At 42.7% G+C, this 72,089-nt stretch overlaps 2 protein-coding genes across 2 annotated transcripts; both read left to right on the plus strand.

Moving 5' to 3' along the window:
- The first annotated feature begins 1,365 nt into the window (after positions 1 to 1,365).
- On the plus strand, positions 1,366 to 24,702 carry LOC146172642 (15-hydroxyprostaglandin dehydrogenase [NAD(+)]-like). The gene is made up of 7 exons (XM_084583170.1): positions 1,366 to 1,542; positions 10,983 to 11,106; positions 13,681 to 13,787; positions 14,038 to 14,134; positions 14,916 to 14,992; positions 18,739 to 18,893; positions 24,285 to 24,702. Exons 1-7 carry the CDS (start codon positions 1,444 to 1,446, stop codon positions 24,400 to 24,402), a joined length of 777 nt encoding a protein of 258 aa, XP_084439296.1. The 5' UTR covers positions 1,366 to 1,443; the 3' UTR covers positions 24,403 to 24,702.
- A 7,670-nt stretch (positions 24,703 to 32,372) lies between these two features.
- On the plus strand, positions 32,373 to 47,720 carry LOC146172643 (15-hydroxyprostaglandin dehydrogenase [NAD(+)]-like). Its single transcript, XM_084583848.1, has 7 exons — positions 32,373 to 32,604; positions 36,180 to 36,303; positions 37,450 to 37,556; positions 37,639 to 37,735; positions 40,665 to 40,741; positions 44,869 to 45,023; positions 46,779 to 47,720. Exons 1-7 carry the CDS (start codon positions 32,512 to 32,514, stop codon positions 46,888 to 46,890), a joined length of 765 nt encoding a protein of 254 aa, XP_084439974.1. The 5' UTR covers positions 32,373 to 32,511; the 3' UTR covers positions 46,891 to 47,720.
- The last annotated feature ends 24,369 nt before the right edge of the window (positions 47,721 to 72,089 follow it).

Consider the following 72,089-nt stretch of genomic DNA (forward strand, 5'->3'; position numbering starts at 1 on the left):
CGGTATCTGTCTCCCTCTGAGTGGACACTGCTATCGCGACGTAAGGCAAGGTGTGAATAGAAGGTGGAGGGTTATGAAGTGAATGTAGAGATAAACTAGAGAAGACTTACGATGATAGGGGTGATTGTGTAATGGGAGTAAGAGATCGATAACGACACGAGAGCCAGATGGAATGAATAAGTAATCAGAAATAAAAATAAGAAAATGAAGAGTGAAGGAAGCGAACGTCGCATGCATTCAGGGTGGCGATGAAAAACTTTTTGTCGCGTTACAAAACACGGTAGAAAGAAAAGACTTTGAACTTCATACAAGCTCTCCAGGACACTATGTACATAATAGGGCCGGTTATGTGCGTCCGATCGGTCAGAAGACTACATAAAGTAAACATAAAGAATAGCTTATGTGTTTCAAAGAACAGGTGTGGTAATTCATATATTTATTTATATTTTCCTAACATTATATATTGAGTTCTGTTGATCACGTTCTTAGGTAACTGTAGCTTTTTGTATTCTGATGGGAATTTCTGATTTCATCCAAGGCCCTCTTGAAGAAAGCATTACATTAGGGATCTGATTACACTTTTACATTGGCCTGGAAAGGCGTAAGAAGTATGAAAAGCAGGTTCAACATAGGAACGTAGCCCCGCTAAGAAAAAAAAAAAGGTCTGCGTTGGGAAAAGTTCACAATATCGCCGTTACAAAACATATAAGTAGCCACATGTGACAAGTACACTGCCAACGTACATTTGTTACAATATCTCTAGAACGCATGAAGTAGCCAGTAGTACTTCGAGGTCAAACTCGCTTGGCTGATTGGAATAGCTCGTGTCAGAAACAAAATAAATTGATTTAATAAGAAATAGAAATGCACCAATAAACAGGCAATTAATGGAAATAGTTTCCTTTCAAAAAGAAGATCGAAATCGCGCAACCCGTATCCTGTGCAAAGTATAAACGAGCAAATGGTGCAGGGAGACGGCGACAGAATGATCCTGTATACGCTTCAGGACGATTGACCATCATTGGAGATATTTCGTGCTACTCTTTTAGTACTTGACATCTATGAAACCACAGCCTTTGTAGGGCCACGCACCAGTCTTGTATCAACGTCTGTGTTCTCTTTCTCTCTTTTACCTCTCCCTTTAAGGTTCACTTCAAAGGCTTCCTGAACGAGCCGGACGATTCCAAAAACAGCGATAAGAGCTGCGTGCGGTGATGTACGAGGGCATGGTGCAACGCAACTGCCTTCGGAGACCAGGGTCCACGCTTCGGCCTTATCAGACCAGAAGGATAGTGCTTCTTTCGTAGCGGATAGCTCTGCGCTCGCGACCAGCCCAAAGATAGGCCGTGTAGAGTTGCTAAAGTGAGACATCCGCTAACACGCTTCCAACCCACGACCGAGTTGCTGCTCCTTGCGTGAGCGTACAATTCATGGTCTCTCAGGATGAGTGACCTTCTGAATGGAAAAGTTGCGTTTGTGACAGGTGGTGCCATGGGGCTTGGAAAAGCCATCATCGAGCAGCTCCTTGAGCAAGGCAGCAAGGTGAGTTTGGCTTTGAGGCTCTCCTCCGAGCACCTAACGCCGCTTGCGTCATATTAAGAAGGTTCTTTCAAAAGTTTTACTAATGGCATATCAGTTAGCGGAGGGTAGCGTCGAGAAGTTAGATGATAGGTTATGTAATGGCACAATGTTCTCTGGGGTGCCGGTAGTGGTCCTGCATCGAGCACCTCAAAGCAAAAAAGTCAGGTTTAACAGTTTAAGTGTATCGTATGGTATGATGAAACACAAAGAAAACTCAAAAAATAATATTTGGGTGATAATTAAGTCTTCCTCTGTTCAAGATTTTAGATGCATAACAAATAACTGAATTAAATATTTGACTGTGCAAGTTACTTGTAATAGCGATCGTAGCGACAGCATTTTTCTTAGCACGGCTTCAACGCCGTCAGTGTTCGAGAAATATTGTGATAAAAATCTTTAGTCTCACCTAAACTTTGGAACGGTTTTCTAAATCCTGAACCCCAAGCATCACTGTATGTTGATGTGCAACCGTATTGCCGCATTGTTTGCAACCATTTTATGGTGATAAGTAAAGTAAACAAACATATATGCGCGTACTTGACGTTATCTTACACGACTGATATGAAACGTGCGTAAATATGGCTCTGGTTCTACAAGCTAGTGTGGTGTCGACGCAGTGTGTTGTTTCACTGAGTTTAGGCGGCTGGCGGCAATACTAGCACATGTTTTAAATGTAAATAAATAATATACACATACCCGCTACAAACCCGAAATATCATTCGCTTTGCTTAGTAACGAATCTATTGAAGTTGGCCTTATGATTTAAACGCTCAATAATACTACTTGACACCAGAGGCGAGATTAAGTAATGGCAAGGGCAAATCCTGTAGACATTATAGTAATAAACTAAGTGTCGTAAGGAAGTTATGTTGTCGACCTCGCTCTCATTCCTTTCTGCCAACATTACGAGCCGCCCACCTAAACGTGATGGCCATACTAACCTAACCAATGCTGCTATGAAGAACTTAGCCGTCCTTTACTTTACTGATCTACATCTACGGATGAAATGCTACCAAATAAAAGCTCTCATTAGGCATTGTTTTCAGTCCGTAGCAGCATATCTAAGGCGGCGTTTGGACAGTGCCAATGAAAAAAAAAAAAAAACTGGCCATATACAAACCAAGATCCCTGAATTGTTAAGAAAAAAAAGGAAAACATTTTTTAGATAAAACAAATGCCACGACAAGCAAAATCAGTTTTAACCAGTAAAATCAGTAAAATTATGACTGGCACTTCTAAAAATTACTCGTTATCTCTTCCAAGCCTTCATTTTCACCAACAGCGATCTACGCTTGCTACCGTGGCTCCGACAGCGAAATCTGGTTCATTGCTTCGTTTCCCACCGCAGGCAAGAAATGGCGAAGCTTTTTGATTGGGGAATCATGAAAGGTATCGAGAGTAAGGACTCCGTTGTCCTCGGTGGCTTCCTGACCTTGCGCTTTATACGAAGTTGAAGTTTGCAGTCAAAGCCGACAAATAGAGGCACCCATTACTCCCGTGAAATGGGTATGGGCAGACTAACTGGGAAATGACCTGATATGACACATGTATGGTGACATGAAAGAGCCCTTCACGAGAACCACAAAGTTTTTCCTTATATCCCTAAACGCTGCACTAAACAGCGAGCAGTTTGTCCACGGGAGGCAACCGCAAGACGTTTTACTCCTAACAGCATCCACGTACCAAGATATATGCCCTTGTTACAAGGGCCTATACCACACAACGTGCGGCTGTCAGAAAAGAAGAACAGTTCTACACATACAGAACCCCGGAGCACAATGAGTCACGCCGCGCTGCCAAGTAAGGACCTGAACGAAGAAATCCAGTTGGTTGATCGGTCTTACGCTCCAGCTGTGGCTGCTGGAAACCTGGGCTATGGGACCACCCGTTAAACTCGACGTCGAATACACTTAAAGAAGATGGAGCTTTCACAGACTTGCTCAAAAGCTCTACACGATTCTCCTTTTATGCTAGGTGATTTTAATTTATTTGAAATGAATAGGTGTAACCCAAACTTATTTGCGCACAATTTCATGACAGGTGCCGGACATTTTGTATAACTTTCATGGTCGCTAGGTCATGTAGACAAAGTGCTCAGTCATCTACCTGATCTGATGCTAGCTTCACAGGCAGAAACCTTGACGTCGTTTTTGTACTCGCCAAGGGTTGTGATCAGTGGGCGATCTACGCCTCATTTTTCAACTAATACCGCACCTCAAGGAATAACAATAATAATTGGACTTCGAGATCAAAGAGGTTAAAATATTATTAGCCGGGAGCTGGGCTACAGGCTAAAGAGGTCAAATGAACATTGCCCGCGAACAATACTTTGCAAACTTGGTTCCTGAAAAATTTTCACGAACATGTCGTGAAAACTGATTCGCTGCTATTTAAAGACGTAATGCAGCCTCTAATCCAAAAAGAGATACCAACCCCTTCTTTGACCGAATGCTTTCAATCACTATGGATTATAACCGCATCAACACGCCTCCGCCAAAAAAAAAAAAAAATGTAAGGGACCTTTTCAAGCCGCCAAAAGAAAAAAGAATAAAAGAATTAATAACAGTCCAATCGCGGATCGTACGTTAGGAAAGTTTTGAAGTTAACCTTGACCTCAGTTTTCTCTCGTGAACAAGTTGATGAAGTTCCTGATTTTCGTTCCTTTAACTTTCCCGCTATGCTAAAAGGCAGCTTCGAACCCAAGAATCGTCTCTTTGAAGTTAACCTTATAACATGTATAGTCGCACTTTTCAGCAATTTCTTTCTTCAGGTGCCATAACTGATGGATAGAAAATGGGGAGCTGACCGCCGGCGGCTGCGTTTTGATGTAGGCAAACGGAGGGGCGTCCGCGTGCAGTGCGACGTCAGTGCACGTTAAAGAACCCAAGATGGTCTAAATTTCCGCCGTCCTCCCTTACGATGTCTCTCATAGCTTGTGTCACTTTAAAAAGTTAAACCCCAAAGACCAGACCAAACCAGAAAATGGGCAAGGTCATTCCAGTCCCGAAAAAAAAAGGGCCTTGATCTTCCTGCCATAATTGGTACTCGATATCTAACACCCTTATTTGGAAACTCGAGGCACATGCAATATATTTTCGCGTATATAATAAAAAGCCCTTGTGCCTATTCACTTTTTTCGTCCGAGTCATCAGGGCGTCTTGACAGGTCGGCCTTGCAACACGCAGTTATTCGGCTTGTCCTCATTAAGGACATATTTAGCAGCGGACGCCCTCTTTTCTGTATTTAAGAAACGAAATATGTGGCAACATTCCTCAGAAAAACCTTTTCCTAAAATTCGCACCTATACCTTCTAAAAGTAGCTTCAGATAGAATTTTCAGCTTTCTAGCGAATAACAGGCAGCCCTTTCACTCTCTCATAAATGTTTATCTTATTATTCCGCTCTTTTACCTGGGGCACCTTAATACAGCTTCATAGTCTCTGATTTTCTTTATAGATATAAACAATTTACCTACTTATTACGTTCTTACGTAGGCATGTTCGCAGGTAATTGCATCGTCTATCGTCTATTGAATTAAAGTGAGACCTCCCTCTTCTTCTCTATGACATATTTCACAGATTAGCCTGCTGTTGCAAATGATTAATATGTTTAAATGTCAAGAAAAAGTCTCTTTTATCGTTCCATTTACATTATTCATAATGTTTTCAAATTATTTTATGAACAATCTAAAAATGACCGCAGTAACAAGAAACAAATATTTAGGTATCTTTTTCCTGATAATCTTCATTGGCCTTTTCTCGTAGCTAAGGTCAGTAATGAAGCCGTTAAATTTTTTAGTTACTTCGAATGAGTTCTAGGACTAGCACTCTGGTCGGTAAATGTACTATAGCTAAAGTAACATTTATTAGGTCAAAGCTTGGATAAGCAGTTTTGTTTTGGGGCCTGCATCAACATCATCTTTCGACAGTTCTCGAATCAGTAAAAATCGCGTAGCAATCTTCACATTATCGATGTATTATTACAATATGTCATTGAAGAAAAACATAGCACTTGCTTCAGGCATCAGGCTTGTGTGATAGCCTAATGACACAGTAAGCGACATGCGCAGTGCATATGGAAACCTATAAATAAGACTACCATCAATAAGCATGAGTTGTCAATGTTCTGGCCGTCATGCTGTCAAGTGCCTTGCTGACGATTTGATACAGCGCTTACTTCCCCTCTCTGCTAAGATCTAGAAAATTTCCCAGGCTGTACCTTTCTATAAGTCTTACTAGTCCATCTCTTAAGTTAGAGGAAAGCCGTCCACCCTTCCTCGCTCACGATATTTGGGAATCTATCATTTTGTCTTCATCAGGTAACAGCGCGAAAAACATGGATGGGACACAAGAGCAAGAACACACACGAGCGCTCGTTGTGTGTTCTTTCTCTTGTGTCCCATCCATGTTTTTGCGCTGTTACCTGAAGATGAATAACCAACAAGACCAAGCTGCTGTTCTGGATCACTTTTTACTCATATAGCCAAGGACGAATGACCTGCCAAACGCGATCAAACAAGAGCTCGAGTTACCATCTTGACATCATCCATCAAAATAATAATTATGAATCTTCCCACCCTTCTTGTTATACCCATTGAGTGGGACGTACGGGGTGTGTATAAATAATAGGAAGAAAACATAACAGGCATTCCTAATACAAGCCCTCTAAGAAATTATCAGTGTCTTTTACCCACACAATTTTTCAGTTCTTTCTTTGCGAAATTGTCCAGAAGCATTTTCGCGTTATATAATTATTGCATAACATTTTCTTCTGAAACCTTATTTTCTACTTTGAATCATTCATTTAAACTGATGGAAAAATTATTCATTACAAGCTTGACGAACGTCCTCGATCTACCCTAGAAACTAGTTCGTACATCATCTAAACGGAGCAGCAAGATATGAACTCTATAAATAGAACCACTGATAATGCAGTGCATAAAACCTTTGGTAGAGTATAGCCTCCAGGTACACAATTATTTCTTATGCCTCGCAAAAACCGCGGTAAAAGACTTAGAGGACACTTACACTGAGCCTTCAAAATTTGAAAGCGATAACGTTATGACCCCTTCGCCGTCCAGGAGCAGATGTAGATAACTATCATCACTCGCAAAAGAAGAAGACTCATACAAGCGCTCCGAACTGATAGATGACACCGCATCCATCGCACATGCATTCAATAAGCACGTCTACTTCGCTTCCTTGCATACGTTACGTTATGGCGCTCGCACTTCCATCTGTTGCTGTAGCGCCGTACGACCGCAGGATTTTCCAGCGAGCGCCGCACGCCAGCGCTACAGTCGCAAGTAAGCAAAGCGGAAAACCGTCGAAAGTGTACTTTGCTAATTAATTAACTATTACTTACGTAATTAATTTTTTCTAAATAAGCACCAGCTCATTACCTATTGAAAAAACCTATTTGCGGTTTTAATAGGTCCTGTATGAAATAATATGGGAGTATGCAGGAGCCGAAATGGGGCATAAAGGACCCATAAAGACGCATTCAGGACTAGTAGGAGGACGCGCAGGATATGCATATAGGTCCTGTTACTCCTTTTCAGACTCTTTTATCTCCTGTATATCACATGTGGGATATATATTAGGAGTTATCGGAGTTGTGAATAGGTCCTGTGTACCATGATACAGGAGTTGGATGGGCTCCTTAATCAGGAATTGTTTATTGAAGTTTGAAAAGGCAAAGTTTGATATACGCATGCGGTTTCCCCGCTAAATTCAATCAAGAATTAAAAACAAGAAAGCCTTTTTCAAATTTGAATGAAATGAACATGAAAGTTTGTTTTACATTTCGATTTCTGCATGCGCTGCTGTGAGCGCATGCGGTAATTACAATCAATAGTCGCTGCACGTCCTCCGATCTTATGACGCACGTTTATATCTGTAACTGATGACGAGTCTGCAATACGGAAGTGCAGGGAATAAATTCGCCTTTCCACATGAACATAAGTATGTTCGAGCATAACTCAAAACACACGTCGCCGCCTACCGAACCATTCATTGAGAGCTGCATATCAACAGCGATGCTTATTAAGGGTTTTCATATTCAAAGGGAGTGATGGGAAGTAAAATACCGCCGCCGCTGCTCCGCTGGCAGCATGGGAAGTTAAAAGGTCATATATATGACAAGCGGATCCGTACGAGGTATCTCTGTAGTAGAAAGAAAAATGCACTTTAACACGGCGACAAAGTAGCCAGTACGTAACATATTCGCATATTCTTAGGTGTACGTGCAAAACACTGATACGTTTGAATAATAGATGATATTGCCTATGTGTATTGATAGAAAAGAAAAAAGTTCAGTGTGTTTACAGGGCAATCGTCGAAGGACGACCGCACGTAAGAAAAAGATGCAAAGTGCGAAACAGAAAATCGCAATAGAGAACGACGAATATAAGCATACAAACCATCTGCCGCCGTAGTGTAGAGGTTAGCGTGCTGGGCTGGTATACGGTGTAATCCATGAGATCATGGTTCGATTCCCGGTGCGGCAAGATTTTTTTTTTTCATTTTTTTTCTTAACGTGCATTTTTTTATTTACCTGAACATCTTCTTAGCCTGCATCCTCATTTTCCTCACAACGAGGGGCGCTGACCACATTCTACAACGCACATAGCCTGCGACTCCTACTACTCCGTTTACTCCTACCACTCCCTCAACTCCCACAACTCCCATGTCCAATAACCCCATATGAATAGGTCCTATATACAGATTTTTTTCAATAGGCAATGCATATGCTAGGTCCGCCTTTATTCGGATCAAATAAACACATTTCTTTAGCTTAGTGGTTGCGTGCTCGCCTCGCAATCTGTAGTACCGCTTTGGATTCAGTGGCTCTACAAGCAATTTTATTTTTTGCTTCTTGATCATTCTCGCTTTGCCATGACAACGCCGAATCCGGGATTTCTGCGACACGATGCTTTTAACGCCATCTCATTAATATTTCTTCTGTGCACTACAGAATGAATATTTCCAGCGGTAAGTCTTCACAATTACCATCATCATCATCAGCCTGACTATACCCACTGCAGGGCGAAGGCCTCTCCCATATTTCTCCACTTAACCCGGTTTTGTGCTAGCTGCATGCACTTGACCCCTGCGAACTTCTTAACTTCATCCGCCCACCTAACTTTCTGCCGCCCCCTGCTACGCATTCCTTCTGTTGGAATCCAATTTGTTACCCTAAGCGACCATCGGTTATCCTCTCTTTGCACTACATGTCCTGCCCATGTCCATTTCTTCTTCTTAATTTCCACTAGAATATCGGTAACTTGAGTTATTTCTCTGACCCACTCTGCACGCATCATATCTCTTAATGTTACACCTACCATTTTTCGTTCCATAGTCCTCTGCGTTGTCCTCAACTTAAGCAGAACCCTCTTGGTTAGCCTCCACGTTTCAGCCCCATAGGTGTACCACAATAACCAATGAAAGACTAAATAGTGATTTACTCCCTATATTACTTCTGGATTTATTCGAGTAACTTATAGGATGGAAAAATTTCCGAGAACAGTGGAGGATCTGCACTGAATAAATGCATAAGCCTGAGCGTTGCTGTGCTGGCCACGAGATGTGTCAGCGGGATTCCGCGAGTGACTAACACTTCACTTTTCCTTTCCTGTAAACCAATATAGAACGCCAGTGAACTTTGATGCGTTCAGCGGAACGCTGGTTGGGTTCAACGAGGGACGCGCGACGTAACGTGTGCCGCAGTAACGCTCAGGCTTTCACCTGCAGCGGTCTCGAAATTTTTCTTACTGCAGTTGGTTGATTACCTCTCTTTACACACTTTCTAACCATTCCCAGCCATTTGTATACGCGAATCACGCCCTTTCCCGCTCGTTCACGTTCAAACATTTTAAATTTTTCGCTACCTGAATTTAGGCCTACGCCACCAAAAGTCGAGTATCATGTGACCCCATTTGGACATAGTCATTACCCCTCCCGGCTATTTCGATATCTTATTGACTTAATTGGCTCCAGTCAATTGCCTATTTAACCCCAACACGCCAAATGTTTTCCCCGGCGAGATTTTTTCATCTTTTATCCATTGCTACCATTCTTTTTCTTACAACTCGTTTCTTTCGAAAGTAATTGTGTGGACAAACTCGTGACGACAAGAACCTGCCGACGTACCCACTTAATGCTTACGCATTAATAACCTTATTTGCACCCGTCAAGAAATCAGAGGATGATAAAGACTTGAGTCTTGACTGCGATCTTCCTTCCCTTTCAGCAGGCTGGAATCCCCTGTAATCCCTTGGAATGCCTTTGTCCAGGGCTAGATGGATGACTTTCGTTTGATCTTCTTGTGAATGACCTTTAAAACCCCCCATGGCTCTATATTCATGTCTGGTTTGTTGTATATGGCATGTCCACACCATGTGGATTATGCCTGCAATATCGTTACAGTGTTTACACCTCGGGTCATGGGGATCGCTGGTTTCCATCTGCTTAGTAAGAGTGAGTTTGGAAAAAAAAAACCACTGCATCTTTCTGCATATGATTTCATTTTCTGCTAGGCAGAAGAAAGAGCAGAGCGAGCGCTCAAAAAAAAAAAAAAAAAAAAAGAGAAGCTACCCACAGACAGAACATGGTTTACGGGGCGGAAGACGAACGCAGAACGGATTTCGTAGCCGTAGCAACCAGGGCAGACGGGGACCGAGTCTCGTGCTGCAGCATCCGACAGAGCCCAACGAAACAGTGACTGGGTCATTGCGCTGGCCCTAATTCAACAGAATGTAAGGGTGGTTATAACCGATTCTTAATCTTCTATCCGAAACTACAAAGCACGCAGGGTGTATCTGCCGAAGCAGCCAAAATTCTTGCTGCTTGAACGCCGCCGGCAGAGCTAATTAACCTCGTGTGGAATTCGGTCCACGAAGGCCTGAGTGTAAACGAGACAGCGCACGGATTGGCCCGAGGACTGACACACCAGGATTACAGTGAGGAGTCGTCGAGCAGAGAGCCCCTTCATAGCGAGGATCTGAACAAGTTTCAAGATATTCCTAGTCACTACAGATTAGCAAGACAAACACTACCTCGAGCAGGCAAAGGTCTCAGCAGAATCAAATTAAAATATGCCCTCATACTTAATATACTCCCGATGGTGGGGCGCTTTTCTTTAGAAAATAACTTCACGTGTGACAGTAAGTTAATCGCAAAGCAAAATCTCCTCTATGAAGCGAATTAGATTTCGGTTACTGAGCGCAAGTAGCCTTCATGTCAGTACATTGATCACTCCATAGGTGCGGTGTAACGCACTAACATATGGGAGAAGCAGACAATATGTTAAATAAATGGCGCTGTCCTGGTTGCGTGCTTTTCAAGTTTACGATAAGTTTACTCCAAGGCGGCGGATTCACATCATGCATAACTTTATTTCCAGGTTGCGTTTGCAGACATGAACGAGTCTGTGGGGATCAGAACTGAACATTACTTCAGGGGCAAGTACGGTGGAGATCGGCTCATATTTATAAAATGTGACGTCACGAACGATGAAGCATTTGAGGGTAAGTCTTTCTGTACTTACTGACATTCTCACTTAAGATAGTTGTCAATTTTGTGCAAAAAAGGCGTTCGCGGTACGAAAGCGCTGTAGTTAATGCAACTATACGATGCAAGTGAACAAAACGCAGGACGCGTGAGTCGGTATCTTCACAATACCTTATGCAAATCATGCCAATCGATTTTAGTCATGAAAAAAAAATAGTTTTGCAACGATAGCTGCTGATTTGAAAATTCTTTTCTTCCTGCGAAATCGAAATCGTTAAAGAAAGTCATCACCAAGCAAATCCGTATGACTCACTCGTATCGATTAGATAATCAGATTGCCGGATCACGTTACCCAACAGACCCTTTACGCCTAGCCATTTACCTGATGACGAAGAATCACGTGTAGTTTATGTGAAAGTATCTTGAAATAGTTTCAATAGTTCTTAGTTCGTAGGCTTTGCGAAAGAAAATAAACGCAAAACAACCCATTTGCTACTTGTTATCCTACTACAAGTACTGCTTGAGAGAGACACCGAACTAATACTAAATAAACAATAACGAAACACTGAGCTCTGCGCACGTTAGTAACTTTCATTCGGTCAGTTAATTTAAGCATTAGTATCGAGAAGAAACAAGAACCCTGAGACGCCTGGCAGAGTCATCTGTAGTAAAATTCACTGATTGGTCAGTGATGTGCATGACGTTATGATATCGCATGACATAGCAGCGTTGTCAGGTGCACTGGTCACGTGGCATTGATGAGGGCGATAGGAACTCTGTGACTGGTTGAAGTTGCGGTTGGGTCTAAAAGCACTTGCTGCTGGGCTAGTTGGTTTTGGTTCATATTTAAAATAGTTTAAGGCGCAAAAAACCGACAGACACAAAGGTACGTGACAGGACGAAGCGCCAACTCCCAACTGATTTTATTGCATGCAAGAAAACGTACTTAAATAGTTTTGTAGTCACATGCGTAGGTGTCACCTAAAGCTCAGGAACGACCTGATAAGGCGCGCTCCAGGAATATCTTTTCACAGTTCTTTAAAACAATTGATGTGTCGCTTACGCACATGTCGCCTGGGTATGGGTATACGCAGACGTGTATAGAAAGCTCCCTGTATCAAATGGAAATGGAGACAAAATTAATGCCGCAGGTGATTGCCGCAGTGGAAAATTTCCAAGGCCGGTGAGGATATATCGCTGAAATGGTGTCCTGGCTGCTGCAGAGGCTCATCATATGCAGCGAGCGGCAATAACAGAGGGAAAAAAGCAAGCCGACCGGACATCACTTTTATGCAATCGCAGTCTCAACGTGTAATGAAAATAAGTTTACATGAGCCGGTTTGGTATTTCATCTTCCATCCAAAGAATAAATTTGGAGCAACTGCGTATTTTTACGCTATTAGCCTGGTTTGCTATTTCACTAAATTATGCTTCCTAGTTCGATATATGCATACACCTTTCGCAATAATTTATGAAGGAAACACTGCACAATACCGTTTCTAAGATCTATGAATGTAAAATGTCGGAAATTACCTTGTGGCAAGTCTCATACCACGCACATGGCAGCATTTCTCGGAGTTCACTTCTTACCTCCTAGCGTCACTGCTTCGGTATTTCGTCACTCTATAGGTCCGATTAATCTACAAATAAAGATAAACGAAGCTTATCCACCCTAAGCAGCAATAAATTGGCTTCAGTGCTTTCAAATTAGCTCAAAGCACGGTATTTCGCAAGCAAACGAATATCCCGACATACCCTAAATTACACCCTGTGGAAAAGCTGGGCGGCCGTTTCTACGACACAGGAAGCAGAGACGCGTGACGCTAGCATGGCCACGCGGTCAGTGTAGATTTAGCAATGAATAACGATCTTTTCGGAATTTGCTCGTTCAAAGCCTGCCAATGCCGCATCAACTCCATTTTACAACCACCTTTCAATTCAAGGCCCGTAGCCAACCCCCAACTTTGACAAGAAAACAAGAAAGGCATGTTGTTATTTGCTCGATTTACTTAGCACACTAGAAGAACGTTTCGCATATGAGAAAAAACACTGGCTTTTAGTGGCCTGCTACAAAGTTTTCTAGACGGAAATGATCCTTGATACGGACAACTCGATAGTGAACACAAAAATATTAGTATGAACATCTGATATGGTGTGGTATATTTTGAGGCCTATTAGATAACATGCAATCAAGAGCTCTCAACGTTTACTATTCATTTTGGTATGTTATTAAGTGAAATATTTCAGTCTAAAAAGTAGCGAAACCAATACTCTCTGTTGGAAGTACTCTAGGAGGAGGCTTTGAAATGTACCGTGGCACTTGCGTGCAAAGGCTTCAAATTGAAGACTTGCAGTTACTCATGGGCAACCCTCCTGAGAAAGTTATTTCGGCTTTCACTGTGAAATCAACTTCGTCCTTTTAGTCACTTTGAGAGAAGGAAATTGACGATATTCACCATGAAAAGTCATTATCGCATTCCATGAACTTATTCAGGCACTCGTGCTAAATGTGAAAATGGTAGCTGTCGCGTTGAAAGAGGCATTCGACTGAGATAGGTTCATCAGCGCTCATTGTTCTTTTTCTATTCAAGACTGTTTTGTGCGAGTGAAAAAGGAATTTGGACGTCTGGACATCGTGGTTAACAATGCTGGATTGGCTGGCGAAGAGAGATGGAGGAGAGTGTTCGAAATTAATACGGTAAGACATGCCACTTCGGTATTACTGAATTCATGTGAGTCTCTCCAGCTTCATGTCTGCTGTAATGCCCTCTAACAGCTGCATTGCCGATAGCGATTTGCTTCTCAATTTCTTTCATTTTCCTGTTTTAGACCATTGCAACAAATATCTTTACTGCCTTCTGACGCAATACATACATTATTAAACAGTGCATTGTGACTAATGTCAATGCTATTCTTCCGCCATTTCTTCACTTCCCTGCACCCCACAGTTGGCTGTCTACTTTGGAACCCTTTTGGCGCTGAAATACATGGGTAAGGACCGAGGTGGCGAGGGAGGACAAGTGATAAACATCGCCTCTATAGCAGGTACGCCATTTTGTTATTCACTGCATGCTTACATGCACTGCGCACTGGGGTGCAAATAAGCTGAACTGTTCCATTCAGCAGAGAAACTTGAAAGCTGTGCAATACATTGAAAGTGGCTGTAGTTACAACACCATTAAGTAGCCGCCAAAACCCTTTCCAGGTCTGTCTTACGTACCATGAAAGCCATGAGCACTCGTAATTAACATGCAGCGGCTGTGAATTTAGTAGCGCAAAGCGTTCTGGTCAGCTGTGGATGTGAAAAAACGCAAAGGGGACAGTATTTGTTTTCGCCTCAATGAAAGATGGCAATTCGTAGTGCATCATTGCTGACCACTATTGTCGCCTACAGAACAGTGCTGTTAAGTTTGTCATTTTATTTAGGCGTAGAAAGATAATCACAGAGTTATCAAGAAGCCTCTCCTCTGTGAGCCATGATATTTAGTACCCTCTGTTTCCATCATCCTTATTCGTGTAAGCTTCGTTACCTGCCGCTGTTAAGTTGACAACCACCCCGCACACCCAGTTTTTTAGGCTTTTTGAGACTGTCAAGCAATAATGAGATAACACAAGGACTCCTGCAACACGCTGAATGTTAATCACTTCATGTAAGACTGCCCAGTTGAAGTTTCCGCTTTAGGCGGTTCTTGCTATGCTTGTCAAATAGTTAAATGTCAGTCTGGCCAAGCTGTTTTGACTTGCATCTGTCGATGCTTAAAAAATGTGGCCCGATCAACCAGTGCTTATGAGATTGTGACAAGTAACAATAAATTCTATATTTTAGGTTTGGTTGCCTGTCCCGCTATACCAGCATACAACGCGTCCAAGTACGGAGTCATTGGGCTTACGAGAGCGTTCGGGGTAAGTAAGCCTAGTATGTAATCACCCGTCAACGAAATTCGTGTAGTGTGCGACATATGATGAAACGTCCTTGAAACCCATGTTTCACTCTTTAACCGGAACTACGGCAGCTAGCAAAAACCTCTCCCTGGACATTTCACTAGTTAACCTACAAGATCGGTATGCTTGCACCAGCAGTGAGAACACAATGTTTCCACAACAGTTTGCTTCATATTGTGGAGGAACAAATTTTGCTGATAAATAAACTTTGGTAGTGCTACCGATACGAGTATTATTCCTCTCTGTACACCAAACAAAGAAGCGAAGTTTTTCAAATAACCTCTCGCCTTGCGTCTTAAAATTTAGATCTCGCAAAGCATCTCAGCGTGTTTTCGCAAAACATGCCAAAGAATTCCAAGCTTTATCCAAGCACTTTATCCAGTACGCATTTCGTTAGCTTTTAGTTAGTGCGTGCATTACGACGAATAAGATAAAATGGCCATTTTTTTTATACACGCGCTATGTAACTGCCTATACACCTTTGCGGGACACGCTGCGAGATAGTAATTAGCGGGTCGCTCTAACTATCGCGAATTTTAGCAGCTTCAAGCCAGGAGCACACGCTCGCCTCGCGCTTTCACACTTGACGCATGCTCCGGAATTTCACGTATCGTGCATTTCAGTACCTGCCGCCGCTAGGACGTGTCGACCTTATTTCACAGTGGCGAAATGGAACGGCAATCATGTCCTGAATATATAAGGTACGGTAGATAAACTAATTTGGTCAGTTTTAATAGTGGGCTCATATAGTACGCATGCATTTTATTTAAAGCTTCTCTTTTGCACCGTCGGAGTCTATTAAAGCAAAAACACACAATCAAGTCACATTATTATGTTTGAGGAAGATATCACTCTGGTTAACACATCGTAGGTGGCAGGCTATTCTGAGGGCCATACATGCGAACCAGTGGCAGTGCCATGATCAGCAGCCCCAACTTGGTCAAGGTGTTCCTCGGCAAGTTGTAGATGCGCATTTAAATGCAGCAATGTGCTTCAGCAGGCAACGCCAGCATCTATCATTTATCTGGCTCATTGCTGTATCATAGTCTTTAATTATTGCTTCGAAGCAACCCTGCTGCGAAGCGCTGCCATTGTTGCTCCTGTGTGCGGGAATGGCCTTCACGGCTGCTTAGTCCTAAGGAAACTCTCGAGCCTGTGGACACTGACAATGTGAGAAAACGACTGCGCACCCTGCGCACGACTGAGAGCACCACAATCGCGGCGCACAAATGCGCTAGTCACGTGGTATTATTTGTATTTCGCGGGCTTTCTTTAAAGCCCAGAAAAAAAGATACACGTGAGACTTTCTTTATCGCTATTATTCGAATGGGGGTTTCTGAAGGTGTCTACAAGTTTCCAATTCACATGTTTGGTCTAAAGTCGATATTTATTAAATTAGAAAAATTAACATAATTAGCTAATTAAGTCATTGCAAAACAAAAAATTGCCTGCAGTGCGCAAGGAGGCTGGCAGTTGAATGTAATTGGTTTCACTGACCTACCTCAAATGTATTATTTTGTATTCCTTGGTTCAAGTTAGCTGGGACACCCGGTATATATCAATTATACATCAACTTACATGTCGCGCAAGTGGCACAGCTATATATATAACTATATATAGTATATCTATCACGCACATTATAGATAAACCTATAAATCAATAAAATTATTCAACCAACCTTCATTTCTGATTTTAGGGGAAAATTATACCACCGAATTGAAGGCCTTCAATATGGATCCTGAGGCCAACGTTTCATTATTCTCAATCGGTAATGTAGTCTAAAATATCGAACCTCGAAAATGTGCAGTTGAGAGGTCATTTATCTGGCTATTCGGCACTGCACGTACATGAAATAGTACTGCTGCTGTCAGCAAGGCCACCGAAGTCCCGTTTACTCCTCCTCAAATAATGCAGAAGTGACGTCTGTATTTGCTGCATTAGTAACGTGAGTGATGTTTTCTATAAATAATCGACACGGAAAAACCCTCTCAAAAGAGCTCTGTAATGCTCATTTTCCACATTTGTTATTTCGGACTACATTGCTGATTCAAAAAATTCAAAGTGTGGGCTCACCTGCGGCACTGATCGCCTTTATTTTTGCTCATTGATATAAAAAAAAAGTCTATTAGGTCTTTTTAGTAAATTGTTATCCTAAACACTGAGCTCTATCCAGATGAGCAAATCCCATTGACATATCTCCAGTGGTTTTTGGTTTTAAGGATGATTACGATACTCCTTAATGCGAAATTTGAGCAATGCTATTTAAGAATGTTTCGATATAGTCAAGCAAAAAATTTGAGAGGTACTTTACAAAGCACTCTTTGGCTCGTTACTATCTTGTGGCTCTTGGCTCGTTACTCAATTTCACTCGATTATACATTGACAACGGCACCGAAGGTGAAGCGGCTGATCCGCCCAACAGACGCTAAAATCTGTAAGCTTTAAAAAACAATCACCCTGTGTAGACTTATTATTGTGCGCGTTATTTATTTTTCGACAGTTAAACCTGTTAGGCGAAGTCCTTAGTGCGAATTCAAAGCACTGACCGCAAATATCTTGCCTATTTCCCAATCAACTGACTGTAAACATTCGAGGGCCTACAAATCCTCGAATGAGTTCACGTGACCAGCTCCAGGCACTTCACCACACGTCCACTTCAATAGGTATGGTGAGCCACGTTGCCGCAACTTTTGTAGTTCTTGCATTTTAAATGTTTTAAGAGCATCAAAAGGTAGATTGAAGCATTAAGTCAGCTTTCGTCGAGTTTTTTCTCATTACGCAGCATGGTTCAAACATTTTCCATTCTTTTACAGTAATGAACTACATTCATGATCTCGTCGTATTCACATAACGAACTGCATTTTCTTTCTGCTCTTTCTGCCTCTAATACCCCTAAAACTGTCTAGTGTAGCCAACGGAGCCTATGCATCATCATTCCCTCTCTTTTATCTCTGCTCGCACTTTCACTGGCTACTAAACAACTCAATTAATTAGTTGCGTGCAGCACAAAGACACACTGCAAGTTTTCCCTGATATGCAGTGTTCACATTTCTTGTCCTTTCTTTTTATTCGAAGACTTGCCATGAGGCGAAGAAAGGGGCTGTCTTTACCTTAAATTATGTCGTGTATATTATTCTCTTCAAGAAACCGGAGCAAGCCTCGGCTCTTAATGCTGTCCATGCTGTCCGTCCAACCTCTTGTAGTCGTCTTATTCTTGACGACTTCATTCCTCAGCATGTCCATAAAAGGTGGTGAAGATCCATCTCAAAAACACATTTATATGTATTTTACACGCCAGCTATTATTAATGGCTACATGGCTTGCTTAGACTGAGAGCAAGTCATCAGTTCTGACCTTCTCTTAGTGGACCGCATGGAAACTATTTGGTAATAATTATGCCTGATTTCTTATTTCTACGATACACTTTCACGTGTTTTTATAATTTCGTGATCAAGTCGTGGCGGTAAGCTCTGGTTTTTTGCGCACGCAACTTGTTAGCCAGTTCAGTTGCCACTCGCAGTTGTCGCGCTACCTCAGAAGAACCCCTGAGCATTTGACTCCGCATGGTTCATGGTGCCACTGAGTATAATGTTTGTTATTATAACATTTATATGAACCGCTACTCAAAAGGTTTTAGGAGGTTATTAACGTTATGTACGAATTCATTGTGGAACTCTTGAGGCATGTGTGGCCGCGTTTTATTCCAGAGCGACCTGTACTACACTCGCACGGGTGTCAAGGTAAGCTGTCTCTGCCCGGAGCCCATTGAAACGGACATGTGGCGTGGCATATCCAGCTTCTGCCGGGAGATCGAAGTGAGCACGCCTTACATCAGCGAGAACTACAGTCGAGGCCTGCAAAAGTAAGCGGGAGGCCCTTCTATATCGGAGCTGTTTGTGGCTGACTCGCGACATCATTTGCGTAACCCATCACGTGCCGAACTCGTGGTCCCGCCACATCACGTGACCGTGACACCATGCTTTCGTGATAGGTTACGTTGGGGCGTAACGAGGAGACGTCCGAGCACACTGTAAACGGGTGTGTGTAATGTCCACATTTCATCGCAAATGGTAAAGGTCATTTACTAAACAGAGCGTCTCTAAAAGCTGTTTTTCTTAGGGTTTGCGTAAGCTTTCCGATCTCTCTTGCGTGCTAAAGCCTACCTTGCTGAAGCTTGCCTGGTCAATATTCAACTCTACTTATTGCTCTCTAACCCTTCCGACTCGCCGTATTAAGTTTAGTGCTTTCATCGCTTCAAATCTCACTCTAGCTGCACTCTGATGACAGCTGCTTTTCTCTGAGTGACACTAACTATACTACGGCCATGTTCAAATAGTTTCCTGCATCAACCCGAAAGCAAGGAAAGCAAGGAGCGATTAAGAGCGAAATCGAAGTCGTGAAAATTTCTTGCAAGAATGGGGAGGTGGCATATTCATCGAGGCATGTACTGAACATTTTTTGTGTACAAAATTCAGTATCGCAATGCTTTTCCTTTGGAAAACTGACCTCCCGAAAATCATTTTACCCCTCGGGACAACCAGCGCAAGTGGTCGACCGGACTAGGCTTAAGACATCCGCTACAAAAACCCTGCCCTTCCAGGAGAGCCAAACTACTTACTACGTGGAATAAATGTTTTGCATCTTCATTATCATTAAGGATAAATCACCAGCTCTTTGTTGCCTTCCTAGAACCGGCTCATAGCCACTCACTGCTAAGGCCTTTCCGGAAAAATGTGTGGGCTTACCGGCCATTTTCTCTGCTTACCTGCTCGCCTAGCGGCCTTTGAAGTGCCCGTCCATCATAGCATGCACGTTTCGCCTTGTCTGACGTCGTTTGAAATGTCCGGCCATCGTATCATGCACCCTTAATCGTTGCAACTCTATGCAATTCCAAACAACACCTCATATAGCCGGCGCACGATATAAGGTTTTCAGACATTCGGGATAGCTGCTCATTGCCTGCAAAATAGAACATCACATTTTTCATTCATTTCGCGGCGAAACTAAAGGTATGGCTTTCCAGGCTTCACCTCCAGGTGCAAGCGTCGTTGGCAAGGTCGGCGCTATAAAATCTCTGGCGTTGAAATCGCAGTCGGCCAGCTTTCTTACTCTTCCTAAGCTACTTAGCCGTGCAGGTTTGACTGGCATGTGTCACATGGTCAGCTAGCCTCCCAGTTTTTAATTGACGAAGTCGGTTTGCCCGGGAATCTAATCTGAGTACAAGGATCAGGAGCACGGGTTCCAGCTATAGCTTTGATAGACAAACATTTCCGTAATGCTCTTTCTACTCCTAACATAAACCTGCCGTGCAATTCCCATTTCGTGCTGGGCAAATAGAACGAATGTGGCTTTATCGTCCGTACCATATGCAAGACTTGCTCATGTGCTGATTTATTCGCGGTGGGATCAGTCCTGCATTTTTGTTGCTGAATCTGGAGAAGGGTTTGCGTAAGCTTTCCGATCTCTCTTGCGTACTAAAGCCTACTTTGCTGAAGCTTGCCTGATCAATATTCAACTCTACTTATTGCTTCGAACTCTTTCGACTCGCCGTATTAAGTTTAGTGCTTCCATCGCGTCAAATCTCACTCTAGCTGCACTCTGCTGACAGCTGCTTTTCTCTGAGTGACACTGACTATACTACCACCATGTTCGAACAGTTTATACAGCAAGCCAATACAGAGCTGCAGCCAAACTCATCTGCTCCGCGAAAAGATATCCGTTCTATTGCTGTCTGTGTCCAGTTAGCGATGAGCTTTCAACTCAAATAAGCGTGGTTCACAGTAGCCCAAAATTGTCTGTTTTTATATCGAGCTTATCAAATCGTGCAAAGGGTAAACAAGAGTGCAGAAAAAACACTATGGACAATTACAATACTCCCCGATCCAAATACTTAGCGCAGCGTTTTTGCGACATATTGAGGCAAAGAATTTGAGAGATGTTTCCATGTATGTATGTGCACTAACAAAGCACTCTTCATATTTCACACGAGCCAAAGAGAATTTATCAACTACTGGAAAATTATCATTGGTTCGTGACTCCCTCGTGGCTCGTGCCTCTCTTTCGCTCGGTTACATTTGCAACAAGAACGACGCAGCTCTAAAATTGCTGCCCTCATTTACCGCACTATCGGCATCCACGTTCCCTGGAAATGCTACACATGTTTTAATAAAAAAAGCTTCATGTTAATTCGTGTAGAACGTGCATTGGTACACTTAAGAAAACCTGCGCTCAGTCTCCTGAAAGGTATGTAAGGTCATCATCATCATCATCATCAGCCTGACTATACCCACAGCAGGGTGAAGGCCTCTCCCATATTCCTCCAATTAACCCGGTCCTGTGCTAGCTGCATCCACTTGACCCCAGCAAACTTCTTAGCCTCATCCGCCCACCTAACTTTCTGCCGACCTCTGCTAGCTTTCCTTCCCTTGGAGTCCAGTTTGTTACCCTAAGCGACCATCGGTTATCCTCTCTTCGCGCTACATGTTCTGCTCATGCCCATTTCTTGCTGGTATCGCTCAAAAGGAAAGTATACAACAGTTGAACCTTACCTGTACTTACCTATGGGGCTGAAACGTGGAGGCTGACAAAGAGGGTTCTAATTAAGTTGAGAACAACGCAGAGGGCTCTGAAAAGAAAAATGGTAGGGATAACGTTAAGAGATAGGAAACGTGCAGAGTGGGTCAGAGAAATAACTCAAGTCACTGACATTCTAGTGGAAACCAAGAAGTAATGGGCATGGTATGCGAGTTATATGGTAGCAAATTTTCCATATACAGAGACCAATTTATTATCTGTCATCATCTGAGATAGTTATGTACGCGCCCTTTGTAACTGCAAGGGTGTATGACAGGAGGTGTTGTCTCTAGAATCTCAGCTGCTTTCATCATTTCCTTGCACCCTAAGTTACTCCTTATGGCACGTTTTATAAGCGCTCCTCACCCAGCAAGGTTTCTTAATTCGTTGCTGCCCGTAGACCATTGGGTCGCCACCTGATAGCCAAGCACACAGCTATTCACTAGGCCACAAAACAGGCCAGGTCCTGAACAACAGCGCCTGTTCTGTTATCAGTTAAGTAAGGTGGTGAATTACGTTTGGAACGGAGCTTACATTGTGCGGAGAACTATGGATAGCAAAGTGATAGTTTTAAAGTCAAGGCGCAGAAAGACAACACAGCGGATCAGAAAACTAGCAGTAATTTACGGCATTCCAGTCGAAATTAGAAATAAATGGACACAGGGAGAACATGTAATGATAAGGCAATATAACCAATGGTCGCTAAGATCAAATCACTGGACGCTAAAGCAAGCGAAGTGAAGAAGCGGAGAATGGGAAATGGGTCGATAAAATTCAGAATTATTGGGTGAGTAAAGTGCCCCAGTTGGCACAGGAGAGCTCGAACTGGAGGGATATGACAGACATTCGCCCTGTCGTTGGCAAACTAACGGTGATTAAATTTTACAAATATAATAGCATTATTCAATAATTATTATAATTATTTATTGTTATCAATAGTGTGAGCGCTGATTGGCACATTATCTTTCACACCTGTGTACATCAAGGAGGATATATAAAACTCCTTGGTGTACATGCAGCTTCATCTTCATTCTTTTCTCTCGTAGACACCATTCGTCATGTCATCACTATAGGGCTGTTCACTTTGATGCGTGACTCCGGCTTCAGGTCTGAATTAACCTGGTCCGCCAAGCGCGCGCCTTTAGACGTCATGAAGGTGCTGGGCCTATGGCATTGCTATTAATCGTAATGATTGATATATTTATTTTATTTTCTAACACAAGAGAAGCGATTAATAAGGGCTACTGTTCAATCACGAAGAAAATTAAAAGCGTAAATGCACAAGCACAAAAGCATAGGAGTGGTCGGGAGAGCGCTAACTTTCAAGAATTGCTTTATTGAAAGGCCAAATCCCAGCGAGAACAACGAGCATGCACGGAGAATATTCATTCATATTCACACTACTTTAAAACTTAGGGAAAAAAGTGGTAGAAGCAAAGGAGACAAGGTGTAAATAAATTTTAAGATCATGGAAAACTCCGTCCTTCTGGGTAGTGAAGGTGTACTGACGCATCGGTCGCTTTGACCAATCCTTGCCGATGTGAAGAACTAACTTTAGAGCATTCCTTTACCTCGACCGATTACAGAAGGGTTTGATAGCAGAAGGCGGCATTGGTTGCCCTTACAGGGGAGTGAAAATTCTGAACCGTAGCTACTATCTAGAAATTGTCATGCTTCTGTAACATGTCTGGCTGATATAGACTTGGCCACAGTTCAAGGAGTGTTGTAGACAGCCCCTTTGTCGAACACAACATATATTTCTTCGTGCTCACTGCAGCAACCAGGATTCTCTTGAACCACGCCGGCCAGTATGGTGCAACCCTTCGACGGTGTGCACGCCACCTTAAAAACAACGCATAATTTAAATTTTTATTCAACCTTCTTGTGACTGTGTGACACGCAATGCACGTAATGTCTGTCGGCAACACTTCTACTGTTCATTCTTCCGCCCATCTCTGCAAGCGTCTTCTTATTTTTATTGTCAGCGTTTCTGCCACCGCAACGATCATTTCAGCGAGGTAGCCAAAACGGCCTGAACGCTCTCTTTGAGGGCTGTATGTTTCTTTTGTCTGACGCTCTCTGCTGTCAAAGACTTTCATGATCGATCAACATGAAGGAAGGATTAAACCTCAATTCTCTGAAGCGACGAAGATCACTCATAGCAACCGATGCGTCAGTGCGCCCTCACTATACATGAGCCCTTAAAAAAACACGCTTTTTGATGTAATAATTTATTTTGCATTTATCTGTTCTGCTCCTTTTCTTCCACCAGTCTTATCACCTCTAAATTTCAAAGTAAACGTGGTTATGAATGGGAAAGGTGTGCGCAAGGCCACATGCACGGTGCTGTTACCGAGATTCTGCTTTTCAATAAATCGGTGGTTGAAAGTTAACAGCCACCTGTCCACCTATCTGCAGCTGTACGTCTGCATTTGTGCTCTTAATTCTTATCTTTCATTTACAAATTTGTGTTTATAAGTACAAACACTACTGACGAACACAATCAGTTTGGTTTGTTTCTATCACTCCTAAGCACAACCGGAATCATATGAAAGGAAGAAGAGAGGTTACTTTCAGTCATTCTTTAAGCCGTAGCGCATGCATATAATCTGCGCACTCTCGTAGTGATGTAACCTGTGCAGCGAACTCTTTGCACATGCGGAAACCGCTTCCTTTTCAGACCAGAGAACGTCGCCAAGGGTGTCACGAAACTCATCCAGGACGGAATCAACGGTGCCGCGCTACTTGCCCTCTACAATGAAGAACTCGTCTACCATGAATTCGCTAGCGTCAGATGATGGCTAGAGTTATCCACACTGCCCTTTGCTGCGCGGTTTGCTAAGAGGTTTCTAAACTCTAGTCACGTTGCCCGATGAATCCCCGATTCGGCTTAATTGTAACTAAAGAGGGGAACGGAGCTTATGTAGATAAACTGAACAGCTTTTTTTTTACTTTTGTTCAATGCAAATTTGAAAAATCTAGCTCTAAAACGCTGGCACAATTTTTTTTGCGATGTTTATTGCTTTAGGGCATAAAAATGCTATGAAGGATGAAGGGTGTGGTCAAATAAATGAATAAAATTTGGCTGATGCAATGAAGTCGAGGAGTGAACGATGATGTGGTCCCTCTTTGAGATGGCACGAAATCGTCTTTGTCAGCTTTTCGACTTGTACAAAAACAACACTGATTCATCAATAATTTTAAACGATGAACCAAGAGTGGTTTTCTATCGCATGAAGATACCTAGCATGACCGTTCCCTTATGAAAAATAAGTAAAATTATATATTCTAACCCCATTTTTATTTATTCGTTCGATCTGCACGAATCAAACACCCCACTTACAAGCCATACTTGAATGCAAAAAAAAAAAAGAAAGAAAATATGAAAACACCTTCGTACGACAATGTGCTGACACTGAAAGCGCATTCGCCACGAATTTTACGAGACAAACCAAGACAGTTTTTGTCACAAAAATAACTTGACATAACTATGCAGTGGTTCATAACGAAGAGGGATCTTCTATCTTAATTTCTTTGGATTTCTTCTAGGATTCGTTTTCGCCGCTTCATTGGTGGCAAGCACGGAGTCTGCAATGATAATAAAAAGCTATATAGCTAAAACCTCCCAAAACTAATTATATCAAAACGAGACATCTGTCGGCTATGAGCGTCTCAGTCCAAAGGTGTGATAATGGGAGCTGTGTTAATAAAAGATAAAATTTGAAAATCAGTGGCCTCCTTTTATTGAAGACACATAAAAGGTAAATACAATGCTATAATGCTTATACTTACCTACTTTATACTTTCCAGTGAACAAAAGTACCTTCGCGGTAAAGTATTTGTGGACAACAGACAAGGTTTATGAAACAGAACAGAAAAATAGATCATTTATTTTAGTTCATTCTCCATTATAGTACGGCGGGCCTTCATTAAAGGTCTCTCCTGACCAATTTCTTTTTTTTTTTCAGGATGCTGAAACAGCATAGGTGCAATAATACACATTTTTATTGGTTACGCGCTAATTTTGAAATATGACCTACGAGAGGTTTCTCATTTTCTCTCACTGAAGGTGTGACAATGTTCCCAGTGGAATAAAGAACAGTCATCAAATTCCTCTCCTTGAAAGCCGTATTCCAAGGCAAACCTTTAATGAGATCGAAAAGAAATTATGGGGAGGATTTGCCGTCATACGATGTAGTGAATTGACATCGTTCGCTCAAATCTGGTTGCGCTTCTGTACAAACGGCTGCAGAATTAAGGCTACCCCCCACAACTGTTGACGAAAACACCATCCAGAAAGCAAAAGCCGCCATTTAGGAGAATAGTCACGTAACCATTCGAGACCTAACCCAAAATGTCAACCTTAATATGGAATATGTGGTAAAAATTATTTGACTTTTGTTACACGCTTAAAGTATCAGCTTGTTTGGTTCCCCGGCTGATCACACCTTTCCAGAAGCATAATCGGGCCGAACGTTCCCAGGCTATTTGACAATGTGTAATGATGAGCAGGAAGACGTTTTCGACAGTCTAAAATTAATGGTGGGTCCATCACTTCGATCCTGAGACTAAGCTACGGTGAATGCATTGGGAGCCACCGCCTCCAAACTAGCGCGTGCTCAGCCTTCCGCTGGTAAGGTCAGGTCCTGCTCAGAGCATTCTGAGATCACTACGCAGTAGTCTATGAAAGGAAACTACGATTACTGGAGCATACTGCGCTTTACTGCCTCAAAAATTGCGAACGGCCTTAAAAACAAAAGATGTCGCATGTTCACCAAAGGTGTCCGTCTTCTGCAAGACAATGCCCCATTTCATAACTCACATAATGCACAGATGAAAACATCCTCCTGCGGATTTGAAGGGCTATCGCATCCCAATATTTCACCTGATCTTGCACCATCAAACTTCCACTTCTTTCCAGTCATAGATTTATTTTTGAGAGGAAAGCATTTTCGGGATTATGAGGGTCTGGTTTCTGAAATGAAAACATAGCTTTTGGATCAACCTGCGGACTTGTACAGACGAGGTATACGGTGCTTCATGAAGAGACGGGAGAAATATATGAGCCCCTGGATGGATGACTTAACAATGCAGTCCCGCCCATTACGCGTCACACTTTTTAACACAAAACAATATCATCTACATGACTAAAAGTCTTGGCGGCAAAAGTCTTGTGAAGGCAGGAACAAATTTCTCTGTCAATGCAGGCTAAAAACAAAACTTGATTTTCGCATCAATTGACAAAGAAATTTTTTCGCGCCTTGACAAGACTTTTGCGCCAAAATATTTAGATATGTAGATGAAACTATTGGCAAAAAAACTTCTTGCTGTGGAAAGACTATCCCTTACTTTTATTATTTGACTTGCTCCTACGGCGTATTGTCCAGGGGTCTACAGATTTGTAGCACGTATATATTTGAGGAGATTATAACATGCATACTAAGATTAGATACCATTCAACTTGTGCACAGAAACATGCGCGTAACGCCTGAAGGATTAAGTATTTCCTTTCATCCCTCGGTACTTCCGCGGTCGAAGCACGCCTTTGAGTTCAGGCTACAAGTGACTTCTGGCTTGTCTCTTCAACCGCTGATACCGGCCGAAGGCTTCATGCAAACAGAATGGCTGCTCCCAACGACACCTTCATCTTGTGAACCAAAACGGTGCGTTTTTCGTCGAATTGTTTTGGTGTGGTATGATATGGTATGAGTACGGTATAGTATGGCATGGTATGGTATGGTATGGTATGGTATGGTATGGTATGGTATGGTATGGTATGGTATGGTATGGTATGGTATGGTATGGTATGGTATGGTATGGTATGGTATGGTATGGTATGGTATGGTATGGTATGGTATGGTATGGTATGGTATGGTATGGTATGGTATGGTATGGTATGGAGTTGGAGTTGGAGTTGGAGTTGGAGTTTATTTTCTTTCTTTCTTTTACAAGAAAGGGGAAGCCAAGGCAAAAGGCGGCAAGCCTGACTGGGCCTTGGCTCCCAAAACAGATAACAACAGACAGCAGCACACACCTCTAGTGTATACAAAATTAAAAAAAAAAAACATTATGCAACACTTATATACGATATGTAAAATATATGCATACATGCAGTATTCATTGGATATATACAAATCAACAGATCACGCTGTCAATAACATAAATATTTACACTAAAAGCAAAAAATATTTACACAAAAAAGATTACATATGAGAAAAATACAGTTACTACCACCATTGCAATTATAGGGGATATTCATTTAAATATTGTTTTAAGTTCTTTTTAAATACCCTAGGTGCCAATGAAAATTCCACATTTGGTGTGTTGTTGATTAGGGATGGCACCTGAAAAGTTAATTTCTGTTTTCCATAGTTGGTTCGGGTAATAGGTACAAGTTTTTTTCGTGTTCGCAGGTCATAAGTTACTGCAGATCTATCAGGTAGAGTAGTATACAGCCTATTATGGTGAATATACTGCAGAAGACGAAAGTAGTAAATCTGACTGGCGGCTAATATGGCATATTTTTTAAATAAGGGTTCTGTAGGCAAGTCGCGCGGTATACCGTAAAAACCTTCAATAGCTCGAAGAGCTTTTTTTTGAAGAACAAGCAACTTATTAATATTTGTAGAAGTTGTGGTTCCCCATATGAGAATACAGTATGTTAGTTTGGAATAAAAAAGAGCATAATAAATTGAAATTTTTAACCAAACGGGTACCAAATTAGAAATTCTGTAAAGACATCCTACAATTCTACTCAAGTATTTTACTAAATTTAAAATGTGCGTATTCCATGAAAGGTTTTCATTGAACCAAACGCCTAGAAACTTGTGATTCGTAACTTGCTTTATAACGTTGCTGTTATATTTAATTACTATACTACATTGAAGAGTGGTGTTGATTGGCCTAAATATAATGTAGGTAGTCTTATTAAGATTCAAACTGAGTTTATTTGCCGTCAACCAAATCTCTAAATTGTTTAAATATTCATTGACCGTAGTTTCTAATTTAGACAAGGCACAGTCGGTAAAAAAAATATTGGTATCATCCGCGTACATGATCAAATCAGGTGAGTTAGGAATATTTGTGATATCATTAATATACACTATAAATAACAATGGTCCCAAAATTGATCCTTGGGGAACACCTTGCCGTATAACCATGTTAGTAGAGCAGCAGTTATTAACTCGTACAAACTGTAGCCTGTTCCACAGATAACTTCTTAATAAATCTAGTGGCACACCACGGACTCCATAATCAGCCAATTTACTTAATAAAATATCATGTTGTACACAATCAAATGCTTTTCGAAAATCCAGGAATAAGCCAAGGGTATATTTCCGACATTCAATGTTATCAATTATTTTTTCTTTTATGGTTAACAATGCTTGTTCAGCGCACCTTTGCTTCACAAACCCATACTGAGAGCTGGTTATAATGCTGTATTTGTGAAAGAACTTTTCGAGCCTAGTATTGATTACTCCCTCGAACACTTTGGATAATACGGGCAATATGGAAATTGGACGATAATTAGAAATTTCATTCTTATTTCCACCTTTATGTACCGGGCATACTCTAGCTATCTTTAACTGATTAGGGAACGTTCCAGTTTGAAGCATTAGGTTAATGATATACGTCAGGACATCACATATAAGCATCGATACGTGTTTTAGTGGCGATGCTTTGATATCATCATGCCCTGCCGATGCGTTATCTTTCAAGTTTTTAATTAAATCATTGACTTCTTTTGTAGTTGCAGAATAAAAGTTAACAGAATTTGGTAATGGATTAATTAAATTTGAGTACGTTGTACATGAGACTGGATTATTGAAAGCTGCGCTGCCGACGTTAACAAAGAACTCATTCATAGCTGTGGCTAAGTCGGTGCCAGCCATTATCCCATTACTGGTAGTTACTTCTAAGTAATCGGAGCGCGTTTTTCTATTGAGTAAATTATTTACTTGATGCCACAATTTTCTTGCATCATTACGCAGCTGTGAAAAGCGATCAACATAGTAAATGGATTTGGCACTTTTTAGCTCCTTATTTAATTTATTCCTGTATTTCTTGTATTCAGTAAAAATATCAGCATTTTTAGTCTCAATAATCTATGGTACCATACCATGGTATGGTATGGTATGGCATATGGCATGGCAGGGCATGGGATGGTATGGAATGGGATGGTTTGGGATGACATGGCATGGTATACGGTATGATATGGCATCGTATGGTATGAGATGGCACAGTAATATGGTATGGTATGGTATGGTATGGTATGGTATGGTATGGTATGGTATGGTATGGTATGGTATGGTATGGTATGGTATGGTATGGTATGGTATGGTATGGTATGGTATGGTATGGTATGGTATGGTATGGTATGGTATGGCATCGTATGGCACGGTAGGGTATAGGGCATGGCGTGGTGGAGTATCATTTGACATGGTATGATATGATATTTGATATAGCAGGGTATAATATGGCGTGGTATGCTATCGTATAATATGTCGAGGCATGTGTCATTTTCTTTGGCCAACACATGAACGCTGTTTTTCATCCCAACAAATAAAAGCGCCATCGTTTACGAAAAAACAAAATCGCTTTAAAATTCAGGAAAACAAATGAAAAAAAAAAACTGCTAGCCGCACGACGAAAACGGTTTGCGGGCCTACTTCTACCGTGACTGAACAAAGAGCGCATGTGTTTTGCCCGGCACACCCCTTCACTCAGACCTCGAAAACAAACTGGCATAAATCTCTATCGCGTGGGCTCGCCTCATTGCCTACGGCCACTGGTCGGGTGGTTACTCGTCCGCGCCGCGGCCTTGTACGCATGCAATGTCTGCGAGGAAAGTCAATGCACAAGTACAATGAGAATACAAATAGCACGCGCTCAGCAAGCAGCACATTATGAACCGGCCCGACATTTGAACACCGCATTATCTCGCCCGCTAAAGCGTACGCGTATGTACTTTAGAACTTGTGCTGTGGACACAGACTAGCTCGCATGGTCGACTTCTTTGTGTATAAAAAAGAAGACGACGCATAACAAATGAAAAGCCGGGCGCTGAGCATAATTCTTCGGCGGTGGGAAAAAAAGCGACGGGTGATCGTTTATCCGTTCGAAGAAAAGGTGCTCGTACAAACGCTACGCGCATCTTCAAGCTCAAGGCCTATTATCAATCCGAACACAGTGCAAACTATGTGATGATGCTTTTCAATAAGGGCGACGGGCAAGCCCCATAAGATATCCGATTCAGTTCAAATGACTAGCCCTGTATGTTTTTACGTTGAAGCTTGCTTCAGTACAATATCTAGCTGCGTGGACAGACGATATCGGAGCTTTGTTGAACATAGCATTTGATTTATTTGGCCAACACGTCGCGGTTTCTAAACGCTTTAGTGGCAAAAATGCATGGTAAGTACATTATAAAATGTCATTAAACCGCTAGACACGGCGTGTTTGGTTTTCGCTTTGAGATAGCACCGTTACGTCAATTTTGCTTGTTTGGTACACAAAAGAAGAAATAGATGCGGCTGTTTCGAAAGCACCCCAGCTTGTACCCGAATGCCAATGACCCCGACACTCGGCGCGCCATATTGTTTTCACCGTTACTGAACATGTGCAAGCAAGATAGTTGCCTCGTTTAGGCAATACATTTCTGATGTGGTGTGAAGGGACGCGAACTTAAAAACCGAAACGATTTCTGAACGAGAAATATGTTGTCAATTGCACGTTGTTTGTGCCAAAATGGGCAGCAAATTTGTATACGATAAAATCAGACTGAATATTTAGTGCGAGGAACATATAGCCGTGTTTATTGACACTGTGTTCCACCAGTTATATGCCATCTCGTCTACAAAGAATCATCGTGAACGTGAGTTTGCTTCATTATTCATTGTCGCCTCAGCTTACTTACTGATGGATCTTGCTAAGTGCCGTCGTGATCGAATTTGTGCAAAACGCATGTTGGTTTTTACATCAATCATACTAGGGCAGCAGAGAAAGCCTAGGTTAGCCAGCCCTTGGTCGAGGAGAGACCTTAGCACGAACAATATTTTAAACCGGGGACCCTCGCATATTCCGGTACACTGAACGTCCCTTTATAAGGCTGCGCACAGGAAGACCGTTGTTTCTACCTGTGGCAAAGCGCAGAAATTTTGAGCAACAAACGATATATGCTGACGAATGCATATATTTTTGCCTGCCGCAGGAACGTGACGAGCCGACTGGCTTTGAATCATTAAAAGTCACCAAGATACATTAAAAATATATTATATACCCGGTCATGAAACTTTAGGAATCTTTGCAGAGCTGACATGCGTCGATAACAAATAGCAGGTAGCATTTCAGAACAAGCTGCAGTCTGCAGCAGCTTGACGAGCCGACTGTTCTCAAAAGATGATTAAAACAGCAAGATGCGCTGATAAATCTATTACTGTCCACACATGAAACATTTAGCAGTTTTGCAAGGGAAAACAAGTTGCTATAACATATCGTAGGTCACATGAAAAGCAACATGCTGCTATTGGCAGCTACATATGCGGCCCTGCCGACACAGTAACCAACCCTTACGGTAAGCAGCCAACAAGGCGGCCAGAGTTCGAATAACAGGCGCGCACACGAGCGGTGCCTCCCAATTACTGTTCGTAAAAGTAGGTACTGCAAAGGGCAATGCGCCACCTGAACGCACCTGGGGTTATAAAAACTACGGAAAAGGGTATCTACACAGGATTTTGTTCTGCCTGCAGGACTCCCTGTTGTTCCCGCTTCCGACAGGCGGCGCAAGGCATCGAGACCATCAGAGCGCGCACACTGAATGCCAGAGAGGAGGAAGCAATTTCGGCGTATAAAAAGAGGAAAGTTACAGTCAGTGCTGGTACAACGTGCACGACAGCTGAAGATCATCCATGGAGGTGTCTGGTTCCGTGGCACTTGTCACCGGCGGCAGCGGCCACTTCGGGAGGGCAGTGGCAAAGCACCTGCTCGATCGAGGAGCTAAGGTGAGCAGCAGAGAGATTCTTGATCGTCTTTCAAGGCGCTTTCATAATTGTTATGCAGTTTTGTGAATTAAGAGAGAGCGAATTCAAAAGCTACTGTGTGACTTGCTTTACCGTAAAGGCACTACGTTGGTAAGTTGTGCTTTTAGCATCTCCCTTGTACACTAAAAAAGTTATAGCGCAAAAAAGACAACCACACACAGACAGGGTGACGACGCACAACACACTGTCTGTGTGTGGTCTTTTTTGCGCTATAACTTTTTCGTCTACAATTTTGCACCAATTCGCCCAGAAATAAGTTATGTTGAAGCATGTACCTCGATAGAACTCTTCGTTTGTCACACCAGCATGGACGCAAAAAAGAGAAACAGGAAACCAGTTTGTATGCTTGCCTGTTGAGCAGATGTAGATTCACTGTTTGGGGAAAAAAGTAATAATGAAATGTGAGACCGTGACACGAAAAATAAAAAGTGAATGGGTGAGAGTGAAGCTTAATGTTTAATGCAAGACAGAATTGCTACTATTGTACGGAAGCTGTTTCTCACAAGCACATCATGTCAAAGTTATCCAGTTATCCATCATGTCAAAGTTATCCAAAGTTATCTGAATTCATGTGTCGGACGGCACGAAAGCGACATGTGATGTCAAAAATTATACATAAATATATCTGCAATATTGATACGGTTACCACCTCATGACAGCAACACTTGTCACTCTTTATATAAGTTTCCACTTTATCCAGTGGTGCATACCGGAAAAAAAATCTAAATCAGCAAAATTAAATATTACCTGGCAAAAGTTCATTCAAATAAGTATAGCGAACGAAATTCGGAAAATAAAATCGCAAGTGTCAATGAACTCAGCGAGATGAGATGTAGAACGGAAAGAAGTAAAGCTGAAACGACATTATTAAAAAAAAGTGTTGAAGTCAACAAAAAGCTTCAACAAACAGCTTTTCGGCATTCCGGCAGTAGAGTTTATTCAGCTGAGCAAACGCACATAGCGCTGCGTAGGCATGGCTGAGACCGGAAGTGATAAAACAGAGCTTTTCAAACACGCGACCATTTCCTTACCATGAGGAAAATGATTCTTTGTTATATTTTAAACTTTGTTACCTTTTTTTTGCAATGTTTTCAGGCTTGATATCCTAAACAACATACAAAATAAAAGCTACAAACGCACATTATAGCCAAATAAGTTTTCCATCAAAATATGTTTTGAAACTGAAAATTTCAATTGTGAAATACAAGATTTCACAAAAACAATAGAGCAGAACTTGTAAAACTGAGCTTGCATTTGAAAAGAAATAAGTTGTAATTTTCCTGGAAGATACAAAATGTATGACCTCTTATAAGACATTCTCGGTGAAAAAAAAAGAAAAGTTCAGTGTTGAATAACATTATTGGCACATAATAATAATAATATTATTAATAATAATAATAATAATAATAATAATAATAATAATAATAATAATAATAATAATAATAATAATAATAATAATAATAATAATAATAATGATGATGATGATGATAATAATAATAATAATAATAATAATAATAATAATGTGAAAGAAGGCTTGGTTGAGACGGCAAGGTCGTGACGGCAAGGTCGTGACGGCAAGGCCAGCGATGCCTTGTCTAGCGTTTTACTCCGATGACAAAACCCAGGCGCGTGCCGGAGCCGGCGCCGCGGGACGATGATGATGGTATGTACAAATGAAAGAGGAAGATCATGACATGTAAAAATTAAAGAACGTCCACGGAAGGTTCATAATAATAATAATATTAATAATAATAATAATAATATTATTAATAATAATAATAGTTTCTTTCTGGAAGATACAAAATATATGACATCCTATTAGACACTGCAGTTGCAGAAACAAACATATACTCGCCAAAATGTTTTCTTGACTCTCTGCAGCACAATTCTTAGCCGATCCCCCTGTGTGGGTATGTGCCATCAATTTAGAGGATAGCAACAACAACAACTCGGTTCCTCAAACTCTAAATAAACACCTTGTTACGTAATCAGTAGGCAACAATATGAATGTTATTCGTCTTCCGAGAGGACTTGGGGTGGCGATATTTCGTCTTTCCTTCTTTTTAGCTCTTAACAGCTCAGTTTAAAGTAAATACCGGAATCTTTTTTTTTTTTTTTTTTTACTGCAGAATGCTGTAATGTTTCGAAAAAGATCAACAATTTGTCCTCATTTTCTCGTCAACACTCATCAGAAATTACGCGAGAACACCGCCGCCTGGGCTGTGGATCTCATTATGAAATCATCATCATCAGCCTGATTATACCCACTGCAGGGTGAAGGCCTCACCCATATTTCTCCACTTAACCCGGTTCTGTGCTACTGCATCCACTTGACCCCTGCGAACTTCTTAATCTCATCCGCCCACCTAACTTTCTGCCGCCCCCTGCTACGCTTTCCTTCCCTTGGAATCCAGTTTGATACCCTCAGCGACCATCGGTTATCCTCTCTTCGCACTACATGTCCTGCCCATGTCCATTTCTTCTTCTTAATTTCCACTAGAATGTCGGTAACTTGAGTTATTTCTCTGACCCACTCTGCACGCTTTCTATCTCTTAATGTTACCCCTACCATTTTTCGTTCCATAGCCCTCTGGGTTGTCCTCAACTTAAGTAGAACTCTCTTGGTTAGCCTCCACGTTTCAGCCCCATAGGTGAGTACAGGCAAGATGCAACTGTTGTATACTTTCCTCTTGAGCGATACCGGTAAGCTGCTAGTCATAATCTGCGAGTGCTTGCCAAATGCGCTCCATCCCAATCTTATTCTTCTTGTTATTTCCTTTTCGTGGTCCGGATCTGCGGTTACTACCTGCCCTAAGTAGACATATTCGCCTACTACTTCCAGTAATTCGTTACCTAATGTAAACTGCTGTTCCTTCCCGAGGCTATTGAACATTACCTTAGTCTTCTGCAAATGGATTTTCAAGCCTACCTTTCTACTTTTTCTGTCTAGATCATCAATCATTATTTGCAGTTCATCCCCCGAGTTGCTTAGCAAGGCAATGTCATCAGCAAATCGCAGATTACTGAGGTATTCTCCATCTACCCTTATCCCTAACTGCTCCCATTCCAAGTCTCTAAATACTTCCTCTAAACAAGCTGTGAATAGTACTGGGGAGATTGTGTCTCCTTGCCTAACACCTTTCTTTATGGGGATTTTGTTGCTTTCTTTATGCAGAGCTATGGTTGCTGTGCAGCCACTATATATATCTTCCAGCACTTTCACATACGGCTCGTCTACCCCCTGATTTCGCAATGCCTGCATCACCGCCGAGGTTTCAACTGAGTCAAATGCTTTTTCGTAATCAATGAATGCTATGTATAGGGGCTGGTTATATTCCGAGCATTTTTCTATCCCCTGATTGATGGTATGGATATGATCGATAGTAGAGTACCGTTTCCGAAACCCTGCTTAATCCTTTGCTTGATAGCATTATGAAATAGAGTGCAGAAATGACTCGCAGGCGTTCAGAACACGCAGTAAGTTAGCGCTTCGTCATCTTTCATCGCGTCTCAGTTGGGAGTTCTTGCAAACCCAGGTCGCCATTGCCGATTACGACAAGGAAACCGGCAGGGACATCGAGAAGCAATTGCGCCAGAATTACGGGGACAGCAATGCCGCTTTCATCGAATGCGACGTTACTAACGACCAGGTCTTTGAACGTAAGTCTTTATGGCCACTTGGTACGCAATTAAGGCAAATCACCACCTTGTTTATAGTGCTGCACTCACATCGCACGGAATATTTAGCGCCAGGGCTCATCAGAGACCACCGAAAATAAAATGAAGACGTATTTGCGCAATGTCAGACGATTGAGTGACCGGCCAAGCTTTAAAAAAAAAAACATTTAGTTTGACCTTATCAGAAATCATTTATGAAAATATTGCAAAAAAATTGTATACCCGGGCCTTAAGGAAGCAGTTGTTTAATTTTACAGCGATCGCGCTAAGGCCAAGCTTTTCTACGGTCGTGCACAAAATTCTTTACAAATTCATAGAAAAAAAAAAGAATATAGCGATACTAAATTGCAGATGTTTTTCAAAATCTCACCCTGAGAATAGATGAATTGTTCTTTTTATCTAAGATGTGCATGACAAGATTATCAGTAAAATAAATGGCATTAGCACAGGCGTAAAAATCTTTATAACAGAGATGATTAGAGTATGTGCTTCTGCGCTCACTACATCAAAAAAATTCGGCGCGCATTAAAGATCCGCTTTTGAGGGTATATGACGCGAAAGCGTTAACGGGCCCAGTTTGTCATCTTCCCTTCCGAATCCCCTTTGGCGTATACATACGATTTACGTAATACTCGCGTAGTCAAGAATATATCAGTGAGTCTCTATTATCCACAAATAATCGGTATACAGTAGTCAGCTACTACATTATGTGATAGACCACCCGACATAAACACAAAGTGACGCTCCAACCATGAGCGTGGCTGTGTGATTTAAAGGCTGCGTGCCAGCAGTGAATCACGTGACCATTTAAGATATAATCTGACGCAATACTTAAACTCCGCCTTTATAGGTATCAAGCGACAGTATTCATGGATCCTGTCTGCGGGTCCTCTAATGGATCCCCGTTTGCGTGAATGCGTTTCTACTGGTTCAATTACTGATCCTGTAACTAGCACATACTCTTCATCATTATTCAGTGGTAAGCCATCACCGTTTAGTTTAACCCCGCTACATACTTTTTAAGTAAGTAGGTACTTACTATTTTTTGCAAAAGTGCTCTTTTTTAGAATTGCTCACTTATATATATATATATATTTTTTTGCTTTCCTTTTTCTTTTACGTCGGCAGAGGTGTTCATCGAGACAATAAATAAGTTTGGCAAGCTGGACATCGTCGTTAACAGCGCGGGTGTACCGGAACTACCAGACTGGAAGAAAGTGTTCGCGGTCGACGCGGTGTGTATCGAACACGTTACGCTGTGACAGGCACTATGACGAATCATGCTCGCGTTATTTCTTTCTGTTTCTCTGCCCTCAGATGGCCGTATACCAGGGCACACTGCTCGGCATGAAATTCATGGACAAGAGCTGTGGCTGGAATGGAGGCCACGTCGTTAACGTCGCCTCTATCACAGGCAAGCTTACAACGCTCATTTAGAACAGTGTGGAGTCGCGCCCACGTCCATGCCGAGGGCTCCTCGCCTTCTTTCTTCCTCCTATGCCCGCTGACGCATTTGTTTGAGCCCATTCTGAATTTTTTTTTTCCTGGTGTTTCTATTGCATTCGTTCCTTGTTTGCGCTGATCTCACGTGGGCATATTCATCATCGGTGAAGATGCGTCAATATCAGACAAAAGACAATGTTATTATAAGCTTCCCATATTAGCTGCGGTGAAAACTTACTAAAGCGTGTTTGATACTGAAGCGGCTCAAACGCATGGGCATTTGCATAGTGCCCTAGCTAGGAATTCGGGCACAATGTTTGTCTGTCTCATAGTTTATGCAGATTTTTATACTCATAAACTATTTAAAATGTACAATATTATGTCAGTTACTAAAGCTTGCGACTATCGACTCTGTAAGTCACTTAAACAAGATCTCATAAATGACTTTAAATTTCAGCAGACGCTAGCTCAACGCGAACGACAGAACATGCGTTACACGCAAAAATGAACAATGGAAGGTACACACATGCAGAACAAACTGTGGTCTCCGATTACACAACATACTGCCACGAACATTAAACGATCTGTATACAAAACATATTAAACTTGAATCTATCGCATATAAAGAGCTTAGAAAACATTTTTGTCTATTTAGAGGTGTGCATTATTTTCCTATGCTGGAAGTCTGCACTAGTGTTGTCTTAGTTTTTTTTTTTTTTTCTCGTTCCATTTTCCTCCCCCTGTGAAGATTGTCGTCTGCTGAAAAGTTATGTTAATTTTAGTGTGTATGTTTTGAGATTGTATATTTTCTGCACTGCCGATGTGAAGCGGTCATTGTTATTGTTTTGGGGGCCTGCAGCCTTGTCAAGTTGTCATTACGACAACTTTTTCTGCGGTGCTCCCTCTTCCTATGTACACATTGGGTGTAAATAACCATTATTATTATTATTATTATTATTATTATTATTATTATTATTATTATTATTATTATTATTATTATTATTATTATTATTATTATTATTATTATTATTATTATTATTATTATTATTATTATTATTATTATTAAAACTCGCTCTGTTCATTTACATTGGATGTTCGTAGCGTTGTATTCTAAATAGTACTTTATCACATATAACTCCCACTTTCTAGCCTTAAATTGTATTTACTTCACTTTTTGCTTTTTCTCCTGTTCAATGCTGTCTGTATCTTGAACTACTTTTTATCCGTTTCTTGCTTATATTTCAACTTTAAACTTTATATTCGAATCTTACTGTCCCTTGTTCAATTTTACTTCTTTATTGTATTATTCTGTATTTCTAGCCTGTGTTTTAAGTACCATGCACTTGTTGCGCCTGGAATGGTTGTTTATTTTATGTATATTTCTATATTACTATAATCAATGTCAGTTATCTGTTTTTTTTTTCTCTTCTACCTACCGTTCTTTTTTTTTTTTCTTTATTTCCTGGTGTGCTAAAAAATTCTCTCACTGTGTATATAAGTGATGATACTCATTGTCTGCTTAATTTTCGTGATACTTTTCGTCTCAGTTTCATTTCATGTATTATTTATTTCTTTTTTTTGTGTTCTCTCTGTGTGTGTAAACATGTTTGTGCTTTTTCATTTTTTTTTTTTGTGCTGCAGCACAAAGACCACATGGTTGTTCCTGCGCACATTAAATAAAGATTGATTGATTGATTGATTGATTATCATCATCATCATCATTATGTGCATTTTTTTTTTAATGGTACAACAAATTCCTTAAGTTGGAGTAAAAAACCGTAATAGTAATGGCAAGGCGATACATAAGGACAGAGAAACCTTATACTCGTATATCCATCATCCTTTCTCACTTCCTCCTCGATGCGCAACAAGGGCAGGCTCGTCAGCTCAGCTTTCCTGAGCGTCATAGGCGAGGCACCCAGGACATCAGCAGCTCGCATCATCTGTCCGTAGCTAGTAACGAACGACGCCTCAGTGGGGACAGTTACTAGTGTTCATATGTGGGGTTTAACGCTTCGAATCTACGCACGTAGCATCAGGACGCCATAGAGGAGAGCTGCAAAGCATTTTACATCACGTAGGTTATTTAACGTGCGCTCACATCGCGCAACAAACGTGTACTTTGCAGGGAAACTGCGCTGGTTTTAGCATTCGGTAAGCTTCAAATGGTTGAATTTTTAAAGCTTGCAGTTTAAGCATGGAAAATGTCATGACAACAGTGACGTAAACGGCGAATATATCAACATTTCTAAATAAAATTCCTCGAAGCGTTGTTCATCATCCGATGACACACAGCAGGGTCGAACGCAGTAGAAATTAAAACGTTGTCGACCGTGGCGTCATTGTCAAGCTTCTTCAGTGCTTTAAGAAAAAATTCTAACATTTATTCCACGATTATGTCATGATTTTGAAAACGAGTGCATAATAAATTCTGCGTGCTTAGCCTACAATCTCTACAGCTTTGAATCCATAAATATGGCAGAATTCTCGCAAATTGATGTTTTCGCTCAATTCTCAAAAAGTGCTGCAATTGCCGCCTCCGTCGAAATGCGGCCACATCGGCCGAGATTGTATACTGCAAACTTAAGATCAACAGTGAGGCGCCGAAATAACAACGCAATCGCGAAGCGCATATTCTCATCTATAATGGGTGACAAAACTACAGAGGGTGATAGGGCCAGCGCTTACATGTTCATAATTTTGGCCTATACTCTGAAGATCCCCAGCAAGATCATACTTGCAAAATGTTTTTTTGCGCTCTCGTCGACTTGCTTTGACTTCACTAGAAAATTGGTAACTTATATCAGCTATCTAAAATAGGAGGAGGAAGAGGAGGATAAGGGCAGTATTCATCTAGCTTACGGATATGTTTATATTTTGTTTTCATTCGTCTCGAATAGGTTTTATGTCCTGCCCACCCGTTCCGTCTTATGCCAGTGCGAAAGCCGCTGTCATCAGTTTCACAAGAGCTTTTGGGGTGAGTGGCTGTTGTTATGCTTTGTTAACTCGAGCTTTTTTTTTTTTTCTCTTAGGCGTTACTGTTTTCTTTCTTCTCTCTTGTATAGCTGGAAATACACACTGCTTACCGCGAAATGTACGCGAGGAGCACCGTTTAAACATCGATGCTAAATTTTGCCTTGACCCAACCATCGCAGGCGGAGACGTTACATTGTCCTAACTTTTAAAACTGCCGACGTAACGGCGTAAGCATACATATACCATTGCGTCTGAAGGGGAAGCAGTATATTTTTTCACGCATATGAAGGTATATGAAGGCTGGGCAATACAGCGATGCCAGTATAATGTAAGTAACGAATTAAAGGGGATTGGTAGAAGTCAAGGTCTATTTGTGTGCAGGGCATTCCAGGCTTAGTTGTCTACATAAAGAACTCAAATCATCTTTTTAAACTGTGCTAGGCCTAGAGATGATTCCTCTTTTTCAAGCGAGCGCAACACTCCATTTTGCAACTGTAATCCGTATCACCTTACCAACCTGATATTGTAAATAATCACTATGAAAATAGGGAGCATGCTAACACGCCATTCTGGATAGCAACAAGACAGCAGTGACTACAATGCTTCATTCACGGCTTCCGTCATCGCATGTACCTTTGAAAGAAAATGAAGCAGTTGAAATGTTCCTCAAGTATGTACCTAACAAATGATCTTTAGTTTAACCTTTACCTGTCATTAAGCAGAAAATTCAAGGGGAAATGAGGGGTTCGTTATGATACAATGAAAGAAACCAACTGTCGGCGAGACCAAAATAAAATCATTGTTGACTCATTTAATTTTACCTGTCATTGTAGCACTGTTTACAGCTTTTTTAAAAGTCTGTAGAAAACAATTCATGTTCCAAGCTGCAACGATAATACAGACCTCTAGTTTAGCGCTATAGCTTACTGGTAATGTCTACCGCGCGCCGTCAGCGGCTCACGCGTGACTGGCCCCTGCGTGGCGAATCCACCGGCATGATGATGCCGATGACAGAAAAGTGGCGCCATCTGTCGCGCTCAGGGCGATCTGCCCATGCATACACAAGCTCGCGTGGTTGCGGTAGACGGTAGCGGTAATCGCTAGCGCTAACCTATATAGAGAGCTTTAGAATAAGGGCACCTTATCGGTCAGGGGAATAGGATAATAGCAAGGCGCGAGTGCGCATGCCCAGAGTGACTACCATACCCCTCGCCTATTCATCACGGCGCTCCGCGCGTGCGCATTGTTATCCCGCTCTTACCTTATCCCCTAACCGGTTGGTTCCCCTAGTCTAACACTCCGCAATGTCTCGAATTATGTCACTGTCTTTTTGCTTCAAAGACTATTCTGAAAAAACTTGGGCCACACATCAGCTCTTTAATGGCTCCCACCCGCAGCTCCCCTTTCGGATACTTGTTATCGTGAATGTACTTTGCTATTCGCTTAATCACTATCCCCTTAATTTGTGGCTCTAAAATTTCGGGAATGCTATTTAACCTACTGTCACAGTCACAACAGTGTGTGACGTCGGAGCACGTGGCGGACCGGCGTTCCCCGCCATCTAAGGGCACGAGATCGTCCATAGCCCTCTTACCTACCTTACACCAGCCATTTGATGTGTAGATAGGAACCGGCATCACGCCTCTCTTCGATAGCATGAACACCGGAATGCCTTAAGTTCAGAATCTGCGCTCACCATTGAGTTTCATGAAGGAGAACACGTGCCTACTGCCATGGGGTGACGATGTTTGCAACAGGAAAAGAGCGCATGCAATCATGCACTTTTAAGGCCAAAGCCTTTCCAGGCTCATGGAACTAAATCGCCAAGTTGTGCACGAGATCTGTGCGCGAGGTTTGTCAACGCCTCCTTTAGGGCTTGGATAGGTGCGCGAGATTCCGCGAGATGTGTTCTCCTTGTCTAGCGTTCCTGCCAACTGCAATCCCTCATTTGAACGCGCGCCAAGGAATGCCACGCTACAGGAGCGATGGTGTACCGTCCACTCACACTTGCCGGAGAAAGTGTGACAGATACTGCGCATTTCCTTTCATGTAAACTAATTATTTGCAGCTCTGCAACAAACGCCGATAAGAGGCAAACGATGAGAGACAAATTACAGGAAAAGAAGAGTAGGCTCTCGCCATTCTGCTCTTAAAAGTCATCAAGAGACCCTGTAATTTCTTTTCCGGTTTGCTATTGTGCTCTTCATGGTCGTGACTCTCAATTTTTTTTGTCGATTGACTAAACTGTAGCAAGACTCAGAATGCCCAGGAAGTATATAGCTGATCTGACCATGAAGACGGCTGGAGTACCAAGGAAAGCGAATAAACCAAGAAAGCAAGCGAATTGTTTGACGTTTGAACGGACAGCACAAATTCTGTCTGAAACGGATTCGCCAACTTTGTTGGTGAAATTGGCGCTGCCTCGACGGCACACTTTCTTTTTTTTTTTTTTGTAAACGTAAGTAGGCTATGTGCCGAGGCCATGCTCGACATTCAGCGGCGGCAGCTGCCCGCGCGATCCGCTACAGCTTCAGTCCTGCACTGGCCATACCTTCCACTCGCTTCTGAACAAAGAAGATTGTATGTAGTCACACAACTGCTTTTAGCACATTGCCTGTGTTTGCGTTTTTCTGCATTTCATCCTAAAATGCCTGCATTGTAAAACGTTGCATGTTTCTGTTGCAAATTTGCATTCCGATGTATTGCACTTTTCAGATCTTTAGACACCTGACTTCATTGTTTTTGTTTCTTCTTATACTGCCGTTTTTGGCGAAGCCTTGAACACGGGCGTGAACCCCGTCAAGACCGCTTTGGGAATTTTTGTTCACTGCCCTCAGCATCTGTGGGGTTCTTCTCAGTATCTGTGAGGTTCTTCTCAGCATCTACGACGCACCACAGCATGTGGGCGAATCCAGTGAAAATCTAAAAATTTGGCCACAATGACTTCATCGAGTTTCTCTGCACTGCTGTGAGCCATGGAGGAGAAGCCTAAACTTTTCGTCCGTGATTGCGTCCATTTTAAGCGTTACCACGATTACGTCACCATTTCAAGTGCGAAACTACTTTGCAGGCTTTTCACACATTCTTCGTACATTCGATTCGTTGAACCTCATACAAATGTTAATAAGGCACCTCAGCCTTCCTTTAAACGCACGTATAAAAAAAATGCAGTTCAGCGTAACGCTCACAGAGGCAACCATAACATTCCAATATCGAAATATTTCCATTGCTCCATTTACCTCTGCAGGGCCCAGTTATTATCTTGAATTGCTCTAAAGTCCTCCGATTTATTTTTTCGAGGGTCCGCGGTTTACCGTGGTGTTCCCAACTTGACCTGAGCAACGTATGCTTTATCACCCGTTCTCACACATCGAATAGTTCAGGACAGTATTGTGTTGAAGCGACTAAAAATCAACCTAAAGAAAGCACTAAGTGGTGCACTTCACTTCTTGGATCTTCACTTTGCAAAAAAAAAAAATAATAATAAAAAAAAAATAAAAGCAAAATGCCTGTTTATTCGCGTTCCTATCGCGATTGCAATACCATTTCTGCCACATTGGAGTCCGCTTCGAACTGTTTTGAGCTACTGACCCTACGGGGCTGGGCTCGCCTGCTACCGGCGATTGTACCGTTGTAGGCAGCCGTTACACTCGCCACCGCTACACCACCCGCCGCGCCGCAACAGACGTTGTCGACGGCTGTTGCGACGCGCGTCTTTCGGTCTTCCTCTGCTTTTTCTTCCATTCTTCTCTATTTTCCTCTGTCCGCAAGAGGCAGAGGAGGTAGCCCAGCTACAGAGGTCTGTAATAGGCCCATGCATTTCCTTTTCCTTCTTCCTACAGTCTCAAAAACAACGACTGCTTTGCGAGTATCTGTTAGAGTAACATAATCTAAGGCTTTTGTAGAACTGAGGCAAAAGAAACTGTTTCTATTCATTTGCCACTTGCGTGCGGTGATTAGATTTTTTTCTTCCGTTCTTCCAGCTATTCCTGGAACTTCCTATTAACATATTATGCAAGTGTCAGCGATTCTTATTGAATATTTTTTTTTTCTATTACGCGTCACTTATCGCAAGTTTTCGCATGGCAAGGTTTTGCTATCGCGTATTAATGTTTTGATTATGCGCAGAGTGAGCAGCACTTCAAGCGCACGGGTGTCACCGTGAACTGCATATGCCCTGACGCCATGAAAACCCCACTGCTGAAAGGACTGCTCGACTCCTGCATCCAAGGCGGTCCCGAAGCCATCGCAGTCGCCGAGTACTTTAAGGAGAGCATACTCGAGTACGTGCTGGCGGTAGCATGTCTTTAGATAGCAGTCCTGAGTGGCCAGTTTAGTAACCTGAATTAAAAAAAATGCTAGAGGGTCGCTACATGCCCGATACCTTTTGCGAGCACCTTCAGATGTCAACAAAATCTTCGATGTCGGGTATCACAACTTCACTACGACCGTTGTCTTTTGTTGCTGTTGTTGTTTTGTGTGGATGACACTTCGAGAAGAGTCTTGCCTTGGGCAAGGTGGAAAGTTTCGTGTAACTAGAAAGATATGTCCGGAAAAAACAAGGACGCCGATTTAAAGTGGCTCGACCGAATCAAATGGAATGCACGAGAACTTCGCTTTTCGCTTCGGTTTCCATATCGGATCACCTTTAGCGTAGTCTTAATCTACCACACTATCTGAAAAACCGCTGTAACAAACCATTACGTATGAACGTGCCTACGTGGTCAAGGGGTAGCGTGTCTTTCTCGGGATCCGACTGTCCCGTGTGGTCTGATTTTCAGCTCGAAAGTACTGCCCGAGTTGGCACATCTTGCCACGACCAGCTTCAGTTAAACAGACAGATATATACCGGCGAACTCAATCATTGAGAACCCTAATTCAAGCTCACGAAAAAAATGTACAAGGTGAACGCCCGATAGAGTTCAATGAAGGTAAAATATGGAATTAACTGCCGATGGTGGTAAAAGCAGCCAGGAATTTTAAACTGACATAAAATTGCATTACAAATCTAATCAAATTCTGCCTAAGTATCATACTTAGTACAATACATTATTTTTTTATTTTGTATAACATACCCAATTTTGCGAGCCTCTTAAATTTCGATTAAAATTTATTACGCATTACTGTTTTCATACATGCGCTATTATTGTATTCACGTTGAGCGTATATCATCGTTAATTTTTTTGAGCCCTTCGTCCTTTGCAGCTGATAGTAATCTTTGCATTTGGAACGGCCACTAAGCCTTATGACCTAACGGTGCAAATAGGGTTTGCATACGTAAATCTGATTTTCGTCAATAAAGTTTCCTGAAAAAAAATATGTAAACAATGTCAGGAGCCATTGCTTAACAAAAGTTAACAGAAGCTTGCTAACTCACACCGCAATCACGTTCAACGTCACGCCTCTACATCGCATGTTCTAGATCATACATTTCAATGACGCCGAAAACGCACCACCGATGGGCGTCTCCGAAAGAGCGCATCTTGAATACGATTGCAGTGCGAAGCAATATCGCCAAAATGACGAAGCTATATATGCATCGAATATATGTGACGAATATAAGTTGAATGACGAATATATCTTGATCGAACAAGCAGTGCATTCGCTGCGTAACGTCGGGAGCAAGTTTGAACAGACGTGAAATTCTTTTTACTATTATTAACAAGTGACGTCATCCCAGAGTTCTATGTAGTCGGGGGCCATAAATATATGCCTATGGGTCTATATAATAATGGTGCCCTTATCCTGCATAGGTGTGGTTTTACAGTACTCGAGACAATTTTAAAATATCTTCATAGAACGTATTGTTTACAAATAATTTTGTAAATTTGCCCCTTGCCATAGTTTGCAGCCGGCTAGTGCGACACCTACACTTGCGTTCTCAACCATCCCTGTCTTACTAGGGGCGCGAGGAGTGAGCAACAAGATGAACATTTCTTGTCATAGTGAATTTATTGGAAAAAGGACTAGGTTTGCACCACTGCACATCCAAGTTGAGTCTGAAACTGTTTTCATTCTTTATTTTTCTTTTCTTCCAGCCCCGAGAAAACCGCACTAGGAGTTGTCAAGCTAATCGAAGAACGCATCAATGGCGCTGCTCTAATAGCACTCCGCACAGGCAAATTCGTCTATCACAAGTTTGAGATGTGAGCAGGTGCCCAAGTAGAAGTAGCAGCGAGTGAGAAAGCAGGCGCCCAACAAGCCTTATCATGAAAGGAGCTCCGCAAAACAACCGTAGACGAGAAGGGAACAGCGCAGGTGCGAGCTCACCACTGGATTTTGTTTGTAGAACGCACGCTTCACACCTTCATACTTACCTCCGTAATCTTATCATAAGCGAAATTCAAAACGTTGCTTCCTTTCCTATGCAAGGGAATAGATCGATCGCCTTCATTGCCATTTTTTTTCTTGTCTGTGAAAAAGAAAAATGCCTCGGCAAGTTCATGACTCGTGGCCCTGGCTTCTAAATTTTTGTCCACTGGTCTGCAAACGCTGGTACGTTTTACGTGAAGCCCTGGGGTATGTACTGGATTATTTCTCCTGTTTAGGAGAAAAACCTGGTTCTCAATAAGGAGTTCATTTATACAACTGCCCGCTTGAGAGTTTCTCACGTGTTCCTTCCTTAATGACGCGTGACCTTCCAACAGCGTGCTCTTCTGAATTAACTTACGTGGATTGGCCTTAATGCACGAGATTTCCGCATCCGTTACTTACCAGATGTCGGAACAGGAAACATGCTCCATAGCTGGAAAGATGAGCAAGACCTAATGGCCGGAAAATATTTGTTGTTTCTAAGTTAATTTTAGTGCGCACCAGTTAGAATTAAGGAACGGCAGGAAATTAGCATGGATATGTCATGTTAATGTCGCAGGCGCTTCACATGGTGAGGGCAATCAAGATAGAGAAAAAGAAGGTAGATGGAAAGTTGATGTTAAGTGTATTTCTGTGAAGAACTTCTGTTCTGCCAATAAAAAAATCGCGCAACCCTGATGCACGGTGAGTGGCCTCGTGACTCACCGTAGAAACAAAAAAAAACGAGTCAATATTGCGTTCTGCGTCATTTCCAATCGTGACGAGACCTTGGGCTGGTGATTATGCAAAGAGCACTCACTAAGCTGAGGTGCTCCCAGGAAACTAACATGATGTGTTGATGAGGACCGCAGCTCTGGTAAGAAAAAAAAAATGAAAGGTGAAATTCTAGAAGAATTGTAGAAATACATTCTCACGACTACGCCCTATCAAACGCATCATCATCATCATCATCAGCCTGATTATACTCACTGCAGTGTGAAGGCCTCTCCCATATTTCTCCACTTAACCCGGTTCTGTGCTAGCTGCATCCACTTGACCCCTGCGAACTTCTTAATCTCATCCGCCCACCTAACTTTCTGCCGCATATCACACGCATATTTCGCTCGAATGATCTGCAGCTCGAAAATGGATTTTTTGCATCGCCATGCAGGAAATATCGCTTACGTCATACGAGGATCAACTATTGTCGCAACAGAATACCAGATGGCGTCATAGACTCGTAAATCATAGTGGGCGATGATGTGGGTAAGTCTGTACAAATCTGCGCTGCCTTCAAGTCCTGGATATATGAGTGCAGCCACCTGTCCATGAAGTGTCGAACAAAGCAAACAGAAGTGTGCCGCGTGTGCGCAATTGTAACATTTCTGTAGAACCGCATTGCGCACACAAGCAGAGCATATTGAGATTTCTGTGGTAGCGCTGCAGAAAACCAAGCGTTCTAAATTAATTCGGAGCCCTCCTTTCTGGCGTGTCACAGGGTTCATGCGTATACTACTCAGCTTAAAAGCATCATATGGTACTGTCTTCATTTTCCTGAGCTCCTTTCTTAGTTCTACTCCTACAGGATGTTCAACAATGCATACTAACCGAATATAAAACCAAAACAGTACCTCTAACCATCCAATGACCCTGCAGTAAGCTCAGTACCAAGACATCGAAATTCCTCACGCGGCTTGTTAGAGTGACTCCCCAACGTGATGTTCGGACGTTCCCGTCTGGGTCATTCTGCCATATTCCAGGAGGGACCGACCTCCCGGGGTTGCATGGATGTCGAGGTGGCAAGGCTGAGAGAGACTTTGGTTGCATTCTCTTTTGTTTGTTGCCTAACGCGATCTTGCGCGCTTGCAGCCACGCCCCCTTCTTCCTCCTCCTTCTCTCCGGCTTCTCTCTGTCTTCAAGCTGCTGCCGCCGCCTGCCGCGCACCGCGAAAATATGCCGCTGCGTACTGGATTCCTAACGATCCCCCGCCGTGCGAAGATCCCGACGCCGTGCTTCTGTCTTTGCTGGAGACTCAGTTAATTCTGTGCACTGGTTAGAAGCAATTCGCGAAGAACGGCCGCTTTGCTGCAAAGGACGCCGTCTGACACACTGCCGCCTGCCTTACGGGCCACTAATTCACGATCTGGCAGCGTCCTTCTACAGAGATTATTATTGTCTGTCAGTTGGCCAAACCGCTGGACATTTTGGCCCAGACGGTTCGAAGGAGCTCCATTGAAGTTATCTTTAGCGCATAAGATTTCAGCAAAAAAAAAAAAGAAATATTGTTCAGTGCGCAAGTGGCTCTATAGCTGTGTACGGATATGGAAGCTTTGCGTAGGTTTGTGGAGAGCGAGAAATGAACAGAGGCAAAAAAATAATCGAATGAGCAAGTGATGAGTAACACGCAGTTAACTAATCATTGATTCCTAACTAATCAAGTTGGGCCAGGGTCGTCTGATTTCTCACTTGTCCGCGCACATATCTCGCGGTATGCAGCTGCTTCTAAGAACACATTTTGTTGCGTCGATTAAAGACGTGGAAACGCCAACCTTTGGCCATAGTGAATTTTCAGTGTCGAGCAGAGATAAGATGAGATTGCACTATTGCTAGATGCAAAACGTCCAAATTTAGTGTCCGTTCGTAGAGCGTCCATGTTTCCGCAATTGAACCCCCCAGTTAATCCAAACACTTTTCGCTGATCAGTGTCTAAGGTTTTCACATTTCACAAAACATCGCTTGGCTGCGGCAGCAGTATCCATTGAGTTCAGCACGAACACAGTGGGGAATACAAAACAGCAGCAGTGTTATTCTGCTTCGAGAACGCATTCCTTTGAGGATACAAATCTAAACTCTAATTTAGAGATAGGGTTTTGAGTACCGGCGCGACACATGGGTTATGAGCTACGCTGTAGAGGTAGGCTACATGTTGATTCAAACGCTGGCGTAATTGACAGGCACATCACATATCGCACGGAACGTATTTTGCGTTTCGCCTGCACCAAAGACAAAGTCACCGGTGCAGGGACTACATAGATAAGATAAAAATAGCAAGTTCTGGCATTTATTGCCCTAAAATAACGTGACATTTTTTCTACTGCCACGACTATGCTATAAAGAAATCCTAGTGTTAATTTCAAAACCTATTTTCTACAGAACTAACATTTAAACCGTCAGCTTTTTTTTTTTTTTCTTTTTGCCCTCACAGCAAAATGCGAAGGTAGACAAAGAAAACGTGATCAAGGCTGAGTAGCCCCCATAAAACTGTGTCTGCTACCTGTAGACTGCCTCTCAAAAAGAAAATGAAATGCAAGGAGAGAACGAAAATGGGAATCATCAGAACACTGACTTGACGTCGATGCTGTTTGCCAGCAGTACTGCACTGAATTATGAGACGCAATGCTCACACACTGCACGGCTGCTTTCCCGAGGGCAGTGGCTGGCCGCGCTGTACCGGCTACTGACCAGACATGCATTTATACTGTGCGCCGTGTACACCGGGACCCTCTCTGAATGTATTTACTTTGCCTTGCTTTCCATCCGCTCTATTAATGGCCGGTTGAACCGCAAACAAGATGTACTTTAGCGTATCGTACCACCTTTGCAAAAAGTAACCAGGCTGCGCGGTTTGCTTTTTAGCCCTGTAGTTCAGCGTTTATAGAACGTCCGAAATACTTAATCAACAGTACGGAAAGAAAGCCCCTCACTCTCACCTGTGAAGACCATGTTTTAGCCTTTTAGGATAGCTCCAGGGCTCTAAACACGGCTGAGGAGCAAACCCTGCAGCCCGATTACTTTTGGAAAAGACGGTACTTTAATCCCGTACTTTAATGTACTTTAATCTCGGCTTATTAAGCAATCGCTAAATAGCTCTTGTTGTTTTTCAACAACAATTTCCGACTCCGCAGATGACCGTTCCTATTTGTTGATGAACACTGACTATACTTACCATTAACTACTTTGATAGTCACACCACATAATGGTCGCCAAAACGTCGAGTAGCGCTCTGGTATAGATGGAAAAAGCAGTCCGCGCAGAGCAGGAACGGTTCTGCAGCACTGAGAAGGTTAATTAACCAAAGAATATAACTTTGCACTAAATGTGGAGAGGCAGTTGTGCTCCTGAAGTTTCAAATGATGATTAGCGCCAATTTTAATAATCATCTGTCAAATAAATGGCAATATGAGTGCTTTGCGACTTCGCTTTTCAATCTGCAAAGCCTTTGAAGCCGATATCGTTCTTGAAATTAATTGAATTCGACCTGGATGCTTCAACGTCATACGGAGACATTCTCTCGTAACGTGGTGTTAATTTCATCCATTCGGTCGTTCTCGGGCCCGCTGATATATGGGAAACGGTCGAGTGGTGGCATGACTTCAAGAACGATTAAGAGCTGCTTTCATGGCCCAGAAGTTCCCTTTGCTTATATCCGTACAGTAACTCAAAATTAGCTTTTTCCGCTATCCCTTCACTGTGGTCATATTTGCCCGCTATGACATAATGGGGAAATCTGGAGCTCTGCACTGAAGATGCAGCGATAAGCTCATCGCAATCTTGCTTTCGTGTCCTATATCTTTCGGGAGTGCAACCGATTTCCGTTGGTGACCCTGAAAACGAAACAGCTTCTATCGCCACGGCTAACTGATTGGGAAGTAAGCTCTAAACAAAAGGGAGACGGGACACTACTGGCTTGTCTTGAATGTGTGACACTATAGAAAAGTAAAGGTGCACTGCAGAAATCCATCGCGGCATGCCCTCTCAATGCCAAGCCGCATGTTCTGGTTCAAGGTGTTCCGCAGGGCACATCGTATTGTGAAGCCTCATGAAACCTCAGTTAAGCCAGCTTTCTTGGAATTAACAGTTTAGCGACCTCGTTTTTATACCCACACAACAATATTCAGTCTAAAAAACTGCAGGTAATTTTCTGTTCCCGCAAGATAATTTATATGCGGCTTTTAACAAGGTACCTGTTGTGCCTACTAGACCACTGCACGAGTTCGGACCGACCTGTTTTGTCACACCCTGGGCAGACCCGAGCCGAGCTGGGGCTCGGGCTTAAAGGTGCGGGCTGGGTTGGGACTCGGCCCATACAGAGATATTATATGTCCCGCGTTTGATTCACTATCATAGAGTGAAATACTCTTGGGGGGTACAACAGCGAGACGGACAAAATAAAGCCATTTGCGCGATATCTACAAAAAAAGGGTTCTGACTTGTTTATTAACTTATTACATAGCTCCAGCGGTTAAGGCACTAGTTTACTCAGCGCGGTACCTGGGCTTGATTCCGATAACGGCGGCCGCGTTTAGATGCAGGCGGAGAGCACGGCACCCTGTACTGTGTGGTGTCAGTGCACGTTAAAAAACCACAGGTGGCCTAAATGATTTGGAGCCCTCTTACTACGCTATCCTTCGTAGTCTGAGTCGCTTTGGGACGTATGCAAGGCCTTTTGCATTTCGTCTCTGTGTAAAGGCGACCAGTTCTACCGTGAATTCAGACCATGACATCTTGTCGATTAAAAAAAAAGCTCTCATTACACAGTGCTATAGTAACTAAAGACACTTCTGTAGTGACGTCATAATTTTGTATAGTTGCGACAGAAAAGCGGTGCATGACGAGACTACAAAAAGGTAATACAGAAAAAAAACTGCAGAACTACGAAAAAAGTACTACGCAACTACACAAAATTCTGTTGCAACAAAAGAAAATATTTTTTTACGCAGTTATAAGTGTTGTCTTCTTTTTCGACTGGGCTAGCGTAGCCAAACTCCTGTTTTCGGTATATTCCTTTTTTTTTTTTTTTTTGCCAGCAGCCGTGACCAGGCTGCCGGGTAACTAGACCTGAGCCGCGGCGGCTACATTTCGCTAAAGTCGAAGAACAACAGACGCGGGCGATCATGTGCGCTACAAAATCAGGGCATGCTGCTCAACGGGGTCTTCGTCGCTGCAGCATCTCTCCAGCAGACATGGCAGTAATTGAATTACAGTAATGAAATTATTGTAATTCAATTAGTTTTCTTGGTAATTTGTGATGTAATGAATTACTTTTCCGGTTTGGTAATTTAGTAATGTAATGAATTACTTTTTGACAGTAATTTCGCAGCAAAAGTAATTAATTCCTTTCGAAATTACTTTTACTAAAGTGCGCCAATGCTCCATCGATAGACAACAAAGAAGAGTGCCGCGAAAGCAGGAATGGCGTACGGCAAACCGAAGCCAGCGTAACGGATCGGCAAAAGGAGACAAAATTGAGCAGAAAAGTGCGTCCAAGACCTTCTGTTCAGCAGAATCACTTAGTGCGGTTGTCTAATGGCAACTATTCTATATACTGCAGGATACAAGGCGCCAAGGGAATACCGGAGAGGCAGATGGTGCAAGAAGGCCGCAGTTGAAAACTAGTTAGGAGCGCGGCACAGTGGCACTCCCTGTTGCGTCAGCTTGGGCACAGTGGTGCTTGGTTACACTTGTTATCACGGGGCGAGGGAGGGTTTGGAGGAGAGACAGGCGGAAGGATCCATGACGTGAGCCACCGATTGAGTTCAAGGTGCCGACGTCGATTCTTGGGTCTGCGGAAGCAATAAATAACCTAGCTTCTTCGGGCCCTTCAAATGGCGAAGACAGCTACGGGCCAGCAGAACGCTGGGTTCGCCGGTCATTTCACGACAGTTCGACCATGCTTCGGCTTTTGTTGTTGTTTAGTTTCTTTTTTTTTTTCTGTGGTTGTCTTATTTTTTGTAATGGCGAGCGCTGTAGGAAAGAGGGAAAGAATAGCTTTCAGAGACGGAATTTTGCTGGAAGATGAAAGAATGTGTGGAGAACAAGTTAGTTTTAGTTTACTTGCTTTACTTAGTTTTTGCATGGATGAAAACTAGAAAGTAATTGCATTACTCAGCAGAAGTAATTGTAATGTAACTTCAATACTTTTTGGGAGCATTAATGAGTAATGTAATTTAATTCCTTTTCAAAAGTAATTTTGCCATGTCTGCTCTCCAGCCCCGTTCGCATCTTGGTGATGCTAAACCCCCAATACCGTACAAAATAAAAGCACTCTTTTCTGGTCAAACAAAGAATTTCACAACTGCAACTAGGCCTGACAAAGTCTCGTACATTACCATTCCAACTTCCGTATACCCTACTGGTAATGAGACAAAGTTGCGGCTATCCTTGTGAGATGGCGCCACGTGCCTGCTGCTAAGATTTGAATGCGGTGTTTTGGCTTCAAGCGCTGCATATCTGGAACTCGTAAAATATATTTCCTATAATTTTCTTTTCCACCCGTTTAACATCACTAACAAAGACGATGGCACTACATGAGTACCGCTTCTCTCCGATTTTCTTTTTCCTTTCGCTTACAACCCTTATTTGGTACATCTTGAAACAAAAGTTGGCTTTCGCTGCCTAACAGCGTGTCATTGCAGGTAAGCCAACTGTTAAAAAAATGTCATCTGCAGAGAAACAAACTTTCGGAAAATAATTGAAGCTGCCCCTTATCGATGGATCATTGCACGCAGAATCGGCTCGCACTAAAAACAGTACTTTAATGTTGTAACAGATGAACGAAATTGACAGAGGCCTCAGAGGCCTTCTTCGCGAAAAAAACTGAATTGTGTTTTCTGTCTTAATATATCTAATGCACACGACACTGTCTTCACGACTTTAAATTGATAGACGTAAAACAATACGCGTTAAATAGATCAGAATCGTACTTTCCCTGGTGCCGCATAGATGTCGACACATGTCAACCAGCATTTTGAAGAATAAAACTCAGTCAAACATCATTTACTTTTAAATGGATAATATCCCTTTAATCGATATTAAGATGCAGAATTCAATAGTGTAAAATTGTCACAGGAGAGTTATTATGTCCAAGACAGGTTTTAGTTACATTTTTTTTTTTTGCATAGGCGAGTTTAAGCTTATTTTTCGTAATTATTTGTTTTCTGTGACAAATTACTGGTATGCTACGCCACCCTGCCGTTCCTAATGAGATCGCCCAGTGAGAGCAGCAACTTCCACTGAAGTCATGCATGAAGTCATTGCATGTTGGCCAATTAAGGTGACACGTTGCACTGGCTTCATGCGTGTTACCACTGCTTGTTGACCAGTAAACATTGCGCGCCGCAGTGACATCATGCGTGGTGCCATTGCATACTGACCAGTCATCGTGGAGCTATATTAGCCCCACAACGTTGAGATAACAAAATTTGTAAACGGGTCCTCGGTAGCTGTCCCCGCCAAATAATTTGTGAAGCAGCATGAAGCGATTAAAAAGGCATTTTAAATTATTATTTCAAACGCGGCACTGATTGGGGCGATGGAGGCCACCCACGGGTACCCCCACCATGAGCAGCAGCAGCAGCAGTTAATACACACACCGCAGAGTAAGTCCGTATCTAAAAAACACTGCCCTGTTCCGAGTGTCGGCCAAGTAATTCACTACATACAAAGTGCCAACAAAGCAAATGCAATGAATTTTGGCTGACATTCGAACAACATGCGAGATTGGTGTTTGGCACGTTTTGCTCTCATTCTGTCATCCATCTTTGTGTTGAAATGAGGCTCATTTGCCTGACTTCAGTCTCTTGCTACAGCGAGCTGCATCTCATGCTGTTGTAGTTGTGTCCTTAGATAATGACCAATATCCACGATGGGGATTGGCCACACATGAATCATGCATAAAATGGTAATATACTGTTTCATATCAGATTAAAATACATACACTAATACCTATAAGTATCTACTTCGAGAGAAAAAAAAGCCCGAGTGATCAGAAAGAAAGAAAGTAAGAGAATCCGCACACCTAGCATGAAATCCTTCCAGGGGCGTTAACAAATCTGTGTAACGCGGAGCGAGCTGAGTAGAGCCAAATGAGAGTAAACAGTCAAGCATATAGAGAATTTTTGCAATGAATTTCAAGGAAGAATTTTCGGAGGAAACTGCGACCGGACAGGAGATAATGATCCAACGCCTCAGGCTAATTGCAGTATGAACACAGGGCTGCAGGAGAGTGAAGACAAAGGGAGAAATCCTACACCTGAAAGTCAAATCTCATGCTCCCGGATCGCCCACCTTAAATCTCTGTCCTCGCTGTGCTACTGCGGGAGGGTCCATGGCTTGAGACACCGCGGCTTGAGTATTACTGAGGAGTGAGCACAACGTCGATTCTTGGGAAGTAATAAATAACCTAGGTTCTTCGGACCCTTGAAATGGCGGAGACAGCTCCGGGCCAGCAAGACACTGGGTTCGCCGGTCATTTCACGGCCGTTCGACCATGTTCCTGCTTCTTTTTTTTTTCTTTTTTTTTTGCGGTTGGCTTATTTTTGTAAAGGCAAGGGCTGTAGGAAAGAGGGAAGGAATAGCTCTCTGGGACGGAATTTCGCGGGAACACGAAAGAATGTGCGAGCTTTGCGTTTAGAGAACAAGCTTTTTTTTTTACTAGCTACGCATAGTTTTTGCATGAATGAAAACTATATTGTAATTTAAAACTAATTTAATTACTCGCTAGAAGTAATTTAATGTAATTTCATTACTTTTGAGGAGCAGTTGTGAGTAATGTATTTTAATTATTTTGTGCTGTTTCATAAAAGTAATTAGTAATGTAATTTAATTGCTTTTCAAAAGTAATTTTGCCATGTATGCTCCAAATATTGTTTCCTCATCATGGTGAAACGGCGGCAAAATAGGAAGAAATGTTCTATTGTTTCCGGTTCCCCGCAGAATGCGCAGACCGGAGTAAGAGCCAAACCAGACCTGTGCATATAGAAATTTAGAGGCGGAATACTGCAGCGCAGCCTGGTTAGAGAGACTTCAGTCTGCCTTGATTGGCATGGCTTCTTCCGAATCTTGTTGCTTCCCGTCTTCTCTTTCTTCCCTTCCATCTTGTTCTCCTTGTCGTCTTCTAAATCTTCTTGCTTTCCGTCTTTTTCTTCTGTTCCCTTCTTCCGTCTTCTTCTTGGTGTCTTCCAATACTTGCTCCATTTGACCAGCTTGTTCTTCTGCTATAAATAAAGAGATTTACCGCGTGGAACCGCTAGTAATGGAGCATGCGCTTACACACTAGGTTTAATACAGCTAAACCATCAGCAACTTTTCCGGGGTAATAGCCTGTATTATTGCTGCAGCATTTAAATCTTCCCAGCTTATTACACAATTTGAAATGACTAATATTCGTCAGTATTATTGGTTATAAATTTCTCATCGCCTCCTTCTTGCGCCTTTATTTGATTTTTCCATTGGCTTCTCGTGGTTGGAGGCCGTATGTAAGGCGAAGATCGGTGGGTGGAAACTGAGTCCTGGCCTTTCAGCTCGGAGATCAATTCTTGAGGTGCCTCGCATCCTGGCGATACGCCAAATCAGGCTAAATTCAGGGCTCGATGTGACCGGACGTAGATCCCGGTTCAGTGTGATTCGCTAGTAACGCTGCGGTGGGGGCTCTCCACCAACACAAAATGCACCGTTTCTTCGCTGAAAGATAACTTGACTGCTGATAGAATAAACAATGTTACTCAGAAAAGAGGGTGCTAATACAAGGCACGGAGTTTAAGGTGTATGGACGCTTTTGTATCCTGCGTGCGATGCGGTTATAAACTGGCTGATATTTCGCGTATATACTGCCTAGCCTGTGGTCGACAATAACAGCTAGTATTACACATTCATGCCCTAGATAACCACATAAAAAATAACTCAGGAAGGCATTCCGAGAACCGCTATTAGTCCCCCCTTCCTTCCGCAGTTTCCTCTTCGACTTGAGTTTGGGGTCCACGCCCAATATTTGGGCGAGAGGTTGTGAGCGGGAAATGATCGGAGGTCCCTCCACGGGCAACAGCAAAGTGCGTGGCTCTTTCCTCCGAGTTCTATGTTCTTTACCAGGGGACAAATACATTTTTATATGCCTGAATCCATGCCCGAACAGGATATTGTTGCCTGCCTGTACGGTGCTGACGGACCAAAATTCGGAATGGCACAGTTTCGGCTGGTTTTCCGTCTGCACTGACACTGGCCACTCGAGGTGGTAACACACGATGAGCCATCGACATGCCACCGCCGTCTTCAAGTTGTGCTCCATACATCATCCGCCTTATAATGCATGTGCCACGATTTAACTCAGGTTGTGGGCGCGGCTGCCGCTTTTCGATGGATGCGAAACACAAGACGCCCGTATGCTGTGCTATGTCGGTGCACGTTAAAGATTCCCAGGTGAAATATAATCCACAAATTTATGTGATACACTGTGCGCTGTACAAATGCGAGCAGTGATTTTCCTGCGCACACCAGTGTTTTCCTGAATGCAAGCCATTAATTAGTAACGAATTTTAATTTTGTGCTGATAAAAAATGACTACTGTTCCTCCCCCCCTTTCAACCAAGACTCCTACTCCACCCAAGAAATTTAGCCAATTCACTCAATGTTCTTATAGCTTCCAAAGCTTTTCGAGACGCTCGAGTCTTTGACCTGAGGTGCAAAACATGCGAAATTTTAAAGCAGTTTGCGTAATCTTTTTGCGCAAGCGCATTCTCTAAGCTATAATGACGATAAACGTGTAATCGCGGTACACCAACAATGAAGTAGGGCTAAGATCTATCTTTATTGGTTCCGCTGCCAAAATTCTCCAGTGCTGTGCACGACCCTACTCGCACCTCCTCATGTGCGCTATATCCATCCAAACATTCTCCTGTATCTACTGCCGCTCGTGTATCTTTATGTGTCACTTTCTACGTTAAAGTTGTGCGCATGTCCCCAATAAAAATGTTGTGACCGGTACTAAACTTGCAATTATCGCACAATCAAATCATTTAAAGAAACATCGAATGCTCCAATGGTAGAGACAGCAACTGAAAGCAACAAGAAAGGGACTCAAAAGTCCGTAATATATCGTATAAGTTCAAGTACTAGTGCTGAAACAACGGGACACGTTAACACAATGCCTGTTAATTTAACGGAGATTTTAATTGAGTCAACGTCAAGGCCCTGTTTTGCCGAAAGTCTATTGTAGGTGTTGTGCGCGAAAAACCACGAGCATGAGTCCGGCAGGTGGTACATGTCAGGTGTCACTATACGTACACTGATTGTTTGCTGGATTGTATGTTGTGCGTCAAGAACCAGTGTGACGTCACCAAGATGGGTGGAGCTTTGTGCAAGACGAGACGAGAATCGATTATGGGACCCCTGCATCCTGAGTCAGACAGGCTAACCAAATAGGTCAAACAGGCACGTTCGTACCGTCTGTCTTAAGCAAGGCTGCATGTCTTTGGCACGTGGCCCTTCACATAAAGCGGTAGCTTAGGACCGATTGCTAACAATTACGGTTGAGGTAATAAAGACACAAATTATAGAATTCTTGATTAGGCATGTAGAAAACTTCTTCCACAAGCGAAGCTTCTGATGGGAGGCATAAACGCTTAAAGATGGACTTGGATCTCTGAAACTTTGTCAGGAATAATTTGAAGGGAACATTAAAAAAATCATAAAGAATTCTAGAGGGCACTTTGAACCATTAAAGCGCGATGGGGAGGAAGCCTTTATAGCGCGGTGGTGATTGAGTCTTGCGCGGTCTTTACTGAGCCGTGGCTTACTGCTTACCTACTGTTTAGCGCCTGTTCACGTAATTTTCACACCGCTCGTCGCGCCACCTGTTGTCCCGTAATGGTACCACCCATTGACGTCATGGGGTTGTCTTTGATGACGTCACATGGCTAATTAACGAATTGTACATAATTGTTTGATTGCTTTATTTTTAATTATATGCAATCAATTTGTCTAAATTCAAATATTTTGTTAATTGTACTGTATAGGTGTTCAATTAGTTTCCGACGATTTTTGGTTTATGATGCCACTCGTTGGTGGGTGATGACGTGATTTGATAGGTTGGATGTGACACTGCTGCGGGCTGACGGACACGCGGACGGACGCTTTCGCCTCAAAATGTGGACAAAAGGGTAAATAATGCCCGACAAAAACATAAATACGGAATAAATAACACAGCTTAGGTTGGCTACAAAGTTTTCGCAAACGACTTGACGGGATTAGCATGAAACACGACGGATAATAATAGAGCAGAGCAGTAAATAGATACCTAATGCATTAGGGTAAATGTTGTAAACTACAATTTCACGGTTAACCATAAAAAAGATAAAAAATGAGCTAAAGTTAGCCCAGAGAGCGCCTATTTTTCCCGTTATCTTTGTTTTCAACTAATATTTTTTCCGGCTCTGTTTAAAAAGGTTTTGAATGCTGACGTTCATACGCTAAATTTTTCCGAATTCTTATTCCTATGAACCAAATGCATCTAACATTTACCGCGAACCATTTTGTTTTCGGCTAAGTTGAAAGGGCGGTAAGTGGTTTCGTATGCCACGATAGTTACGCCGAAAAACTTAACATCTAGAGGTAGTCAGTCTGTTACTGTTTATTGAACGCATCCAACTGTGTTCTACCCACGAAGAGAGCCCAAAAAGTAATATTCATAGTTGGTAATTAGTTATATTACCGTTCAGTTCAATTCAGTCGTTCAGTCGTGTCCGACTCTTCGTGACCTTATGGAGCATATCACGCCACGCTTTCCGGTCTCCCACTGTCTTCCTAACATCACATAGCTTCATCTGCAGCGCCTCGAGGATGCCATCTAACCATCGCGTTCGCTGCCTACCACTTTTCCGGTGACCTTCAATCTTTCCCAGCATCAAATCTTTCTCCAGCGACTCCTCTCTTCTCATCAGATGACCAAAGTGGCTGAGCTTTAACTTTAGAATTTTACCCTCCAATGAACAGTCAGGGTTTATGGTGGACAATATCGACTGATTTGATCTTCTGGCAGTCCAAGGAACTCTCCGCCAGCACCACAATTCAAACGCGTCAATTCTTCGGTGGTCAGCCTTCACACAGTCCAACTCTCGCATTCATACATCACAACTGGAAAGACCATAGCACGAGTTATACGGATCTTGATTGCCAGTCTGATGCCTCTGCTCTTTACTAGGCGGTCAAGGCTAGCCATGGTTCTCTTTCCCAGAAGCAGGCGTCTCCTAATTTTATGGCTGCAGTCTCCTTTCGGGGTAATCTTGCAGCCCAAGAAGATAAAATCTGTCACAACTTTCACTTCAGGTCCCTGTATATTCCAGGACTTGATAGGGCAAGACGCCATTTGTCTTTTTATGTTCAGTAAGCCCAAACTTCTCACTCTCTTCTTTCACGCGCGTCATATGTCTCTTGAGTTCCACTTCACTTTCTGCCATTAAAGTGGTATCATCCGCATATCTAAGGTGGTTGATCCGTTTTCCAGCAATCTTCACTCTTGCTGAAAACTCATACAGACCGGCCTTCCTCATGATGCACTCAGCATATGGATTAAATATATTCCACCTCATATTTCTAGACTTTTCTAAAGCATTTGACCGCGTATCACACACAAAACTTTTGGTAAAACTCGAGCTAACTTTGGGAACTGGTCCTGTTCTAGATTGGATTAAAAATTATCTTAGTAATCGCACACAATTTGTTGAAATTAACAACGAGAAATCCGCTTTAACTACTGTTTCATCAGGTGTACCCCAAGGAAGTGTCCTAGCTCCAGTATTATTCTTAATTTTTATAAACGACTTACCAGCTTACGCTTCACATAATATTAAACTTTTTGCTGATGATTGCGTTCTCTATCAGGAAATTAACTCCATTGATGATCATCTAACCTTAAACAACGTCATAACAGCAGTATACCAGTGGTGCCAGGACTGGCAAATGAATATCAATTTAAAAAAGTCTGTTCTTTTATCTATAACAAGAAAAAAGCATTCATCAGCATTTCAGTACACCCTTAACAACATTCCCCTTGGATCTGTTAATGAGCACAAGTATCTTGGTGTGACACTAACTTCTGACTTCCGGTGGAACTCTCACGTTAACAACATCACGTCAACCGCCCTAAAACAGCTATTCTTTATTAACAGGCGTCTTAAACTAGCACCACCTGAAACAAAGTTACTTGCATATAAAACACTTGTCAGACCGGTACTAGAGTACGCTAATACCGTTTGGTTCCCGTTTACTAAACAGCTCATTAAAAAACTGGAGGCAGTACAAAGAAAGGCACTAAGATTTATATACAATAAACACTCCATTACAGACTCACCAACAGAATTACTTAAACATGCAGAATTACTAACCTTAGAAAACAGAGCCTATCTTGCAAGACTTAAAATCATATACCAGATAATACACAATCAACTAAAACTGCCTATTACAAAGTACATGCTGACGTCCCCGAACAGATTAACCCGTTATAACCTTACGCATACATTAGGCGAATTCTCATTTCATACTGATATTATCAAATACTCATTTTTTCCAAGGGCAACACGAGAATGGAACAATCTACACACGCGCATTACTAACACCACGTCCTTAGCTGAGTTTTGTTCCCTTGTTGCAGATGAATTATACCCATTGCAGTAACAATTGTATTCCTTATTTTTATGCTTCCTTGTTCTCTTGGTATTTTTTCTTGCCTGTTGTGCCTGAGTCAATTTGTGAATTCATTATAGTCGATTTTCTCTTTTTTAGTATTTCAAACCTTGATTGTGCCTTGAATGTCAATTACAACTAATACTGATCCCCTCGCTGTATCATCCGTAATCATGTAATTAATATAAGTGATAATATCTGTGTTATTCGATTGTTGTAAGCTGCATGTAACACTCGACACCATGTATCATTGTGTATGCTTTTATGCTGTAGTATAATATGCTCACAGCCCTTCCTGTTACAATCCCTGATGGGATTCACAGTATCAAATAAATAAATAAAATAAAAAAATAAATAAATAGGCAGGGCGGAAGTATGCAGCCTTGTCTCACTCTTTTCTCAATCGGGAACCAATCAGTAAGACCATGTTCAGTTCTGACTGTGGCCTCTTGTCCTTCATACAGGTTCCTGAGGAGACAAATGAGGTGAATTGGAACCACCATCTCTTGGAGAGCTTGCCACAATCTGTTGCGATCTACGCAGTCAAACGCTTTCGCATAATCAAGAAGAAATAGATGGGTTTCTGGAACTCTCTTGCTTTTTCCATGATCCAGCAAAGGAATAATATCGTTAGATAACTCATATTTATCAGCGTCCTTCTATAAGTCGAACCTTATGATCAAATCCTGGAATATTAGGGACCATTAGGCTGCACCTCAGAGGTTATGACGGCGCGTCATCTGAGGCTGCCCCTTGTCGGAGGTTCGTTCGCGTACATGCATTATGCTAGTCTCTCAACCACGAATCCCTTAATTTGAGCATCTATTATCTGGAGCATATTCGACTCCGCGCATTCGTAAGCTATCCCTTTAGGTGCACGAACACATGATGTAGATATAAAGCCCGCTTTCACCAAGCTTAAAGAACGTGAGTGCGTGATCTAGTGATAGACGCGATTCCCCTGTCAATGCCACCCGAGTTGGCAGCACTTGAAAATTGCGTATCATACCGTGTCGTAATGTCACCCAACCCGTCGCCTAATCGGTTCCCGACCATTTCAGATGCCAATTACCACCTGTCAGAGGCGCGCTTTTGACTTCTATGGAGTCAGGGTATTTCCAGGAGAGCAGGGTATTTAATGCTATCGCGTCAAATGGATGTACGTGTATGAACAAGTGCTAAGTATACGACGAGCAAATTATAACACGAAGACATTAACTTGTTTCTTGAAGAACAGAGTAGCGGGATGCAACCTTTGCTCAAATCGGATTAATCTGCTGTGGCCAAAGATAATTTTCTGTTGCCAAAATAAATTCACTGCTACCACTGCCTCCGTGGCAGCAGTCGACGTGGCAGCCAAAATTCGCCAATCTATACAACGTGCGATTCCATCTGAAGCATGCAAATGTAGCCCGATTCAGGAATGCGCACACAGGATATAAGCAAGATCGAACGAGCATCACACGCGATAGGCATGATGTTCCGGGTTCAATATTATCGACGACTGCTTCGGCAGAAACCCTCGATCACCACTAAAAATTGAACACTGCGGCGTTGTCTATGAGAAACAGCCGCTCAACTCTTTTAACTTCCCTCTCTAGAGTCTGATGCTGAATCCAGTTGGTCGATTGCTCTATTTTAATGTTGCAATTCCTTAAGCACAGAGCCCCTTCGCGCCGGCGAATTCCAGGCATGTCCCAGCAGACGCTTGATCATTACACGGTATCGTTCATTTTGCCCCTATTTCCACTGATTCCGCTCCAACCTATCGTTATTTATTTGAAAGAATGAAAAAAAAAAAATCGTAGTAAAGCTAACCCAGGAGGAAGTCGCGGATCAATCGCAATCAGCGTGGAGAATGCGCCACCCTGCAAAGTCCGGGTATATCCTCCAAATCCGCTCGGGGTCTACACTCACTCTGCAAGTTATTCGACAATCAGAGGTGGGAGGGGGTGGGAAGGGATTTTGAAATCGGAAATCTCCGTGAACGTTAGCAGCCAATCGATCAAAACTGGCCCGTCGCCGCCGCGGTCGCAGACCGCTCAACCGGCACCATAGCGCTCACGTGGTCTGACAGTTATCCAATGAGAAGATGGGGAAAATAAAAAATAATAAAACTATAAAATTATGCAATGAAGTTGCGTGACTCTGCGCGCACCCACAAACGTTTGCTCTCTCTGCACAGCAAGATGATGTCCCTCATTAAGAATTCTGTACGGCGTGTCAATTCTTTAACGCAACCTCTCCCCTTTCTTTGCTCTCTCTTGCTGAGGTGTGGAAGAAAACAAGATAAGAGCATGTCACCCGAGGGTTCCGAACAGGCGCAGCGATGTTCGTTCCCTTCTTTTTTGGCACATAACAACTTTAATAACAAAACATAAAATTCACGCCATGGTGCTTGTATAGGACACGCAGGAGACAGATAGCAAAAGGCGCGATAACATTCATTTCCTTTCCCCGTCGCATTCGTCGCACGGTAACTGAAACAAGGACAGAAGCTTCGAGTCGTGGCAATAGCGCACACCGATGTTGTATTTTTTATTTTTTTATTTGTGTTTTCATTTGCTCCCTGTCGTCCCAATTACAAAAGTACAAGAGCAAATTCAGGTTGAAAGACTACGCAAGCACGAAGCCGCGTGATACAAATAATAACTCGCTTGAAGAAATTTTCGATCTTCATTTTATTTTTTACCTTTAAGTGGCGAACTTGAATGCGTCTTGTTCTGTTCCTTATTTTCCATGGTCCGAAGAGCGGCGCGCTTCAGGAGAGCCGAGAACAAATTGAGATCCGCGCCACGAGTGAAGTAAACCGCGAGTAGATTATTGGAAGATGGAATGGTCGAACGCCTCCGCCCAATGCGACGAACACGCGCGCCGCTACGAAGCGAGCAGCAACAAATGAAACAAAAGCTACCCGTAGTCAAAAGCAATAACGAAAATGAAAATACGGGGGCTGAAGGAATAACGATGAACCGGCTTATTATAAGTCGCCCAAGGTTTCTTTCGTTGCGTCCCCACCACTGCCGCTGCTGCTAGCCCCTGCCCGGGAGACGAACGAACGAACAACGCAAGAACGCATAAATACGCTCGCCTAGAAGACCAACTTTCGGTGCGAAGGGTCCACGCGCATTTCTCGGCGCTGGCATCGCTCGTGCTTTCTTTTCCTACTACTTTCTTTGATTTCCTTCCTCTTTTCTAGTCTTGGCCTTATCCTTTTTGTTTCCATTTTATCTTTCTCGCGCTAAGAACGGAGAATGAGCGCGCCACCAGCGGCCCCTAGCAACTTTGACAATGTGATTCATCAATAACCCGCCAGGGGTCCCGAGCATCGCGCGCGCCCCGTAGCGCCCCCAAGCGTGGCAGCGGTGTCTGGCGTGGCGCGACGTGGGCGCCCCCCTGGTGCCGTCTGTGGGAACACTGGCCGCCGCGCGATTTCCAGAGCAGGTTTATCTGTGCGTGTGCGCACACACACGGTGTTTGCTGCTTCTGTACCTTCCTGCGTCCGAGCAGAGGATTTCCGACGGCCTTAGATGGAAGGCCTTTACTGTTATTATACATATACACTCCACTTTTTTTTTTCTTATTCTTTTCAGAGAACTCTCGCGGGCCGGTGTCCCGATGTTTCGGAACTCCTTAGTAGCGGTTCTGGGCGTTACGTACATGACCGAAGGTGAAGGGTCTTCTCTTCATTCTCACTGCTTCCTTTCTACCGAGTCGTATTGGCTATACGTGACTAACAGTCGCGTGTGTCTCGACAAACTTGACTTCGCGCCTTACCTACTCCAGACTCGTTTTCTCGTTTTCCCGTAGCATCTAATTTCAATCTCATTTGAGATCGTTTTGATTTTTAGCATTAGGATTTAGAAGGATCCCGAAAATATCGACTTTGGTTTAAGGATCTGTGTGAAGCCTATACGTATTGACCATGCCACGTAGCAAGCTTGGGGAGGGAAATTTCCCTCTCCACTTCTTGCAGAGGAGTGAGAGCCTGGACTAAGGACGACACTTCGAAGCTGAAAATTACTAAGAATATTCTTAGGAAACATTAATGAAAGTTATTACAAATATAGCTTTTAGAATAATTGAACCACAATCAGAAAATGATCTAAAATAAGATATTTAGATATTTAATAGTGACAGGCAATACGATGAGAATATAAGTATAGTCTGAATTGGAACATTTTAGCGAATGAGAGAACAATTCCATCGCATTTATTTGGTTTATATTAAGTAATTGCCCCTAATTTGTTCTCCATGCATTTCACGGAGTACATAAACTTCCCTCTGTACTATAAGACGCAATCATTGTGTGCTGCCCAATGCCATGAAGCATGCACATCACATTTCAACTATCAATAAAAAGAAAAAAATCACACATTAAATGTGTATGGCTCAGTTTAACACTGCGGCTAGTGGCTGGGGCTTCTTTCCACGTCATAACAGTCCTTCATCGTAAGTCCGCAATTGTGTTGGTTTGGTCAACGACTCGTTTTAATTCGGTTCATAGAGTTTAAACGTCCCGAAGTGACCCTGGTTATCAGATATCCCTCATAGCAATAGTGAAGGCACGGCCGTCCCGGCCTGTTACGAGAAGTAGGAAGTAGAAAGGAAGGCAGCGCTACCTTTTTGCGCTAAGTGAACGCCTGGACATTATATTATAAACTTCTATGGTTGGATGAACCTAAGAAGACCTTCAGCAAATGCCCTGAACCGGTTCTGGTGAGGTTCTAGTTTTCCCTGGCTCCTTACTGTGACAGCACTGGTGGCTGACTGGGACCTTGGAATTAACTGCGGAATAACAAATGGGCCGTGACGTCATGGCATTTGGTGAACGCCATATAGGTTCGAGGGCCTTCTTGGCGGTCACTTGTCACTTTGTTTTTAAGTTCTAGCCTGCTACAGGAGGAATGGAGTTAGCCGTGTCGCCTATTCTGAAAATGTTCGCTAAATGGGCGAACAAAACTAGCAATGTTTAATCAATAGTTGGAATATATACTTAAGAACATCAACGGGCACCGAATGGATTGTGCGACTTAAAAACGCAGAGGCGGATGCCCCTCAGTTATTGACGTCTAGAGACTGTCGCGTCATGGTTTCATGGACTCTCCTGTGATTTCACGTTAAAGGATTAACTGCGACGTCATGACAACTGGACAATGAGATTGGCTTTAGGGATTCCTTGCGAAGAGCATACACAGCTGCATTCCTGAATTGTACCCGACTATGAGTGGATTCATTAATGTCTCGTCCAGTTCCCCGCCCGCATTTGAAGCCAAAATAAAATGCTATGGGCCGAGGCCATTATCTCGGACTGCATTCATCAGGTATAATCTCCCGCGGCCATACTCATTGCTTTACAAGGCATTCATATATAAATGGTCATTGTTTATGCCTTAACATATGGGATGTTTCTTTCTGCCTCGAAAATATTGGTGCCATGACGAGTGCAGTCGAGATGCCGTCACCACTTGTTTTCGGGCACACATCCACGACAGCGGACTGAAATGGGCATGTCCACTTTCTGGTAACTTTCAGAGTGCAGCCCCTAGAACGCACCATGAATAAAGAAATGGGCCAAGACAGAGATCTAGGTTACTCAATTTGTTCTGTCTATGGCATTTATTTTCTCTTAATGGCTGGACCTAAGCCTCTCCTCGTGTGGAGCGCGCGCCGTTATCAAAGTAAACTAGCTAATTGGTTGATCACGTGATTCGTGTAACATTGTAATTGGGCAAGGTACAAGCATTTGCACTCGTCCGACACCAATTCTTGCACGCGTGTTGCGCTTGTGTAATTTAAACATATCACCCGACATCATGTTCTATTCGTTGGCTCACTCGCTAGTTGGTTCTTTCGTTTGCTCGCTCGTTCGGGGTTGCCGACTTTTCTTATACTTCGCAGACATACTATTCTGCGAAGGACCGACGAATCGGCAAAAACCGACAATTTATGCTGCTGTCTGCTGATCGTTATTGATGGTCCCTCAGATAGAAAATGTTCCCCTGAAATTGCCACCCTCTTTTGAGCGTCATATGTGGAGCACGGTGTGAAGCGGCTGGTGCCGATGGTACAGCAAACTCCGGAGAATTTGTCTGGACATAAGCTCTCATTCAAGTCCATTGATTGGGGCCTTAATGTGTCAGGCTTTATATTTGGGGTGTTCTAATGAAGCATGGTTAGTAATACAAGCGACCGCAATTGCTTAAAATTTGAGAGTAATAGCCCATCAAGGAACGTAGTTCTCGTCGAATACCAGCCATTCTTATCCTGTGGTTTAACGCTTAGAACATATGGCAGAGCGTAATGGTGGCTGCAGCAATGTAGGTGAATACACCTGCCGGAGTTCGAATACTACCAACCGACTTCCATTTAATTGGTGTTCCTGCACTACTACTCACCACACAAATTGATCGCCATTAAATTTGTTCTCTCCATGACAATGAAACAACGTATTTGGAACTGCTCTGCTTTGAATAGTACAGACGCCACCGCAACAACTGGTATTTGTTGTTGTTGTTGTTTTTATCTCAGGTGACGTCGCTACAGCGGTTTGGCTGACACTGAGACGTCTCGGCACTGGCAACTTGTGGTCTCCTTTGATAATAGAAACGGCTCCATTGGCACCTCTATCACTGAAGCTGTTCGTCGACAACCCGAGATTGATGCCGCCGTCTCGCCGCCCAGCTGGAATCCGGCGTGGACGTCCTCGTTGGCGCCGCTGAGAACGTCCGCTATTGTCTTCAAGGACGACTGGCTTCTTTAGTCAATCGGTTGCCACTGATGACGCGAATGTTTTCATTGCTACTTATATACCGTTCGCTAGTAAAGCGAATGCAATCACAACACGACCGTCGTACGCGTAGCAGTCTGGTAGAAACAATTACCAGAACAATGGGGAGAGGTTGATGGTTAACGATGTCACGGCGTCAAAGCGCAATAAATAGAATATGAGCAAACACATGAAGGAAGAATTAGATGAAACGACGACGAACATCCTTGGCCCGGCGACTGCATTTAGATAGAAGCGAAATGCGAAAGTGGCCTTGTGCAGCATGGTATGAAGGTATAATAAAATATCCCCAGGGGACAGAAATTAATCCCAAGCTCCCCACTACAGCGCCTCTTTCTCTCAGTCTAAGTTATCTCCCTCATACACCATTTGCTTCAAGAAAAGAGAGTGATATAACATAAAATCTTCTACATTACCTTATTCTGCTCCCACCTAAATTACACTTAGTTAGTGCCGGCAAAAAAAAAAACAACAACATTCAACTTGCATAAGATACTCGTCCTTAAAAAACATTATTCATATAGTCTCTGGCTTACCCAACCAATACACAACCTAGCATCTGATAATTAGCGGTGACATCCTTACCATGCTAGATCTTTATGCTGACTGCGAGCTTGTAAAGAATTGAGAGACCGACATATCTATAACATTTCCTCTCTTTGCAAAATGTAACGCCTGCAACAAAGAAGATGAGTCAGCGTACTAAATTTTCTTAATTCGCAACCTACTATCAAATATCGAACTCCTGAAAGGATCATTTGTAAAATCGAAGACTGCTTTCCGGCATCGCATATGTTTAAAATGGTGTCCCTGCATGGCAATGTCACCAAAATCATTTTGTCGGCTTTTATATCATCAAATTCACAAAAGTAGTCGGCATTTTATTTATAGTGAGCTCGAGGGGCACCGTTTTATGAACCCGCCTGATGCTAAAAAGCCTACTCAATTTAGTTTCAAATGCATTTTTTTTTTATATTTTATATTTCTAACCACACTGGCAATTAAAATTTTTTTAAAGTCAAGTTACTGTTCGTTACGAGTGTCTTTAGTTTCGAAATCTACTATTACAGCCTAATATTAAAATTAATGTAATTGTCAGTTAATTTTTGTTGATTAGTCGCTAATAATCGATTTTTTTAGCATAAGTACATGCTGCATGCCTTTCTTTTTTACAGCTTACAAGCACAGACCGCGCAGACGTATTTATCAGTCTTACGAACAATGACCTGTAAACTTAAAAAATAAAAATGACCCTGCACATTGGAAACCCTCGCTGTAAATCCTCTAAAGAATGGACAAAGAACAAACAAAGCTATCAGTGCGGGCAGTTCTAACCAAAGCCGCCATGCCAGGAGCATGACAAAGAGGCACACGAGAGCGCACGCGGTTACCCATCGCGCAGTCCATCATGCCACCACACAGTTCCGCGAAGCGACGCAACGCGGCCCCAGACTATGGCGGCGGGGATCATCACTCACGAATCCGCAACGCCGCGTCGCAGTCGGCAAACAACGCGTATGCCCGTCGCTCCACCAATGGGCGAGAGAGAGGAGCTCCGCGAACCGAACGAACTTACGCGGACTCCGACAGTGGCTCTCTCTGTCGGTCCGGTGTTGCAGCCTTGGCTAGAGAGTATACTGTCTTTTGAACTCCGCGTGCCGTGATGCCGCTCGCCGCACTTGAAGACACCCAAATAATCAGCGCAGCAGAACAGACGGAGGCTGCAGAAGTAATGTACAAATGGCAATAAAAAAAAAAGGAGAAGAGAGAAGCAATACGCTAGGGAGAGAGAGAGAGAGTTGAGAGGCCGTCGATATTTCAAATTCGCCATGTTGCGGCCAAACTGCGACGTCAACGCGCGGCTCATTTTTCATGCCACGCACGGCCAGTTCAGATATGCGCTGTGGTGTCGCTGCTGTCCGGAGGCTTGGTGAAGGTGGTGGCGCTTGTCCAAACACGAGGTCGGGCGCCGAGAAGGGCGCGAAGCAAAGCCGCCGAACCATGCGACGTGCGTTCACCATCCTCGCTGTCTCCCTCATTCATCATTCGGTGTTGCGTGCACAAGTTTAATCTTACTGATGAAGCTACGACGAATGATTGCCAGTAGTGAGCGTTGTGTCACCGTGAGGGCCGAACACCGTGAACGAATTCACTTCTGCCAGAATAAAAAGTTCTAAGATTGAGTCTGCGCAAATCAATGTTAGGAATTGGGTATTTTGTGGTTTACGAAGGCCAACTGTTCCCCCTGGGTTGATATTCTTCTTTTAGCGCTCTATTACCTATCTTTCGGACATTGTTCACTCAATGGCCAGATGTTCCAATGTGAGGAAAAAAAAATATATAAAAGCTTAGATTAAATGAAACCTCTTCTCATCCCACCCCGTCGCACTCCTCGACATTCCTGTTTTGACTACAGATATTCTTTTTGAAGATGTTCCCTGCTAAGCCATCGTCCCCTTAAGTAAAGGCAATGTGAGTCGAGGCTAAGATTTTTGTGCTAGGAGTAAGTACGCATCGCTAACATATCTGACCCACTAAAATTCAAAAACGAATTGAGTACCTTTTTGCAGTCAGAATAACTTTTTTATGTTGCGTTCACTGTGTGCAGGTTGATTTCGTCCAATGCCGCTAATTATTGTATAATGTCATAATCCTCGGTTTATTACTTCCCATGGATGCTCTAATACTTATTTGCAGTTCTAGTCCTGTATTACTGTTAACTTTTGTATTTTAAACTATGTACCATTGTTTCTTTTGATACACTGTAACCCCTCCCCCTCACACAATGTTCCATGTTTGGAACCTGCGAGGTATT

The sequence above is a fragment of the Amblyomma maculatum genome, chromosome 11 (genome assembly GCF_055883805.1).
Source record: "Amblyomma maculatum isolate TAMU_Amacu chromosome 11, ASM5588380v1, whole genome shotgun sequence".
Lineage (NCBI taxonomy): Eukaryota > Metazoa > Arthropoda > Arachnida > Ixodida > Ixodidae > Amblyomma > Amblyomma maculatum.

What these genes read in the sequence shown, in the direction of transcription:
- LOC146172642 (XM_084583170.1), top strand. Translation starts at nt 1,444, where the DNA reads ATGAGTGACCTTCTGAATGGAAAAGTTGCGTTTGTGACAGGTGGTGCC. An exon ending in GAACGATGAAGCATTTGAGG is followed by an intron (nt 11,107 to 13,680) that starts GTAAGTCTTTCT and finishes TTTCTATTCAAG; the next exon opens with ACTGTTTTGTGCGAGTGAAA. An exon ending in TACAGTCGAGGCCTGCAAAA is followed by an intron (nt 18,894 to 24,284) that starts GTAAGCGGGAGG and finishes CTTCCTTTTCAG; the next exon opens with ACCAGAGAACGTCGCCAAGG.
- LOC146172643 (XM_084583848.1), top strand. Translation starts at nt 32,512, where the DNA reads ATGGAGGTGTCTGGTTCCGTGGCACTTGTCACCGGCGGCAGCGGCCAC. An exon ending in TAACGTCGCCTCTATCACAG is followed by an intron (nt 37,736 to 40,664) that starts GCAAGCTTACAA and finishes CGTCTCGAATAG; the next exon opens with GTTTTATGTCCTGCCCACCC. An exon ending in TTTAAGGAGAGCATACTCGA is followed by an intron (nt 45,024 to 46,778) that starts GTACGTGCTGGC and finishes CTTTTCTTCCAG; the next exon opens with CCCCGAGAAAACCGCACTAG.